Source organism: Agelaius phoeniceus, chromosome 1 (genome assembly GCF_051311805.1).
Source record: "Agelaius phoeniceus isolate bAgePho1 chromosome 1, bAgePho1.hap1, whole genome shotgun sequence".
NCBI classification, from domain to species: domain Eukaryota; kingdom Metazoa; phylum Chordata; class Aves; order Passeriformes; family Icteridae; genus Agelaius; species Agelaius phoeniceus.
This window is the reverse complement of record NC_135265.1, coordinates 79,013,282-79,085,370: the sequence shown is the minus strand read 5'-3', so window position 1 is coordinate 79,085,370 and position 72,089 is coordinate 79,013,282. Positions and strand designations below refer to the sequence as shown.

The 72,089-nt window shown below is 41.6% G+C and overlaps 1 protein-coding gene across 2 annotated transcripts; it reads left to right on the top strand.

Annotated features, from left to right (window-relative positions):
* Positions 1 to 19,928: 19,928 nt before the first annotated feature.
* On the top strand, positions 19,929 to 70,305 carry BASP1 (brain abundant membrane attached signal protein 1). Of its 2 annotated transcripts, none has more exons than XM_054644388.2 (2): positions 19,929 to 20,141; positions 69,267 to 70,305. In XM_054644388.2, exon 2 carries the CDS (start codon positions 69,276 to 69,278, stop codon positions 70,005 to 70,007), a length of 732 nt encoding a protein of 243 aa, XP_054500363.1. In that variant the 5' UTR covers positions 19,929 to 20,141; positions 69,267 to 69,275; the 3' UTR covers positions 70,008 to 70,305. The 2 variants fall into 2 exon arrangements, with proteins under 2 accessions (XP_054500363.1, XP_054500373.1); XM_054644398.2 differs by lacking the exon at positions 19,929 to 20,141 and adding an exon at positions 20,262 to 20,407.
* The last annotated feature ends 1,784 nt before the right edge of the window (positions 70,306 to 72,089 follow it).

Below are 72,089 nucleotides of genomic sequence, written 5' to 3'. Positions count from 1 at the left end.
CACTTAGAAAATCCATGCTTAATTATCCCTCAGAAACCATTAAAGTGGGACAGATTAGCCTGTAGTTCTTTGGGCTGACCTCTTGGCATTTCCTGTTTTTAAGATACATATGGTTTTTGCCTGTCTTTAGCCATCAAGCATCTCTTCCTGATCTCCAGAGGTACAGCTCTAGATAGTCCTTGAGAGAGAGGCTTTGCCAGGTAGTGTCCTTGCCCTGTCTTCCCTTCAGACACTTTGTTTGGATGAACAAAGTTCAGTTGGAACAGAAAGCAGTGTGTTGCTTTGGGTTTCCCTTTTTAGCACAATGGTAAGCTTCTATCAAGCAGAGAGGAAACCTAAATTATGCTGCCATTAGCACAGACAGCACAGATGGAATGAAGCCCTTTACTTGTGTGCCTGTATGCACTTATGGGTAAAATGTCAGTGGGTCGCTGTAGAACTGGGGAAAAGTAGGAGATATGAGGCTGAGTTACAAAGCTGCTGTGTACACAAGGTGACAAAATTTCCCATTCTAAACTTACCCTTCTGAAAAGACTTGAGAAATTTTCTTTAGTGACCTCAACAAATTATTAAAAAAAACAAAAAGTAAATTTTCCCTCTATTTATATATAGTCAGAGCATTTGGCAGAGGTTTTTCACACTTGAATCATTCAAAAATAGCTCAACAGATTTTACTCCGATATCCAGTGGGCTGAGGTTGAGTGTGGAAAATTGAAGCCAAAAGGAATTTGAATTATGACCAATGGGAAAAGGGTTTGGGAGGCAGGAGAGCAGCTGGATTTCTAACTACATCACAAAGAGCCTCACAGTTACAACTGCTTTCCTATTCTACTTCCATGTGAATGGACACCATATATTTGTATGGGTAACATAGGAAGGAATTTTCAAAGTTGCAAGTGAAAGCAGTCTGCAAACATCAAATCATCAGACAGTGTTTGTTTGTGTGTAACCAATCACTTAGGAGTAGAGAAAGGGAAAAAGAAATCTTTTGATGTGGTTGACTTAACAAGTGCATGCAGAATGTTTATATGCAGAAAGTTTATTCATGAGCTTGAGCAAGTGGCATCCTCTAGATAACTGGATTTACCAAGGTCAGCTGAAAAATGGGAGTTGAGGATGTGGCACGGCATGGGTTAGCTGATGCCATACTGAAGTGAAAATTTACCCCACAAAATGCCAGATTGGTTTTTTGAGAAGGAATAACTAAATGGGAGGGACAGCTGACTTGTCTCTGAGTATTTCAGCATAGGCTGAAGCATGCCACTTCAAAATATTCTGGATTCCCTGTGTGAAGAAGGATGGCATGAACTCAGGTAGCCATGCCCAGTGACAGTAAAGCCAGGACCAATGTCTCTGTAAAAGCTGCTGCTCCCTGTTCCTGTGGGGGTTTGTCTCTCTACACCTAGCGGGCAAAACCTGGTCACATTCAAATGATCTCTGATGAGTAAAACCAGCTGCCTTCCCCTTCTGTCTCAGCAAATCTCAGACTTGCCATTGCTTTAAAAAGCTTCTTGGCAGCTGTTTGGGAGAATTTGAAGGACAGCTTGGAAAGCTGAATTTGAGCATTTTCTGGAACAGCAGCGACAGGCAGCCTCAGACAGTGCCTCAGCTAAGAGTGATATGCTCAGGTTTGGGTTTATGTCCCACAGGCCAGACTGGATTTTCCCATTGAACAAAGTGGGAGTTTTACCACTTCCATGGGAGCCTTTGGGAAGTTCATCTTTTCTGCTAGTACAGACAAAATCCCTCAACACTTTTTATGTAGTGACACAAATGAAAATCACAGAATCACAGAATCACAGAATCACAGAATGATGAGGTTGGAAGAGACCTCTAAGATCATCGAGTCCGACCTATGCCCTAACACCTCAATTAGACTATAGCACCAAGTGCCATGTCCAGTCTTTTTTTAAACACATCCAGAGATAGTGATTCCACCACTTCCCTGGGAAGAGCATTCCAGTACTTTATTATTCTTTTGGTGAAAAACATCTTCCTAATGTCTAACCTATACCTTCCCTGATGTAGCTTGAGACTGCATCCTCTGGTTCTGTCAGTTGCTGCCCAGTGGAAGAGACTGATCCCCACCTGTCTACAACCTCCCTTCAGGAAGTTGTAGAGAGCAATAAAATCACCTCTAAGCCTCCTCTTCTCCAGGCTAAACAGCCCCAATGATATTACATGATATTATAAACAAAAGCACAAGAACCTACATTCTTAATCCAGTGAGAATACTGTGAGAAGGTGCCATGTGCCAGCATCCAGCTAAACCCAGAGGGCTGCTTTCAGCAATGGGAAGGCAGGAACATCAGTTTACCCAAGTAGTGACTCTGAAGAAAGCAGTGAAAGCAACACAAAAGCCCAGGTCAGAAAAAAAGGCATGAAGTAAAAGGTGTAAATTCTGTCTAAGCTCAGTGAGGTATGATCTAATGTAGTGGTTCAATCTTTAAGTGTGCTTATTCAAAAATATAGATGGCTAATTTTAAATGTGATCCAGGTGAAATTCAAGCTTCCTGTAGACTAGACATTTAAATATATTTATAAAGCAATGCAGTGAATTTTAATTAGTGAAGTTTTATACAAGCTTTTCTATACAAATACACAATAATGAAATGCACATGCACATAAACACAACAAAATTCAACTAACATCCTCTCTTCCAATAAAATTCAAGCTTTCAAGCTCAAACAAAACTGAAACATCTATTTCTGTTTTGAAATGAACATTTTATATTTAAAAAAAGGAAAAAAAGCAACAGAGAAGAAAATAAAACTATTCAACTTTCTCCAGAGAAAATATATTTTCAAATGTGCAGACAGGAATCAATGTATATGAATGCCACAACTCATTTCTACTTCTGTGCACTTTGGGCATCATTAAGAAAACAATGTGCTACATACAGAGAACAAAAAAGGTATAATTTCCCATGTTGAAGCCAAGGTGTTCCTGAAAATTTTTTTATTCCCTTTTCACAGTGTCATTTCCAAAAGGAGTTACACCTGCACCTTCTGAGGCTGCATGACTGATGAGAGATCAGAGAAAATGGTTGGACCTATTGGATCCATTCTGGTCCAAGCCGGCTGAATACTTGAGTGCCTGTCAATTGGGAATGGCCATGGCCCAGAAGCAGCTTGAATGCAACATGGTCAGAGCAGCTGAGTGGGCCTCTGTTCCCTCATTCCATAGGCCTTGAGAAAATTCTCAGTTTATTAATGCTAGTATTAATGATAGCATTTTTGAAAGCAATTAATGCTGCATTATGTACATATTTTTTATTGTCTAGGCTGTCAGATCCCATTGTCAGATTTACCAAACTTTAGCAGAACATGAATTTTATAATTTCTCTTCTTATATGTTGACAAGAACTGAAGAGCAATTTGACTGAAGGCCTACCATGTATTTTGTCATTGGGTTTGTGAAAGGTTTGAAGCTATTATGTCAATCTCCCTGCAATGAGCATGGCTTATTACCTTTTGGATTAAGATTTCATGAATGCCAAGCTCCTTACAGCATGTTTTTTCCATTGGAAGGAATTCAGGGCTCTAAAATGTCACTAGCCATCTACAAATAGATCATGCAGGACCTGCATTAACTTGTTGCATTTCATCTTTATTTCACAATTTCATATGAAATGATACTGTCTAAAATTAAGTTTATCTCTTCTTTGCTGTCAAGGACAGTACTTGAACATGTTTTACATATAAAATCCAACATCACTTTTCCAAGAGCAAATATTTCCAAAGAAACAGAATTTTCCCAGAGTTAACAGTGACTCATGAGGTCTGAAGCTTTGACTGATGTAAATAAGCAGAGAAGTAATAAATGAGGTTATGTCATTAACATCAGCTGAAGCTGTCTTACTACACAGCCCTGGGAAATTTGCTGAAAGCATACCCATTTTAAGAACTCACTGATGGATCATGGAGTCTACTACTGATACGCTTTTTTATTCTTTCCTTTTTGGATTCACTTGAAAGCTGTAGCATCTGTGGGCCCCAAACAAAAGCCCAAAAGACTGGAGCAGTTATCTGTTAGCTCCTTGTGAATGATCATAAGCCAGACCAGAACACTTTTGAAGAAAACTGCTTTAAAATCATGAGGGTTTCCAAAGCGAAAACAATGACATGTTCTGGACTAAGACTCTTTCCAGAAACTAAACAGTAAGTTACAAAATAGGCCAGTTCTCAAGCATTTTGGAATGACAACAGTTCAAGATTTTTGTGGTGAAAGCATAACCTTTGAAACTGTTATTTCACAAACAAACGGCAAGCTCTGTCCTTCTTCACACAAACACAAGATTTGATTGCCTCTGTAAAAACTGTCCCCAAAGCATTTCCTTTGGCTGGTGTGGAATGCTGACTATTCATTAAATCAGGCACAGAAAGAAAATTTTTTAGCCCTTATGAACTTTTGAAGCTTTGGGGGCTAGCAGCTGCTTATCTTGTGAACAGAATTTCCTGTTAGTATCCTTCTAGCCTATTTGTTCGCTGGAAGCCCAACAAATGTCAACAAAAATAACATTCTATGTTCCAATTTTTAAACCCAATTGAGAAATCCCAGATATATATTACACTTCTCAAATAGACCTGTGTACTATTAATGAAAGTACTATTATGACCTTGCTCAGACATTGTTTAGTTCTGGTGGTTGTTAGCTGACTTGAAATTATAAAGATGTTGAGGGACTGACTATAAACCCCATGTTCATGTAGCATAAAATGTACTTCCAATAGCAATGCCAGCAATCATTTTAGGAAAGACTAAATAATTTTAATTGTTAAAAAATGGCCCTTTTCATGCTGTGAGAGTCTGATTCTTGTTAAATCTGCTATTTCTGTAGAGCTAAAAGATAAATGAAATATTCTATTCCTTCAAAAGTTCATTCAAATTGTAAATAGTTGAAATGAGTCTTTCCTCTCTGATCAAAACCAGCCCTAAAGGAATCCTGCTTGATTTTAGGATTGGTGAATGTGCAGAAACATGAAACTTTCTGATAATGCCATTTCTGGCAATGTCTGCTGCACAGAACGGCACTGATCTACTGTCTCCAAGGGTATTTGTCACCAGCATTAAATCAGCTGGGTAGATACCCAGTTTCTAATGGAGCAAGACACACAAGTGTAGCAAACAGTGCTGCTAGGCTTATTCCCAGGGTGGCAGTCTGAAAGCTATGCCTGATTTTTCAAAGCAGAGACCAGACCCATGAGAAATCATTTATTTTATTTAAGACACTACTGGAGACATTACTGCAGAAAGCCAAGAGTCTAGGAAGACCACCCACCATCCTGGACTTAAAACTACATTGCCTTGAACTCCTTTGACAGCAGTGGGTGACATTTGCAGCACACAAGTTTGTGGTGCTCTGGGATCCCTTCTAAAAGGCAGGAGCCAATTGGGAAGCCATGAGAATTATGCACTACCGAGTTTCACAGCGTTTGAAGGAAGTGATCCTCCTGCTGGCCTTGCAAGATTTAAAGTATCAAGAGAAACAGCTTTGTGCAAGGAGACAAGGAACTCTGTGAGCAATTGAAGTTACTGTAACAAGTGGAAGTTTGTTTTCCAGATCCCTGTGGCTGATGTCCAGTGTCTACCCCACACACACATGTTGTGCTGCATGTGCACCCAGCGACTGCAAAGCACGTGTGCAGTAAAATCAGAGCATCCAACATCTGCACAGCACATCTGGTCTCGTTTATGACGATGAGATGCTGACTTGCTATGTACATGTGCTTTAAGAGAAACGTTTTTAATGTGCCTTTAATAACTTTTTTGCCTTCTGACTCAATTGTCTGTCTAAAGATGTGCCCAAATATTTTCCTAAACCCAAGGCATTCAGGATGCTCATATCAATACTTTCTGATGTTCTTGGGGTGAAAGTTGACATTAAAAATTTTCCCTAAAGTGGAGCAAAACTGGAGTCCCTCCAGAAATGAACACATGCTAGCTTTTCATGTGAGATTTCTATTGTCACTGTTGGATAAAACTGCCCAATAGGTTCAAAGTCGTGAAGGGATGGGGGAAATAAGTTTAGATTTTGCATTTCTGATTGCAAACATTTTCTTTTCCACACCTTCCTTCATATAGAACATCAACAGCGGCACTGTCAACACTGTCCTGTAACCTGGAGTCCAGGAAACTCTTTGTATTGTCAGCAAATGGCAAATGCAGAAAACATGAATTCTCCTAAGATTGAGACAACAAATCCAAAGTAATCTAAAATGCCTTTTTATTGACATTAGTGATTCTTGATACTTCAGGGGGTATCTGCTTATTCACACATATATTTCCATTATATATTTTCTGTTCCTAAGTCCATTGGTAAGGAAATTTTTTTGGCATCAGAAATTCAAGAGGCATACACAAGCCACATACAGTCTTTCTTACAGCTTATTACATGGACTGCGAGTATAATTTTCCTTATTTGTAGCTGAAACACATTTTAAAATAGCTGCTTTATAAATAATCAGGCATATAATGAAATCCACATGAGTACTTCAAGGTGGCTCTGAATTCTCACATAGAAGGTCTACAGACTAAACCTGTACAGTGTTTCCCATGTGAAGGGGGACAGACAGCCTTTCCTAAGGATGCTTTCCTTTTATTGAGTGCATGGTAGTGTTTTGGGTTATGAAGAATTGCTTCATTGTGTTCATTAGCATTTCAAAAGCATTTAGCTTGGCTGGAGCACTATAAAAGATTGCTGTGAACTGTATCGCTATACGTATATAGGCACTACTGAATACAATAGGAAATAGGATATATTTACATTTTTATAGAGTTTCCTGTGTTAAAGGAATGTGCTGACTACTTTGAAGTTGAGAGCAAATTCTCTTTCTTCTCTTCCTCAGCCAGAATGTTCTTATGTGCAGCACAACTGTATTATCACAGTGTAGGCAAAGTCATTGTTATTTTAACCATTCTTGCATTTTCAAGGGTGCAAATGAAGGTATGGGTAGAAAACTGAATCTGAGTGCTGGGGTTTGTCTGGTGACTAATTTCACACCTTGTCTGTGCTTGTGAGACGTGTCACAGGGAAGAACTGTGTTGTCCCCTTTCAGATCACAAGTATATCTACCCCTGAGTGCAGAAGGGTAAGAGGGACATGTCCTAGAATTCTATTCACTCCCAAATATGAAGCATTTAACACAGCAGGTTTCACATAACTTGTGAAAGCGAACAGGTAGCTAGCTAGAAACAGGCTTCAAGGTAGCAGGTACTGTATTCCTTCCTTGTATAGCATAAATCCCTGCTGAACAGTAACTGAAAGGCCATGATCAGACAGGAGTAAAGGCATGTCTTGTAGGAAGGATGAGCAGGGGAAAAGAGACACAAGCGAGGGAGAAGAGAGGCTTATTAAGAGTCAGGCTGTCCAGTGTTTCAGCATAAAGCAGGAGGACACACTCACTGAGCACGTCCCTGCGTCAAGAGCCCAGGAGGAGGGTGCACTGAGTCTGTAAGAACCACCTGACCAAGAACACATAGAAGATGAGGCTTTCTAAGACAATTAGTAAAGGTTTCTTGGTTATACGCTCTCATCCTTGTGCTTTTCAAGCCTCTAGACATCAACAACATGGCAACATTCCAGGAAACCCCTAAACTGGGTTGGTGATAATTTCACAATAAAAACATTAGAGGCTCAACCACAGGTTGAGCTATACCAGACCTACTGCTCACAAACTGTGAAGAGCTGGTGGAAAATGCAGTCATGGTTAGCAGCTTGGGCTGCAGTAGCCACAGGATGATTGAGCTCAGGATCTGAAGGAGGGCTGGGAAGGAAAGCAGCAGGGTTAGGATTTTGTATTTCAGGAGAGCAGACTTTGGCTTATTTTTAGGGAATTGCTAGGCAGAGTGCCCTGGGAAGCAGCCATGAAGGGGAAAAATGCCCAGGAAAGCTGGCTAATTTTTAAAGAAAACTTCTTGAGAGCTCAGGAACAAACCATCCTGTTGGACAGGAAGACTGGGAATTCTGGCAGAAGGCATGTTTGGCTAAGTCAGGAGTTTCTCAATGAAGTAAAACACACACACAAAAAAAGGAGTGCACAAGAAGTGGGAACAAAGAAAGATAATGAAATAAGCGTGCAACAATATTGCTGAGCAATGCATTAGGACAAATGTTATAGAGAAAAAACCAGGATGGTCAAAACAGAAGGTGGGTCTGGAGCTAAAACTGGCCACAGTCAGAAAGGGCAATGTGAGATGTTGCAGGATCATCAGCTGGAAAAGGAAGCTCAGAGAAAAGGTAGGCCAGTAGATGAATGAGGATATGGTCTAGTGATAAATGTGGAAATTACTAAAATACTGCAGTAATAAATCTTTTTGTTTCATGGACAAAACCTGTTCCCAGAGCCCTCTGTGTACTAGCATATATTTGGAAAGAGGTGGTGAATAGGGGGCACAACACATTAGAGGGAATATTCAGTTCATGGGAAGAGGTGGATGCTGATGGAGATGTCTGATGTGATTGTGGTGCCACTGTCCATAGAAAATAATAACAATCAGGAGAGGTAGCTTAGGACTGTGTCCTCTGGACATTTCCAAACCCATGGACAAGCAGGCAATGAAGACTAGTCAACAGTTCCAAAGGGTTAATCCTACTTTACTAGCCAATTACCTTCTCCAACAAAATGACTGACTCTGAAGGCAAGGGCAGATTGATGGGGATAATATATCTGACTTTAGGAAGGAATTTAACATCAGCTCCTACTGTAACCCAAATCTCACCTAGCAGCTCAGGAAGTTTGGACTTGACTAGAAGAGAAATTTGGGCTCAAAGACTAGAAATCAATGGCTTGAGGTCTGACTGCTCACTAATCCAGTCCTTCAGAAGGTAACACTACAATCCATATTATCTAGGGTTTCATCCACAGTCTTGATGATGCACACACCTTCCACAAATTTGTGGATGATGCGAAATTAGGAGGTGGCTACTGACACCTCAAGTGGCACAACTTCACAGTTCTTCACAGGTTCACAGTGATCTGAGAAAATAGGACTCAGTAAGAGCAAGTACAGCTGGGGCAGAATAACCCAATGTATGAGTACTAGCAGGGAACTGCCTGGAAGAACAGCAGCCTCAGTGATAAAGATCTGGGATTACAGGCATGTGACAGTGGATGCCAGGCTGAACATGTGGCAACTGTGTGCTCCCATCATGAATAAAGGAAGGGGTTAAGGGTTTTCTTAGGGGTGCACGGCTAGCAGATGAAGGGAGATTACTCCTTCCTTTAATCTGCTGCTTGGGAGACCACAGCTGGACTAACATGTCTGGCTCTGGAACACACTTCATGAGGGAGGTGGTCTTGCAGAAGGTTACCAAGGTGGCAAGGGATGCAGAACATGTAAGCTGTGAAGTAAAATTTAGGGAGCTGGGCTTGTTTAGCTTTTTAAGGAAGAGACAACAGGGTCATTGAACAGCCTATAACTACACAAAGCAAAGGTATGAATATGACTAAGACAGATTTCTTTTTACAGTAGCAAGCACAAAGCAGACAAGAGTAAGGGACACATTGTGTCACTTGGGAGGTTTAAATAAGACACTAGGAAAACATTATTCACCAAGATGGTAATGCAACACTGGAAGATGCTATGAAACATGCTGTAGAGTCTCAAACTTAAGAGATTTTCAGGACTTCTCCAGATAAAGCCATGACAGGCCTAATATAGCATTAATGGTCGCCCTGATTTAAGCAGAAAACAGAACTATATAACTCCTCAAAACAGCTCTTGCAACATGCTGTGATGTGCCTCTAGTCTTGAAATCTGGCATTTCAAGGAGTTTATTTTACTACTGGGCTGTGTATCAAGGCAGGATATAAAATTCAGATTATCTGGGAATACTTCTTGGTAAGGAAGTAATTTCAGTTTATGGCCTTTTTCTTCCCCTTTATCTCAAAGCAGATATTTTTTAGAGTTGTTTGTTTGGTGAGAGAAGAGGAAATAGCATATTCAAGCACTTTATTTTGAAAGGTCTCTGTAATCAATAAAATTGGATTGCACATAAATCCAGAAAGTGATAATTAAGCAATCAAATGGAAAGCAACCTGTAGTCAAACTGCTGACATGTAATTTTTGTTTACAGTATCAACTTTAGTCTACCGCGATAAAATGGTCTGCTTCAGCCTTTGTACCATAACAGTGCAGGAGCTTGTAGTATATTCTTCCCATGATTCCTTACAGGCCCATGACCTTGTAGTGAACTCAACATTCCTGCTATTTACTGAGGTAAATCTTGTTTTATCTTCAGCAGAAGGCTGGAAGTAAAGGCAAACCTTCAGCATCTGTCACTCATCACATGGTATTGGGAATGAGCTGTACCAGCTTCAAGTGCTTTTGCATTTTGTGCTGAAAGCAGCTTTAGAAGTGTCAGTGGGTACAGGGAACAGGAGGAGAAGTCAGCCTTCCTTCAAGCTTCCAATTTCTTTGTCTGGTTGGGGTGTCTTGTGCTTTTTGTGACAAAATTGCTCATGGCTGTAAAATAAATTGCTGGCTACAGGCTTGTTCCTCCATGAGAAAGGCTTACTCTGTGACTGGTAATTTTTGCAAATAATTTCAAAATTTCCAAAATGCTTTAGAAAAGTCAAGCAAGTATTTGCTTCTATATACAGAAGAAAGCAGTTGAGAAAGCGACATGGGAAAGCTTATATTTTGTCCCTCTCTATTGAATTTCATCTGTGCTCAGAGGAATTATTAGTTAGGCCATGATATACTTTTTCATAAAAACAGGCTTTTAAAAAATAATATGCAAAGAAAGAAGGCAAGAGGATTTACTTGGTTATGTGACCAACTTTGGCACACAAGGTAAACAGACATTGAGTAGAAGTGGGAGAACAAGAAAACCAGATGTAGATTGTAGACTGAACAAGATGGGAGCTTCAGAATATGCATGTGTCTATGCATTCATTACCCATCACTGCAAATTCACCATGAAATCCTCAAAAGTAAGCCTGTTACATCTGTCCTGGAAAACCAATATTCTCTCAGAATATGACTGGTCCAAAATGCCATGGGTCAGCTTTTCTTTCTGTGTGCAACCGTAAGGATTTTTATTCTTAGTATTGGCAGCTTCCATGCCAAAAATTGTGTGTAGGTTAGCATCTTTAACCGATCTGATAACCCCTCCAATACCCTTCTTGTCTTCTGTAAGGCAAAAAAATCATCTGCCCTAGGTGCAGTTCTGGCAGCAGTACTTCCTCCCTGGTGCATAGTTTCAGAGGTGACTGAGCCAACATCCGAGCCGTTAGCTACCAATACACTTGAGGGATGCCGCCCCCACTAAATCCAGCCTTGCTGCCTCTGAGGCTCTTTCACTCCCACTACAGGGGTATCACCCATGCTTATGCTGTTGGTGATCCTCACACCAAGAGCAGCCTAGCAAGCAGCACAGCCTTGCTGCTCTGCTCGCCCTGGTTAGGACCTACAGCACATGGGTGTGCATGAGCGGGAAAAGTGGCCCCACACCACAGCAGGACAGACTGCACGGGTGGAAGACTGAACAGCAAGATGGCTGTGACTTGATTTTCAGTCAATTTGGACTAATTTTACTTACATTATGAATTCCTGTAGATCCCTTACATTTCCTTTGTATTGGTCAAAAATGGTATAAACCCATACCTCTGCCAAGGAGCCAAAGTGCTGGTTCGTAAGGGTGGGAAGGGGAGAAAGTGGAGAGGAAGAGTGCAAAGAAGAGCTAAAACATCTCTTAAACTGTAATAATTCATTGTTCACTGGCCACTGTTTTGTGCTCTCATTTCCCAGTTCACTTTCTCAGTTCAAACAAAGTGAGGGAAGCTGAGCCTGGAAGCCCTCCTGCTAATGCTGTGGCTACCATATGTGGAGCAAAAACTCTTTAATGATTTGAGTAGTAACCTCTGCTTGTTAACAGCTCAGCCTCAAGATTATGGAGCTCATGGAACCCAAAACACATTTACTAAACTGGCATTTACCTCTAGGTGTGGTATTAGCCCTGTTATTCTGACTGATGAATTAAAACACACAAGTTTGCTTAAGACCAAAGAGCAGATGGGCTCAACACAAGCAGAAATCTGTGGAATTGACTAACCAGAAGTAAAACCAAACTCCTCTTCACAAAAATCCCCATGTTGAGGAGTCTAGACTGTAAGGTCACACCATGCACCGCTCTGCTGGTCACAGCTCTTCTGGAAGGTGTTTGGGAGTTTTACCATCTCAGAAATGATGGTGCTCCAGGAAGAACACTTGGAAAATACTTGCAGAAAGTTAAACTTCCCATTCCAACAGGTGGCTTGTCTTCTGAGTTTTGTGTCAGACCTACCAGCAGTGAGGCCTCTTCTAGTGAATTTGATGAGAAAAGATGATGCCTTCCTTGTCCCATTGGAAAGTTATCAGCTTTCTAACTCACTAAATAGTAGCTGGAGGTGCTGTTTGCATGGCCTGAGTGGTTGTTACTGAAATGAACTGATCTTCAGTGAAGGACAGAGTGGCAGTGTGGGGGTAACAGCAGCCGTGCATGTCACCAAGGCTGCCACCAACCCCTAAACAAATAGGAGCTGCTGGGCAAGCAAAAGCAGCATTTGCTTCTGCTACGTGAAGTTTTCCAGTTATACTGGTCTACGAACTGCAGCTGATAAAGCAGGCAATGTCTGATACTTCTGTCCTGGGGTACAGTCAGTTATCAGCTTTTGCATCTCCACAGATCCCACTGGTCTTCATCTTTTTCCTTCAGAAGTTTTTCAGTAAAGCTTGAACTATTTTGTGTGTGTAAGTAAGTATTGGATTTATGTACTGTGACAACCTTGATCCTGCCGTATGTCAGGAATCCCCATATGCTCTTTCATTTGTAGCATCCACAAGGTTCACTCAATAAAGGCAAAAGGTACAGCCTGGCTACAGACCCTCTGTCATTCAGCTACAAACAGCTGGTAGTGCACATTACAAGGCTTATTTAAAGCTCAAGTACTTTCACCCATCCTCTCTTATAGCTAAACTTGGCACGTAAAAATGTGAAAATAAAAATATCAGTGTAGTGTAGCATTTCAAAGAAGCATTCAGGAAGCAGACAGCCTGTCTTGCTCCAACATGGAGAATCCTGTGGCTGAATGTACAGCCCATGCTCTGAGAATGTACTTGTCTCTGGTATAAAAAACCCAGTCCTCTAGGTGTGGGGTGCATAACTTACCACGTACCTGCTCACACTTGCTTTTGGTAGTCTGAAGCACTGAATCCTTTGTGTGACCATCTACTGCTAACATTTTGACTTCAGATAAATCCCCACAGCTGGCTCTTGACTGGAAGAAGAGGAGTGGTTTTGCACACAGGAGTGTTCTCAACAACTCTATGGACATGTTGTTAGTCGAGGAATAAGGGGTTAGAGGCACAAGTACAATCTGACTCTTTTTCTGGAGGAGCAACTTCAATCTCAGCATTTACAAATATTTTTAGCTTTAGCCTCCTCAACTGTAGTTGTTTGACTCTTCACAAGCCATTTGCAGCTTGCTCTTTGCACAAATAGCACAATAAAGAAACAGCTTTAAATCTAGTGCCTCCAGATTGAAGGAATGAAGGGGACTGAGAAAGGTGGCTGTATTGGTATATGACTAGAGTTGCTGTCATTTATGAAGGTTTAAACTCTTTTCCATGCCCACTTCAGGCAGCTTAGATTCCCAGAACACCTCATTTCCGTCAGTTCCTGATCTAGAGATACCCTTCATTGTGAGAGGGTGGGAAAGGACAGGCAAGGTACACAAAATAAATTTATAAGCAGTAGGAAGACAGTTGAAAGAAAACCAAAAGATCCTATAAATTCATCTCCTACAATGAGTACCCAGGGCTTCCATAGTCAGCTTGCAGGATGGGAGTGGTGTCAGCAGATGTCAACAGGGGCCACAACAGCTGGCTCCCATGAATATTTGCCCCATCAGAAAAACTTTTCCGTGTCTGAAAAATTTTTCCATCTTTTCCTTTCTTTCTCTGCTTTGACTCTGGGGTAACACTGGCACTGTTAGGAGAGTTTTAATTATAAGACTGTATTTGCAAAAGTACAGATGTAGGTGATCCTCATGTGACTCAGCTTGAATCCAAAAGCTGAGCTGTGGTACCATTGTCACAAGTGCCTTCACCAAGGAGCAGCATGCTAGGTAAACCAAATGGCTTAAGCTGGAGTCACCTCAAGGAACTGCATGCTGTGCTGTCTTTACACAGCTAATTGAGGTGCCAGCAGGCACCTGTGACAAACTGGATATTGCAGAGCAGCAAGCACAGGGCTAATCCACAAGGGAGGAAGAGCCAGGAGCTGAGAGAGGGGCAAGTTAAGGAGATAAACAAGACCCAGGGTCCATCCAGAAGTTTCAGTCAGAAGAAGTAGAAGGTTGGGTTAGAGACAGGGATGGGATTAAGGACAAGAGTGGTGTAGCTGGGACTGGGACTGATGGCTTGGGCTGAGCTGGAATGGGGTACTGAGTCATGGGCAGGGGTGGAGGAAGTCCCAGGGGAGGCTTGGCAGGGGCAGTCAGGGCTAACGGTGACTTTGGGGCCATGGTGCTGGGGTTCACGACCAGAAGTTCTCTCTCAAGGTAGGAATCCAAAAATTTTTGTTTCAGACAGAATAATGTTTTAGTTCAATAAGTAAGGTACGTAAGCACCCTTCATTGTAGAGATCAGAACACCAAGTACTGGAGCAAAGAATTGTTTTTCTTCTCTGAGGGAAGACACTCTGAGGGACACTTTTCTGTGCACTCACTTCTCCTGCCTTTTAGGAGGTACATTATAGGTAGCTGTCACATCAGTTTGATCATCCAGTCAGGTGTGCATTTGCTCCTGCATTACTGGCATTCTTGTAGCTGAAAGAAAACAGAATAAAATACTGCAAGAGAAGCCAATTCTGATCACTATCAAGATATTGATATGGTCACTCCAGCTGTTAACTGAAAGACATTTTTGTGGCCATAGAAGCCAAACAGTGAATACCTTATTCAGCTATTTCTTCGTTGAAACTTGCCAGTGAAAATGGAGAAAAGAGTCTGAGATCTAACCTATAGATGGTCATGGAGAAGCCTGGCATGAATAAATCATAAGGGAAGCTCATGGTAGTTGAACACATTTGCTTCTTTTGCACATAAGTAACTCTAACTCTTTAGGGTAAGTGGGGTAAGAGAAATAACCCAGATAATTGTACTGTCAGAACAGCAAATATATCCATCTTTGGAAAAACTTGCACACAGACTTCAGTGGAGCAGAGAAGCCTTTTAAAATCGATGGCTAGTGCAGGACCTCCTGGGAGGCACATATGCTTTGTGTTATAGACTGAGCTGAAGCCAGAAATGCTGGGGTAAAGCAGGGTTCACAACCCACATATCCCTACCTGGCTCTAGGCACAAAGTGCCACTTATGGTATAAACAGAACCAGTCTAGTAAAACTAGACTCAGATGCACCTACGACCATAGGATTTTGGGTTGTCCAGATTAAAATTGTTATCAGAAGTTTGCATCTGTCTTTATGTCAGGACTTAAATTTGAATTGAGGTGTTCCAGTAGTGATTTATCAAAGCTGTTATTTTGGGGTTTGATCAAAGCTCTTTATTTTATGTGCTTTGCCTGCAAATTTTTGAAATAATACCTTGTGTCTGACTATGCCATTGCAGTCAACTTTTGAAATTTATGTAGCTAATAGTTATATAGCAGAGGAGATTATATCCACTGCAAATAGAAAATGTTAGATATGTCTTACACCAGCATCTTGCATTTGCCCCAGAATAAATGACTCCATAACCAAGAGAATCAACAGGGAATTAAACTGTAATTACAGTTTAGATATTAATAATAAAATTTACTTTACATGAATAATAATCTTAAGAAACACTTAAAATTTGCATAGCATGGTGAAAGAAAAAAACCCCATTATTACGAAAATGCTTATGGGGTAAACGGGCTTGGGAGAATCACTACATACGGGAAACTGCGGTTTTTCTCTTTGCCTGGATACCGGGAAAAACCAGGATCTGCCAATAAACTGAACAAAATGCTCCCTCTTGTGGTGTAAACTCGGGAATAGGAGAGCGCAAGGCAGCAGCTGGAGGCTGGGGCGGTGGGGCGGCTGTTCCTGCAGCTGCAGCCGGAGCTGGCAGGTTTGGGAAGCCCTCTGAGCTGCGAGAAGCCTGGATTTGCTCCTGTTTTGTTGTGATTGTAAGTGCGAGGAAGGCAGTGTTTCATTTGCAAGGCTGAAAGAGGGGCACAGGTGAGGGTTTTTACTTGTTTTTGGTTTGTTTGGTTTTTTTTCCTTGTTTGCTGGTCATCTCTCTCTTCCTATGGAATAAAATGGAAAGCTCCCCTGCTACGCTAGCATAGGTACTCCTTACTGATCCTAGTGTCTTCTGAGGAAAAAGCCCAGAGTGCTCAGACAAAAATGGAATTGTGGGTGACAAGGATACAGGCAGAGAGGTGGAATGAGATGGGAGGTGGGCTTGTGAGCATTTTGGACCTGTGTTGTGGACATGCTGGGCTAAGAGGCGTGGCTTGTGGCTCTTGTCAGACCTAATATAATCACAGAACAAAGACTTGATTATTAATCAGAAGAACAAACAATAAAAATTAAGGATGAGGAAAGAGTATTTAGGATTGAATTTGTTTCCTTCTGGAAAAGATGGAAATATGACAGCAGGTGACACCCATAAGAGAGACAAGGCTGGGCCTGAAATGTTGAAGCTGGAGGGAAGAGCACTGAGGTACAGTAGTGGCAAGAAGTGACAGGAAGAGCTGGCTAAGAAAAGAGAGGTAGCTTGGGTATTTGTCAAAGCAGAGTAACAGTGTGGATTTCAAAAAAGCAGCTGTTAATTACACAAAAGGGCCTAGACTTGCCTTTCCACAACAGATCTGGTTATTCATCTTTTTTGCAGGTGTCTCTGTTCTGCGCTTTTTCTTCCTCCAGATACGGTTTTCATTTCAGAAGAAAAAAGAGAGGATATCTTACACACCCTTAGTTAAGACAAAAGCTGTTTAGAATACCCATTTGCCTAAAAGTATCACTTTTATTAAACAAGACCTTCAGATATGTATCTTACCTTGATGCAGCTGAGTAACTGAAATGAGCTTTTGACAAATTTTGAATTTGGCTGCCCTGAGATACACAATTTAGCATGTAGGTGTATTTAAAAGAATACTAGCTGGTAAACTATGGTTACCAATTTCAGCCCTCCAGTTGTTGAAAACAACAAAATGATCATAACCTCTCACAAACTGATAGTAGCAATGACTATTTCTGTGCCATTTTCAGTTGTACAGGCTTTTCCAAGCAAATGACTCAGAACACACTTTTATTTCTGAGATATATTGCGAACCCTGTGTAACTTGTAGTTCAGCTACAGCCTGATAGTGCTCGATTTCATGCAGGTGAGCATTCCTTGCCTAAGCCCATGTTTAAACACAAGCTAAAATAACAGCCTCTTTCTTTCCCTCTAATATTGCTTCACACTAATTGTGTGGTGCTTGGGCAATTTTACAAGACAATCTAGACAGTCGGAATGTCATGGCCTAAAGGGCACGGTTAGCCTTGATCGTCCTGCCGAGCATAACCTGGGGCTCCCTCTGTGCCCTACCCACGGTCTAGGACTCATTTCAGCCCAGCCCAGGCCCCCAGCGCCTCACTGAGCCGCTCTACAGTCGTGCTGCTGCGTTCTGCACGCCTCTGCTTTACTCCATGGCTCGATTTTGGACCCATCTTGCCTCTCACTTCTCGCCAACGCTGCCTCACAAATACTCCTGGCTCAGAAATAAAACTGAGGAGAGGGATTTTCTCCCTTGACCTTGCAGCACGCCACCGCCGGGCAGGCGCCTGCCTCTACAGGGATGCTCCCGGGAAGGAAAGCGGGCGGGCGGACCCCGTCCCCCGCGGGATACGCAGCGGCAGCGCGGGGGCGGGACGCGCCTCTCCTCCCCGGGGAGCAGCTACCTCCTTCTCCGACGTGTCAGGGCGTATCCCTCACCCTTTCTTCTCTTTCCTCGATTACCCAATTTAACGCTGGCTGCTGCATGCCTCACCCGTGCGGCGCAGCCGCCCCCCCGAGCCCCTTATCGTGAGTGCAGGGATATCGCGACCGGGGGGAAGGGTCCCGCCTGCCCTCTCTCTCTCCCTCCCTCCCTCCCCCAGCTGCGGCAGGGCGCAGCCAGTCCGCACCACGCCTCGGGAAGGTGGGATGCTGCATCGGGGCAGGTGTGGCGTGGAGAGCTCTGCGCGCCGGCGGCTGCAGAGCGAGGGTTAAACCACCAGGAAAACGGGAGAAACGTAGCAAAACTAGGAAAATAAAAACCCTAATAAAATAAAAGTATAAGGAAAAGACTGGCTTGCGAACGCTTTCACTTAAATATAAGGATTTGTCCCTGCCGGTGAACCCGCCGTGTCCATGCTTCTCCTTTACTCCCGTCCTCCCTTCACGCCCAGGGCTTTTGTGTGGCCGAGGGGGGACAACGGGGGCTCCCGCCGCGCTGCCAGGTCGTCCCTGAGCCTCTCCTCTGGCGTTTCGGACCGGCTCCCCGCCTCGGCAGCAACTGGGTGGATGCTCGGCACAGCTACAGGTTGCAGGGTGCGGTGTGTGAAACAAACTCAGATGCATTTTTATTGTCCGATAGTTTTCCCTCGTGGGAATGTCCGGGAAGCGTGACACCGCACATCACACCGCACACCACACGCCCTCAGAAGAGCACCCTGGCGGCCGCGCCCTCCCTCTCCACATGCCTGCTCCCCTTTCGATCCATATCCATCGAAAATGCAAACCGGACTTAACCTTATCACGAGCCTACTACGCGTCTCTCACTCGGTCCTTGTCCCCAGATAAATGGGAAACAGCTTCCATTGTTCTCGCTGAAAGATGGTGCTGCCGGCTTTGAAGCCCCGGCGCAGCCGGACCGCGCCCCTTGAGCCAGAGGTTTCCCAAGACGTGCCGCCTCCGCGGTCCGTTCCCAGCGGCTCCGCTCCTTCCCGGGCTGCGGGTCCCGGGGCCGGTCACCCGGCGGAGCCAGCGCCCGGCCCGGCCCAGCCCAGCCCAGCCCAGCCCAGCCCAGCCCAGCCCAGCCCAGCGCAGCCCGGCCCGGCCGCCCCTCGGGGAGCAGAGGGCGCCCCAGCCCCGCGCATCGCTGCCGCCGCCGGGCTCCCGCAGCGCGGAGCGGGCGCGGAGCAACGAGCGGGGCGCACCCGGCCCCCGCCACAGCCAGGCTGTAAAAAGAGGGCGGTGGGAAAGTGCGGGCAGCACCCTCGGTTGTGCTGTGGCGGCCTCAGGGATGCTTTGGAACAGGGGGAGATCTGGAGGGATACCAGTCCTGAAGCCCCAGCGACGTTCAGGCCAGCTCTTCAGCTGCAGGCGCGCCCGGGAGAGATCCATTCTCCTGAGAAATGTGTTGCTTTCCTCTATTTTGCTGCCTTTTGTGTTTAACCGGCAGACCCTCTCCTTAAGCGTGCCAAGACCATCCAGGCCCGGGAATTTTTAGTCTCCTCCGCCCGTGCCGCCCCTCTCCGCCGTGCAAGCGGCTTTCCCGCTCCCCGAGAGGGCTGCAGGTGTAGGCAGGCGGCCCGGCTCGCCTGCTCCCTCCGCCGCGCAGCATCCCCAGCTCCGCCGGGCACGGCCCGTCCGCCCCACGGTGCGGTTCGGGTGCGGAGGGTGGCGGAGCGCCCCGCACCTCGCCGCGCCGCGCCCGCTCTCATCGGGGAAGGGAGGTTGGCCGCTCCCTTCCCCTTTTTTTTTTTGAGGGGTGTGGGGGTGTAATGCTGCAAGGTGCGTTCGCGGAGCCGCGGTCCAGCCCCCCCCGCAGCCCGCACGGGTGATATTTAAACCTGGGGTCCGTGCGCCCCCTAAGCGCCAGCGCCGCGCAGCGCATCCCCCGCCCGCCAGCGCGGGAAATAAATAAATAAAGCGTGTGGCTTTTGAACTGCCCACAGACTGTCACAGGGAAGGGGGGAGGGAGGGAAAGAGGGAGGGGGAGAGAGTGAGAAATGCAGAGGCAGCAGCCGCGGTAGCGGCGGCAGTGCTCCAGCAGGCACTAGGCACTCCAGTCCCAGCGAGCGAGCGGGCGAGAGCCACAGCGCTCCGAGCGAGGCGAGGGGGCTCTGGGCTGCCCGGGACTCTCTTTGTGACACCCCAGCACACAAACACACCGACAGGGACAGAGGAAAAACACAAAAAGGTAAGACGCGGTGTGTCTCACTTATGCCATTTACACAGCAGCCCGCGAGAGCTTTGCCATTTTTATCATTTTCCCCCCTTCCGTTGTGTCTCGATTTGTGGGGAGGGGAGATGTGCGTGTGAATCGGTGAGAGCAGAGAGAGCGGAGCAGCCCGGGAGGCGCCTACCCGGGCACATTTTAGGAATACCGCTGCGAGGAGCTCGATTCCTCGAGAGGGGACCACCTGGGAGCGGGATCGAGGCACACAACGGACCGAAGGCGATTCCGTGAGATTTAAATGCCCGGGAAGGCTCTCCTGGGGAAGGGTGGGGGTAGCGGTGGGTGTGGTGGGAATAATAGTGGTTTATGCCCAATTTCTTTTGGGTGCTTTTAGCCTGTTTCCAAAGGGAGTCTCTTTAATTAATAACAATAATTTAAAATAAAAAGAAAAAAAAAAGAAAAAAAAAGGAAAAAAGGAAGATGCCCCAAGCTCTCCATGAAAGGAAGCGCTGGGAGAAGAGCACGCACGGCGCCAGGAAGATGGCAGGGCGGCTGGGCGGGGGGCGGCGGTGCTGCAGGGGGATTGCGGGCTCCGGGCGGCTGGTGGGGCGCTCCGCGGGGTGCGGGGGGCATCAGGGCGGGCGAGGCGCGGGGAGCGGCGCTTGCCCATTGTGGCCGGCGACAAGGCGATTGTCGCTTGCCCATTGTGGCGCGGAAGCGGCGCTGCCTCCGCGGTCACGCGTGCGCGTGGGCGCGCCGGCGGGTTTGAAGCGCTGCTCCCGGCTGGGCGGCACACGCCGGGGCTCGGCTGCCCGAGCAGGGGCCAAGGACCCGCCGTCAAACGCGACAGGGACCGCCGCTGCTGCTGCCCCCCGCGCTACGCCCCGATGCGCCTGGTCTATGAATATTCACCGACCGCCGCCCCCCGTTCCCCACAGGTCCCCATCAACCCTCTGGCGTTCCCCCCACCAAAGAAAGCTGCAACTCCCCTCGACCTTTTTTTTTTTTTCCCTTCCCCTCCCGACCCGCCGTGTCGCCTCTTCCCCACGCACACGCGTGTCTTTGGAACGCGGCTCCCGCAGGGCGCTCTCCCCGCGCCTCAGCTGGGCGTGGCGGCACACGCGGGGAAAGGGAGGCGGACACACGCACACCCCCGGGACACCCCCAGGACACCCCCGCCCTCCTTCCACGCCGGGTGGGCGCCGCGCGGGGGGATGCGGGGGGGATGCGGGGCGACGGGGAGGTGCGGAGTGGAGGGGGGATGCGGGGCGGCGGGGGGATGCGGGGCGGAGGGGGATGCGGGGCGGAGGGGGATGCGGATGGAGGAGGGATGCGGATGGAGGAGGGATGCGGGAAGCCCCCGCCGCCCTGCCCGCGCCTTTGTCTGCGCCCGGCGCATGCGCGGAGGCGGCGGCGCGGCCGGGGCCGGCGGCGGAACAAAGGCGGCTCCGCGCCGCTCCCCGACCCCCGGGCGCTGCCCCGGCCGCCCTTGCCAGCCCCGGGGCTCATCGGGGTGACCCAGCGGTACCCCGCACCCTTCCTTCCCCGCGCTGCGCCGGGCTGAGCCCGGCTGAGCTTGGCGTCTGTTGCTGTGCGCGATGGCGGAGCGGAGCCGTGCCCCCCCTCACCTCACCCACACAAAATTCGGCATTTAGGAAGGGGAAAAGGCCGGCCCGCTGCCCGCCCCCTCGGGTTCGGTGGGCGGCAGGCGAGCGCCCGCGGGTGCGAGCACCCCCAGAGCTCCCCCGGGGCGGGCTCCAACACCGCCCCCGCTGCTCTCAGCGGCCTTGGGGGGCAGGAGACGGGGCAGGGGTCCCTCTGCAGCGGCCTGGGGTCGCTCGGGGGTCGCTTTGAGCAGAGCGGGCGAGGCGGGCGGCGCGTACGTGCCGCAGAGGCGGCAGCCGCGCGGAGCAGCCCCGCCGCAGGGACGCGCTCCCTGCCCGGCTCCGTCCGTCTGGGAGACACACGCGTGCTCTGCGTGCCCGGGCGGGCGCTCTCCTGGAGCATCTCATCTCCCTCTGCCGAGGGGAAGCAATCTATCAAGAGGAAGATTGTGTGCGTGCGTGTTAGTGCGACATCTTGAGATCTCTTTTGTTCGAATTGTTGCGTCTCGTCATCGGTGCCTGTTCCTTCTTCACCACTCTTCTTTCCCAGCTCTTGTCTAAAATTCCGATATATATATCTTTCTAGAGTGAGCATGCTTAAGCCTGTTTGAAATGTATGATTTTGTAAGCTAATGGCAGTTTCTGAGCAGAAGACAACTGGTGTGTTAGTCAGGCTGGAGTTAAAGCTGACAAAAGAATATTGCCAGTGGGCTGCTAAACAGGCGATGGCAGTGGATTTTATTGCTTCCCCTCGAGGGTGATGAACATTCACTAGAAAACATACACCCCAAGGCCCCTTGCATAGCAATTACTTGATATTTCCAGTGTTTCCAATTAAGATCTTTTCTGAAGAAGCCATCAGAGCCCTAAAAAATGTCTAAATGTCCCCTCTCTGCTTGCCAGATGCTTGCCAGGCACCACCTAAACTGGTGGCCAGGCTTCAGACACTGAGGGTTTTTTTCCTGTGTAGATGTTCCCCATTAAGCCAGGGAGAGTCTGGAGTGGCAGTGCCATACTGAAGGAAGATGCAGCATCTGCTGCTACTGCTCTCTCCAGGGGAGATACCTTGTCTCACACAGTCCTTTTGTATTCAGGGTGTTTCTGAGAATTCTGGGCAACGTTTAGGGGTGAAGAAAAAGAAGAAGCAAGAACATGGCCGAAGGTTTTTGCACTTGCTGTCTACTCATTTTCTCCCACACCTTCATTTGGGGGAGAAGCTTTGTTTTGTGATCTCTCTTGCTAGTGGATTGTATGAAGTGGAGATTTTCTTTTTGTCTCCAGCTGTTTCAGTTTAGCCAGGGAGCACCAACTCTGATCTGTGGACAGAATAAACACAAAATGTTGGGAAATTCGTGGTGGCTCTGTCTATTCTTGTATGCTTCATGTATGGAATAGCTGATTGTGTAATACAGGGAAATTGTACATAGCTGCCAAAATGCAATCATGCAGCAGTTTTTTTCTGTTCATTTCAACCTCTGAGTGTATCATATCCAGTTAAAATCAACATTAAAAGGGTGAAAATGGTAAAATCACTGTTGAAGTTATTGCCTGAAGCAATGATACGGTGAATTTTTTTTCTTTCCCCCCTGCCCTCTTCCATACATCATTGCATTTGAGATGCAACACCCTCTAAAGCAACATGGTGATATAAGGTTGATTTATTTCAGCAGGAATATTTCAGAGGAGTACCTTTGGTGCATATTCTTACCCTAAGACAATAGAGTCCGCAACTTCCATAATTTCTGAGCCATGTCTAGAGCTGTCTCCAGTCCTCAAGTACTTGTGTTTTGATCTTTCAAAATCAAGTCTGTGGAATAAATTGTATTTTCCAAGTGAAGCTGCTTCTGTTTGCGCTGTGTTCCACTGGTAGCTTGGCCCATGCATTGAACCATGAAGTCCTTCAGCAGAACCTCCTGCGTACCCGACAGCTTCCGTCTGAACAATGGTGAATTCTTCCCTTGTGCCAGCACCCACCCACGGCCCAATGGCACACACTGAGCAGTGTAGGGAAAATAAAGTTGCAGGGTAGAAACAGGCCTTCCCATGAAATCTTGGGTAAGTTCTGTGTGGTTACATTTTTAGACACTCAGCTACCATTGAGTTAGTAATTATTTGGAAATCTGCCATAGAAAGCTGATCTTGCACTAATTTACTAATTTTGAAATTTTGAAAACAAAAATTTTGGAGGGCTTTTGTTTGGTTTTTTTCTCTTTTTTTGGTCCCATCTCTATGAAGAGTATTCTTCAGTTTTTTGTACACGTTTGTGCACAAATCCCAGGTCTTGATTTAGGTGCGTAGGTGCAAGCGTAGTGTCATGGGTGCAATGTAAATTTAATGGGTAAAATCTAGCTCTTCAAATAAGAAAACTGGATGATCTTCAAATACATAATGAAGAGTACAATAACCAATATTCAAGGCCTTTCCTTTATTCATACAAGGATTGTAAAGGCAAGCCATTTTGAGGTATGCTACAGAAGTCTGGAGACTGATTTATAACTAAAGAAAGATACTTAGGAATGACTTGGGTTGCTGCTTCTGTGTCAATCAGGAATGAAAAGAATGAGGTAACAACCAGAAAAATCAAAGAAATTCCTGAAAGCATTATAGACTTGATAATAGAAACCATATGCAGCATAATGGGGGTTTCATGCATTAGTAGGAAATGCTTTCAAGATTAAAAAAATATGCAGGGGGAAGAAGGGGGGAAACCTTATGCAGAATGGAAAGGACTTTAAAGTCTTCCTTGCAATATCTTGTATCTCACAGTTCTCTTCCCTAAAAGTGATGCCACCTAAGCTTTTTACTTCAAGATGGAGAAATGTGATTAATATAAAAATGTATCTACTGGTTTTTTGGTATGAAACTTCATAAGTTTAAAATACAAATAAATCGATAGCAATGTGATTCCTCAAACATGAAAGATTCCTGACTTGCCAGAATCTGAAAAGAAATCTTTGGCTTTCGTCTGTACACCAATAAATGTAAAGAGACACTGATTTGTAACACATGTGGAATGGTCAGTTTTTGCCTGGGAGAAAGATGTGTAGTAATTCTGTCTTAAGTACAGTTAATGGAATTTAACTCTGAGGAAACAGTTTTATTAATAAAAACCTTGTGTCTTAGGATATAAATAATAGTCTGATCTCTTTTGATGTGTTTGGTATTGTCTTCTGCAGCATAGGAACGAAGCAGTCTGTATAGTTGCCTGACTTGTTGGGTGTATACTGCCAAGTACCCCACCAGTGCAATAGCGTTGGGAAAGCCACATGCTTTTTAGTCACATGTTGCATAGTTTAGATTTTAGCCTGGTAAGTGGTGCCACATATGATTATGATCTGCTGATCCAGGGATTTTTTTTTTTTACCTTTTAAGAATTTAAATGTCTTTTCAAAAGATTTTATTTTGTGTACACTGGCTTAGCAGTTGTTCAGAGCAGCATGACCTGGCACTTCATGTAAACTATAGGACTGATGGCAGGGTCTTCATTTTGAATAGAGACTTACTGTCCTTACAGAGGATACAACACTGAATGTATGATAACACTGGGCCTTAGCTACCAACCTTGATGGATGATGTCATGATGGTGATTGTAATACTACTGATGCCTTGGCATGAAGAGAATATGAATGCACTGTTGAAGCATAATCTTTTCCTTCAGGCAAAAGCCTAGTAGCTATAATGACAGTTTCCCAAGAATTAATTTTAATGATAGAAATCTATGCCATCATGATGTTGTGTGACAAATGGAAGCTAGTTCTGTAAGAGTAGTAAAATCAGGGGGCTGCTGGCTATCTCCTGTTTCAGTAGTCTTTAAATACTCAATGGGATACAGAACATAACCCCTGCAGAGGGACAGAGCCTGGTTATAGTTTTTGAACTTATTTTCTGCTATTACTGTTTCCCTTGTGTGATTGGTTGGTGATGGAGGGGCTCATATTCAAAATTACATCTTGATGTGATTAACTGTTTTAGGATGAAGTAGATGGTCACATAGTGGGATCCTGTAGATGTGCATCTTCTACACAAATTTAAGATGATTGCTGAACTATGGAGAAGAAATGAAACAAAGACAAAACAAAGAATGGATCAACAATGGTAGAATTGATGCAAGTTTCTCTCATCTTCCTACCTTAGAAAAACACATGCCAAACATGCACAAATCAAGATGTATAAAACAGTGAAAACCCAATTACAAACATAGTCAACATGGAAGAGTTACACCATGAGAAATGCTTTGGTATGTGCTTGTCTGAGATAGTCTGGAGCCAGAGAATTGCTACATCAGCTTCCTGTAATCATCCTTCCTCAAGGCAGTGAAGCGCGTCATTAGCGGAGAACGAAAACAAAAACAAAAACAGGGTAGAGGTGGTATAAAATTAAGAGTCTGGAAAGGACAGGGTGAAACCTGTCACCACTGGATGAAGTGTTCAGATTATTTCTACATTTTCCTTTCATATACAAAATTTCCAGTAACGCAAAGTTGCTGTATTTTGGCCAGTGCTGGTAAGTGCATGATGGACTTTTGCTGCTAACTGTGCAGATCTGGTGGGAGGAGGCAAATTCAGTGCGATCTGAGGTGGTGAAAACAGTCCTTATGGGTTTCTTGCTGTCACCAGAAAAACTTCAGCAAATGGGGAAGATGTGCGAGCTGCTCTAATCAACGTTTCCTAACTAGATGTGCTGGGAGAGTGGGGCTCATTTTCCTCAAGCAGCATCACTCAGCTCACCCTGCACCAGTGAATGTATATTCTGCACTGGAAATAGCTGGTGTCACTGAAGAGAGGGTGAGAGAAGATGTGTGTTGGACCTTGCTTTTCTTTTCAGATCTACAGGCCTTGCAAAGCAAGGGAGACAGATGTCCTCCAGAGGATAAAATTGAAAATCAGGCCAGATTTTCCAGGCTCTTCCATTCCACACTTTGCTTGAGATGTAGGAGAGTACTGTTGGTTTGCAACTTTATTTCACTTGGCGCTTTCACTAGGAGCTTGTGAGGCTTCTGTAGGGGACCTGAGTGCTCAGGATAGCCCCCGAGCCTGTAATTCAAATGCTTAAATTAGCAGAACAAAGCAAATGTGGAAAATGCGGAAACCCTTTCCTTGTTTGCAGTCCACACATACTCTATGTAACTCCAGCAATCATAGCTGAGAGCTTTCTGATAGCCCTAGAATGCTGCATGTAGGATGTGAGAGTTCAAGGCGAGTGACAAGTTGTCCTTGAAGATATCTTTTCTCTGAAGGATCTGGTATTACTCACAGGAGAGAATTTTAGTAAGAGGAATTTATCCATTCTCTGCTTCTGTATGCTGTTCCCTTTTCTCATTTCCTACCCTTGGAGATCTTCATCTGGAAAAAAAAGATCCTCTGGTGAAGAGGTACCAGCAGAAACCTTTTTAGCTGCTTGTAGCTATCTGATGTTCCACCAGTACTGTGCATTTTAATGATTTATTCAGTGCTAGTTTCCTTAGTGATATCTAGGGGAACATTCAGCTTTCTGCATAGTGGCCCATCCTTTCCATCCAGTTGCCTTGAACGGATGACATTGCCTTAATGAAAAATAGTTTTAGAGCCAAGCTAAGTAAGAGCTGCCATGTGCACTGAAATATGATAGCTCACTGGGGTGCACTCTTTTCCTCTTCGTGTAATAGTGAGTAGAAGCCTCAACAGAGCTGAAGAAAACTAATATTACAGTATATTTTTGTAAGCACTAGAATGATTATTCACTGGAAGTTCAGCTGTCATCCTCTTCTGTGGATGAGTCAGTGACTGACAGATTCATGAAGAAATTATTGGTGCTGCTAGCAATAGGAATGTGGCACTCCTTATGGTGTCTCATTCCTGACTGAACAGCACACTGTACTGACAATCCACTGGGGCCACAGTGCATGAAAGTGGCCTTCAGTGCTGAGGTACCTTCTGTTGCCAAGGGTTCAAACTGGACTGCAAATCACCTACAGGTGTCTTTGCAAACACCTCTTGGAACGTCACTGTTACCAAGACATTATGGAGAAGAGCAAACATATCAGCTAACAGATGACAAATGCTGGAAGCAGGATAAATATTGTGTCTTTAAATCCTCGCCATGTGTGTTCTGGGTTGGAGTTGATATATGGAGTATGGCGTTGAGGGAAATGAGCTGGCATTGCATGCTCTCCCACAGCCATTGACCCTGTGAGGAACATCTGAGTGCCTCACCATCTGAAACACAGAGGTGATAGAGAATGAAGGAAAAATTTTCACTGACAGATTTGTGGTTCAGAAAAAAAATATCTCTCCACGAGTTTTCTGTGGAAGAATGACAGTAAATTTACAGATTGAGGATAGAAATATTTATCTCAGCAGCTTTTATTTCATTTCTACTTAAAAAAACAAGTCATTTGGCACATTTTCTCCTGACTGAAGAAGCTATTTTAAATGCTTCCTGCTAGAAATTGCATTCTAACCTGTTGGGATATACCATATTTTCTCTGTCCATATTTGTAAATGTATCCCATTAAAAGAAATTTTGTTGTCTTCACACTAATTTTTCATGTAGCTTCAACTCTGTACCCTTCCTTGCCATGTTACTGTAGCTCATTTATCTGTATTTAAATGATATTATCATTGTGGCTATGTAGCCATTTCCCTTGTTTATCCTTTCTAGAAGTCCATATTTTCAGCCATGAACTAACTCAGCCTATTTCAGGGAACACCTTGATAATCACACGGTGAGAGGCAGTGTGTGCATAAGCAGACATGCAGAACACAGGAAGATCTGTGTCATCAGCTTAATTTTGTGCTGGCATTCATATGTAATCAGAGTCCAGAACCACTTCTTGTAAAACTTTAATTTTAATCTCTGTAACTCATGCTACTAGACCCCAATGGTTTGCATGCATATGGCTCCCAAATCTAGATGTTCACTAAAGTGAGATCATATCAACATGAGAACTTGGTCTTAAACAGTTTCATGCAAATCCTGTAACAATGTGGAAAACTTGGAGCTCTGCCAGCTGAAAGCATTCAAAGTTTTAAACTTCTTACCAGCTGAAGAAAGATTAATGTGATTTCCTCTGCTGAGTGAAAAGGGAGAGAATTTTTCCTTTTTACACATTGTTTTAGTTTTAAACAAAAGTGGCTCTTGACTAAATGAAAAAAAAATTCCACCAGCAAACCCAACCCTTCTGTGATAGCTTGAATTGTGTCTTATTTTCAAGAAGAACTAGATTTGTTTGATCCTGTAGACAATTAAATTGCTGCAAGCTCATAATTAGACTGCATTAGTGAGTTGAAAAACTGTCCAGAACACAGTTTTAGGGGAAAGATTTGCCATTATAAAAGACAAAGCTTGTCTGTCAAGCTGTGGCTGTGCTGGGTTGCATATTGCATAAAGGCCAGTAGCTGTCACAGTCATACTGGCCCAGGCTTGTTTTATAGAGAACCATTATTTGGATCCACTTCTAATTGCTCTAGATTTTAATTGTGTCTAAATAAAACACAACATCTATAAATGATGGAGATGACAACGTGATTTCTGTGGACATTGAGTATGATTCCATCAAGGTGAGGACCATGTTTGGGCCAAGTGAGTTCATGATGACAGATATATATGTCTTTTATTCTGAAGGACAAGTTTGTAGCTACAGGGTGAAGACACAAAATAGCCTTTGGTCTCTCTGGAGGGTCCCCAAGTAGGGGGCCAGGGTATTGATTTAGATCATCTGCTGTAGATTGTGCTCCCAAAAAACCCTCTCAAAGGACATTCTTTGCATTAGAATTACAGCTAGTCATCTCAGTTAATTGACTTCATACACAGGGAAAAAACTTACAGTGCTGAAATAATAGATAAATATAAGGCTTATCAACAGCCTGATCTCGGCCTACAAGCCCTTTCAAGTTTTGAATACTAGTACTTGCTTCAAGTATGCAGAAGTTTTGTGCATTGGAACAAAAATCTGGAGTCCTCCCTAGTCCCAAACTTCCTTTTTAACACCCTTGGAATTGACTGGGCTTCCACTACCTGGTCCTCAGCATTTTAAGGTTTTTTTTTCTGAGCCTCAAGTTCCTGGCTTGAATCTCTTGCCTGTCTCACCCTACTGTCTCTGGAAACCTCACCTTTGAGCAGCCTTAGGGATTCCTCCTGGGAAGGAGGTCCTCTGGTCTTCTTAAAGCAAACAAATAAAATCAGACTGTCCAAGGGAGCCCTCTGGGCTGTCTTGCAAAGATTGGCTTTGGTGGGACTGCATCCGTGGTTGGAAGTGCCAGTCATCGGCTGCTCACTAGTGATTTTCTTTGACTCCCTGCTCTGCAAAGAGGTGACTTAATTATTACAAATGCCTGTTTTATCCTTATCTTTTATCTAGCCATATGATTCTGGTCCCCTGATCTAGTTAGTTAGGGAGATAGTTAAATATAACTTCATGTATCTAGGCGCATTTAGCTATTTGTGGTTAAATCTGCTCACGGTTCCTAAGAGACTGTATTTCAAAGTTTCAGAGTCACAGCCAGGAATACCTTCATATGAAATAAAAAATACAGAGAGTCTGTCTTAACTAACACAGTAGAATATTTTTTTTATCTTAGCAATGCACCTCACAGCTTACAATCACATTAAAGCCTTTCATGGAAACAAGGAGTCATCTTTCTGTCTTCTGTCACTAAGGACTAGCAGGTAACTGAGTTGAACACAAGAAATGGGATTTCCACTGTTCATGTAGATAACTTTGGACTGCATGAAGAAAATAGTTGCTCTTTGCTCTTTAACAAATGACAGATGATCGGTAAGCTGAGTTAAAATTATTTAAATAAGTTTTAATGGATAAAACCTTGTCTGTGGAATAACTTCTAATAAAGACAGTATGTGGTAGTTGTTGAGAATATATGGTCAGAATTGCCATAAAGAAGATTTTGTTGATGAGAAAGGGAAAACAAGGATAACAGAGGTCCATTCCTTAGTTGTGTTAAGTGTTTAGAACCAGAATAGAATAAATTGCCTTTTAACTATCCTAACATGGACATCGAAGAATTTCCTTTTTTATATAGTGCTTTGAACATTTAAAGATATTACTTGCATGGGTCATGTGCCTCATAAAAGAGAGCTACTGTTCAAGTGGATGCACATGTAAACAGTGTGATCAAACAGGACCTATAAAGGGGAGAAATGAACACTTTGGTTTTGTGCAGTGTAAAGAAGCAAATGATTATTTTAAGACTAGGTAAGAAATAACCATTGAGAGATTACTTAAATATGACTCATTCTGCCTTGGGGCAAGGAGAGGAAATATCTTGACTTCTCTTGAGGTATCTTTGAGTCTTGTGGTTTGTGTGATCAGGGACATGGGGAGCCTTTGGAATGAGCTAGTTCTTGAGTGCAGAGAAATTAGTTCAGTTGAAACAAAATCCTTCTCAAGTGTACTGATTTATGGGCAGTGTGTCTGAGCTCTGTTAATATTGAGATCCAAAGATGAACCCTCTGCTGAGACGCTTTATGGACATGGTATATGCTGAAATAAATACACAAATAAGGCTTTTCTAGAGCTGGCAAGAGGCTATTTAGTTTATTGATGATGAACAGCATAGGTTGTTAAATGGAGATTTCTCATAGTGCTCTTGACAGAATTCTTTAAATGGACTGTAAGTTTGAGGCTATTCTTCAAAATGAGGCTGATGTGCAAGAAGGGGAGTAAAGCTTACAAGAATGATTGAGGCTTTTCAGGTCATAAGTTTTACTTAAAGACAGTGATAAGTAATCATATGTCTGTGTTTGAAAATTTTACTCTTCAAGCCCAGAATGAAATTTTGTGACTGCATCTGAGGACAGTTGTGTACTTCTGATTGATATGACACTAGGATATCTTTTGTTGCTTAGTCTATAGGCTGCAGAAACCTTTGCTGGGTTGTTCCACAGATGAGTGGAGAAGGCTATTCACATGTTTTCAACACATGGTGACTGAAACTTAATGGTATAATAACTGTAGCTTGGAAAGTGATATAATTTCTAAAGAAATTCTTGGTGTATTCATAAATGCTTTTGAATAAACATAATATTTAGCTGAACAAATATCTTTGTGCAGTTCATCTTTTGCATGCAGGTGGGCACCTGCTGTTGAAGTTCCTGGCTCAATACCGGGGCTATATCCATGCTACTTTGGACTATGTGTTTGAAATCAATCAATCAATCAATCAATCAATCAATCAATCAATCAATCAATCTTTTCCTACCTGAAGGCAGCCTAAGATGTGCTTACTGGAAATAGTGTGCTCTCAAGAAGCACTTGCAGATTTTACCTGTGTTTTTCTGTTTAATGTACCAGATTCTTGGCTAGCTGCCCATGTCTTGGTATTATTAGAGATAAGGGAATGCTCACCTTCGTTTAGCTGCCAATTGTTAGATTATTCAGCAATGTATGGATGTCAAGTTGTGCACAGCAGTGTGTTGGCACTTTTTTAAGTGAACCTCTCCAAGAGGGAGGCATGTTTATGAGCAGAACTAGAGTGGTGGGCTTGATTCTGGTTCTATTCATGTCGATCAGTGAGTATCTGATTTGAATCTAATTGAGTTGCACTAATAAAGTCAGAGCTGTGAGCCATTAGAATTTCACTGTAATTTGGATGGTTGAGTGGGCAGCACTGATTGGGATAGATGTTTATATATATATAAAATATAAAATACTTGTGTTTGCAATCATAATACAAAAGCATTTACCAGAATATTAAATCCCAATGTTCTGTCACCTGTCTGCTTTTCTGCCTGTCTTTCTCCTTCCTTGCTTCCTTTGAGAAACCAGTGGTAGGTTAATTTAAATAGTATCGATGTTGAAGGGGAGTTTTCTACTGCCTGAAGAGGAAGGAGCATTATCTTTTCAATCTGTGCAAGGTAAGTGTATGCAGCAGTGAAGTTTTCATGTTGAGAAGATAGGTCAGAAAACAATATGCCTTAGGTTAGAATTCTTTTTGTTGGAAACAAAATCCCTGGCATTAGGTCTTATTAATATTAATAAGCTCATATAAACTGACACAAAATACTGCAAAATGGAATGGGTTTTTTTCCAGTTCATGGGCCTGTACATGAGAAAGAGCATACCTAGTAATTATGGCAGTGAGGAAAAGGAGTGTGCCCTAGATAAACTGGGTTCTGCAAGTGTGTGCTACTATGCAGTAGCATGTACTACAGTAGGTAGGGAGTGTGTAGTAGTGTAGACACAGGCAGTGCCCTCTTCTCTGTGGGAGATGTCTGTGTGGGAGCTATTGAATGAGGGTTGTGGGTTAGGGTGGTTGTGGGGATTTCACTGCTTGTCCTGGGTTTAGTCAGCACCCTGAATCAGAGCTGCCTTCAGCTGTGTTTTGATGGTTAATCTGGTTTTGTTAAAACTGTTCACAAGTAATCCAACCAAGCCTGTTTCATCAGCTGCCTTATGGAGCTCTGCCAGGCAAGCAACAGGTAAGCAAGATGAAGGGCTAAAAATGACATGTTGGAGCTCCATTTACAGGCTGATAAATCCTAGAACGCAGTTTTAGTATTTTAGTATTATGTGCATGCTGATGCTTAAATTCAGAGTTGGTCTGATTTGTCATAGGGAAATATGTCACAGATATCAGTCAAATATGATTGACACAATTAGACACTTTTACAGAAACCTTTTCTACTGAACAGATAGCCAAGGAAAAAAAAACCATGAATTTTAAAATCAGCACTCAGATTTGTATTTCAGGACTAATGTATGTTTTTGAGACTACTATCTGCAACATCCTCTGCTATGAGGACAAGCTGAGAAAGTTGGGATTGTTCAGGCTGGAGAAGAGGAAGATACAGGGAGAGCTTAGAGCAGCCTTTCTGTACCTGAAGAGGCCTATAAGAAAGCAGGAGGGGGGATTTTTACAAGGAAATGTAGGGATAGGACAAGGGGGAATGGCTTTAAACTAAAAGGGTAGATTTAGATTAGATATTAGGAAGAAATTCTTTGCTGTGAGGGAGGTGAGGCACTGGAACAGGTTGCCCAGAGAAGCTGTGCATGTCCCAGCCCTTGGTCTAGTAGAAGGTGTCCTTGCCCACGGCAGGGGATTTGGAACCAGATCATCTTTAAGGTCTCTTCTGACTCAAACCATTCAGTGATTGTAATGACATTTCTGTTTTCCATTGTATGTAACTAGCCACTTAATAAAGAGTATAGTTCATAAGAGTTTCTAGGTTTAAGACTTAAACCACGCAATATGACACAAAGTCTATGGACTAATTATTGTTAATTAAGGTAAGACATATATAACATGGACAGTCAGGATGCAAATCCTTGCTCTTGCTGACTTCTGCTGGGGAATTAGTTTTGTCTCCTATAAAACATATTCAGCAGAATATTATCTTGTTTTGCTTGGGTCAGGCTCAGCCTCTACTGATAGAGCTGTCTGCTCTGTGCTATACAAAGTACCAACTGGCAAGAGAATGTCTCTGGTCTGAGCCCTCACCAAGGTGTTGAAACCTCAGGTTCAAGCCTAAAATTGGCAGGGGAGAATCAAAACATGCTCTTTTATAGAAAAAGTGACCCTCTTTAAGCAAGGGACAGCTAAATTTTGGCTGTTCAACTATGACAGCTTACATAAAAATGCCACAAATTCCAGTCTTTTGGGAGACTGTAACAGATTTTACCATGTAGTTCTAGTATAAAGAAAATGTCTTTGTTTGAATTCATGATTAAATATGTACTCCTTATGCTGTTTTGCAGTATTTTATTTGTAGGAGTTACTGGGAAGATGTTCAAGTCCCCAACTGCCAATTAAGTGCCTGGTATGAATCTTACCCACAGAGCTGGTGCCATTAGTTTACATTAAAGACACAAACATAATGTGAACATTTAAAATTTACATTACAATGTCTGTGATTTTTTTCTTATTTGAGAACTAATCCCATCTAATATTAAATAGGTACTAATGTGTGGTAGATACTTCCACCCCAAGGGTGCAGGTACGACAGCTGCCCTGAACCAGCAGCTCCACAGGGTGGGCTGGCTTCATGCTCTCCCGTGTTTGGTTTGTTTTTCTTCTGGCTGGGCTTCTTTTCTCACAGCTCAGTGAACTGAATCACCTCACACAAGGCTCAGCTAAGAGCCAGACCAGCTACAAGGGAACAGGAGCTGGCAGTGGCTGTCCCACTTGACAGCAAACTATTTCATTTGGCTTAGCTGTATCACCTAAATACACCTTCATTCCAATATTGTAAAGATTTTTAATGTTATTAATCTAAACATGCTTTTCATCTAAACCCACATTTGTAAGATGATTCACCTTATGACTAGAACATGGAAACATCACATTATGAAATTTAAAAAATAATTGTACTTTTAACCCAATTGAGAAGTCTTCCAATAAAATGCCTTTTTTTTTTTTAATATAGTTATTGAATTATTTCAGTCACAAAGGGCTAAATGTGCCCAAAGACCACTGTATGTCTTGCAAGGGAGTTCCAGTATGTGAAATCAGAACTGAATTAACTCAGGCTGTGACCTTTAATGTCTGTCTGCATCTCTTACATCTATTATTTTGTGTAAATGAAGACTGACTCAAATATTAAGCTTGCTTTTTTTTTCCTTTCCTTTTTTTTTTTTTTTCTCTTTTTGGTCTTTTAAAGTAATTTCCTGTTAAAGCAAGCAATAACCCTTATGGTTTATCATGCAATCCTTTTGTTTACATCTGAGTGAAGATTGACGTGTAAATCTCAGGTGTGACTAAACTGGTATGGTGAGTAAAGGGATGCCTCTGACCATTCCACACTTTGGTGTCTTGGCCAGCAGCCAGATTGTTCAAGGGATATTGTGATCTTGGCATTGCAATAGAGTTGCTCTAATAGAAGGCTCACTAAATTCTTATTTTATGTTGTCTTTTGATTTGAATAATTAAAATAGCGAGTGGGTTGTTATTATAAAACTGTTATGTTGAACTGGAAACTTGGGTTCAGACTTTCAAGTTTGTAGTGTTTGCTTAATGCTGGTTGGAGTTTGGGGGGATTTCCATCAGTTTTAATCAAGAAGCCTGTATTTTAATTACTAATACATATTTATGATCTCTTCAAAGAAGTTGTGGGGTTTTTGTTTCAGTTTTTTGTTTAATACAAGAGTCACTTATAGTTTGCTTCAAAAGATAGCGGTTATTTTAGCTTGACAGTTTCATCTGTAAGTCTTGATTCCCACTAGAAAACAGGTCGTTCAGACTACAGGCTGTACTCCTTGATAGAACTAGTTCAGTACAGCAGCAATCAAAACATGTTGCACATAACAAATTGCTACATCAGTGCTGGTTTAAGAAATCCTTTTTATCGTAAACAGGAACTTAGCACTTTTTCTGAAATGTCTTATCCTGTGGAAAGCTGCTCAGCATAATTTATGATTTCTCACTTAGTGTATTTATGAAACAGCTGTAAATCTGCACTTCATTTTGTACAGGGGTTTTGTATTTATGTCTACTGTGTCAGCCATTTGGCTGCAGGAAAACGGTACCACTTGCTCAAGGGAGGGGAAGTTATTCCTGTTAGCAAAAAATGAGACAGTTTGTCAGGACAGCAAGGTAACTGTGCTATTCTTGTGTAAAGCTGTGTTTTATGAGGTGAGCCCAGCAATCATATTGTCTTTTCATGCAGTAACTCATTGGACACTTCCTGCCTACCAAAACTCCAGGAGAAGTCTTTTCTACCATGTCCTGAGGCAAGGCAGTAAAAAGAAAGGCCTATTGATGGGATTTTTGAGAAACAAACTGCAAGTAAATGCATTTCCTGATTTTATCTGGAAGTGGAGAATAGTTGGACCAGCCTCATCCATCAGTTCTACAGCTTTCTGCTTGTTTATATTGCAGCCATAAAAGTGGGAGTCTGTCCATCATGCATTTGGTAGCTTTAGAAATGCAGGAGTTGGCTCTGTTCACAGCAGCACCATAAGCCCACATTCATGAGGAAGCTCTGTGGGAACTAATTTTATCCTTCTGAGAATTTTAACCACCTCCTATAGAATTTCACAGGCATTTTGCCCTACTGCTTCCAGTAACCTGGACACCAGTATGTTATACTTCTCTGTGCCCCATAGTTCTGCCTTCCAACTGCATGCTTCAGTACCAGTTTCAGTATTGCTTTGTCTGGAGTAAGTGTTCTTGTTCCATTCTTTGAAATTGAATGAACTAAATTGAATTGAATAAAAGCAACATATAAAAAAATCAGTGGTGGTCATACCAGCTTTATCTTTCATTATAAAACTTTTTTTTTGCACACACACAGCTTTTCAGAAATGCTTGTAAAATCTAACGGACCCTCTTCAGTCTTAAAAAACTGAGTAATCACCAAATGGCAACATGAGGGATGACAGTAATGGTGGAGATTCCACTGCCTTACATTCTGCACTTATACATTGCACACTTCTACATATTTATGGCCCTACCGAGAGTGGATCCATCCTACAAGTGTTAATGGGTCCAGTATCATTCCTTCAGCACAGATAGTCAGCATAAATGCAGGTTAAAGCACACCAGAGTTCCCTCTGTTAAAGGGAGCAGGGCACTGACCCCTGTTATCTAGTGGATTTGCTTCTGTAAAGCAAACTCACACTGAGTGAACGAATGAACCTTCTATAAACTGTGATGGACACTCAGATAGCAACTGTATGGCTAGCATATCATCCCTGATATAAATACTAAAAGCAGTCAAGGGGAAGAGACTGGAAAAAGCACTTTTTGACTTGAAGTTGTGTTTTCACAAAACTTCCTGACCTGACCACCCCTGGGCAATGCCACGTGGCCTCTTGGTGGGGAAGCTTCCCAGCACTGGGGTGTGAGGAGCAGTGCCTGAGAGCTTACCCAATGGTCCTGCTGGGGAAACTGCACAACTGTGCTGCTGCATCAAAACCTGCTTCCTTCTCCTGCCTGTGAAATTTTTTGCTCATCTACCCTGCTGGTGCTGTTGGGACGGCTCTGTGATGCACCAGTGGTTCTGAGTTCTTTCAAGGTACATGCTAGAGCTGCATGGCAGCATAGAGCTCAGCAATCTGCAGAAACCATGCAAGCAGCCCTGCAAACACACAAAAAGTTAGCCCAGGCTTTGCTTTGGGTAGCCACATGTCCAGCAGCACCTGGTGTAGCTGGTGTTGAGGCCAGGCAGCGTGCCTCGGCGCTGCAGGCGGTCTTGTGCGAACCTGTGCCTGATGAGGCCTTGGAGCACTCCAGCTCCTCGCCTGCATTAGCATGTCTGATTGAAAAGCTGTTTGCTAAAGAGACTCCAGTAGGTATAACAGCTGCTGCCTCTGAGAGGAGGAAAGGTGACTTTTTGAGTAGAACTTCTTGAGACAAGGAAGAAGCTATATGAATTTTGATCTGAAACTCAAGTGCTAGTGCTAATACATAATCACTGCAAAAAATCTAATCGGAATATTACCAGGTCCCTTTGCTCTTTTGCGAGGACAAACCTTTCTTTCTAAATCTCAACAAAGCAAGCTTTTAATGTGGGTCAAATGGAAATCCTGTTTATTAAAAAGTTGCTAAAGACAACTAGATTTTTAATTTCAATGGAAGAGGCTTCTCTGTGACCCTTGAAGGCATGCCAGTGGACTCTTCCAGCACATGCTTCAGTAAACAACAAATGAATCACTGAGGTGCTCTAACAAGGATTGATGTGTCCACCCAATTAGAGGGATATAAAGAGCTCTCCCTTGAAATTCTGGGTTCATTTGGGTTGCTCTGCTATTTCCGCAGTCTAGCGCTGAAGCATTGCTTCAGGGGTGTTGTTGGCCTCAACAACTGGCTTGTGTGCGTTGTCCTAGCTAACAAGTACAATTTTTGTACAGATATTTCTCCCATGAAGTACTCTAGCAGAGAAATAAAAAAAATAATGCTGAAGGTCAGAAACAAATCCCTCACTAGTATCTCTTTAAGCTAAGAGCAAGATCTTCTCCAAATTTAGCCCTGCTATGAGTGTGATTGATGAGACTCGTTAATCACCTGTTTTCAGGGGCTTGCAATGTCTTAACTTTATATGGGTTTAGTTTTCTTTCTGTCTAAAATATGTGCAGTTTGGAAAGTGAGAGGGTGCAAGTGCATGTTGTATGGTGTGGGTAATGCAACTGGTCAGATGAAGCAATGCATGGAAAATTCATTTAGTATTCCGAGGCCGTTTCCTCTTTCTCTTGGAACAATGTTTCTACTTTCCATTTCAACTGTACATGTAACTTGTACTGCTTCAGAAGTTTCTTACATCATCTTAAAAGAAAGTTAAAAATTAAAACCTTTTTTCACTCTATAAAGAATTCCTATTTCAGATAAATAGCCCAATTTTTTGCACAGAACAGCACATAAAGTAGCCTAAAGAAGGATATCATGGACATCAAGAATAAAGCAAAGATGAGAGTATGCTTTGTTTTTCAACTGGCTGCTACCTCAACAATTGTGGAGCACTTCAAGACTGCACAGGGTATCTTGCAGGTGCTATTTAAGGATTCACTCTGACAAAATGTGGTGGCAATTTACAATTCCCTTACCATGCTTCTAGGAAAAGCGTATCATGTTATTATATCTGAAGATTGCTACATATTGACACGTGAAATTTCATTTCCTAGATCACAAATGAAATCCCGACTTTTTTGTTGAACTGCCTTGGCTAAGCAACAAATCATTACAGACCATCTGGTTAAGATATTCAAGTAACTGTTAAAGAACATGCTTTAACTCCTACCTTTTTGTTGCTTCTTTTTATCCCTTCATTGTGAATTGGGGATTGTAACTTAGGATGGTTAGCAGGTATTTAAATTCAGTTACAGTGACATGCCTGGGTCTGATGGTATTTTGATGCGTCGATTTATCATCTTGCACCAAAGGCCTAGTGCTCTGAAACACATCATTGTTACATAAAAGATTTTGCTCTGTTCTGTAGGTTCTAGAAAAATTGCAAATATGGTGTTGCAGTTCTTGCCAAGTATCTTAAGAAGCAAACTCAAATGCCTAAATGAGAAACCTTGGTGGAGAAAGTCATGTTCATCATTACTCCTAATTACACACTGAAGATAATTAGCTGACCATTTTGAACATGTTTATTATCATAACTCAGATATGACAGCAATAAAAGTTATCTGAAGATTTCTTCGAAGCAAAGTAAAAATGAGAAGTGTGAGTTAGAACAAGTTCTCTAAGTTACTGCCTCTCCTCTTTGTATAGCCAGAATCCTAAATACCAGGTGTTCAGAAGCTGAGCATATTTCAAAAAGTTTTACATGAAAATTGATTTAAGCCAACTTTACTGGAGCCAGTAACTTTAAATTTGGCTTTGGGCTGTCTTTTAAGCCCAGAACCTTCCCAGATAATCTTTTGCCAATTCCTGATTTTTCATACACAACAAGACTTTATTTTATTAATAGATCAGCTGTGTTGGGAATTGTTTGATCTCTATTTCCACTATTTATGTAATCAAGTCACTGAACTACTGTGAAAATTCAGCAGCAGGCAGTTGTGGTACAGAGTGTATGTGCCTTATGTCACTGGCCTTTGTGTCCATAAACCTAAAAGCTGCTGCCTGGCCAATCCTCTGCTTGAAAAATCTTCCTGTTTGCCAGGTCCTTGAGGACATAAAATAATTGACATATTTTCTTAAAATTGAGGCATGCACGCGCGCATGTGTGTGTGTGTGCGCGTGCATGTGTGAGGATTTCCCATCAGAGTGAAAAAAAATAAAAAAAGCAGCACAGTGAAAATATCCTGGAATTACTTCAAAAAATATCCCCCTACAAGAGTGAGTGAGAGCTCTTTATTTAAAATAACCTTAATAGCATTAAATACTAGAGTGAATGCAAAAACATATGAACCCTGTGCTTGTATTTAATCCATTGCTGTCTGCCAATATGTGTGGTTTTTTGCAGTACTGGAGATTGTTTCACTTCTGTTTCTCCTGGGCAACTGCTTTGGGACTGGACCAGCATAATGGACAATTCTCACTAGCTCAGATAATGGAAAAGAAAAAAACACAGATGAGAAAGGCTTGGTAGAGAGAAGATGGTACAAAACTCCATGGTTTTAACTCCTGTTCAGTACCAGATCCAATCTAGCTGTTTCCAGGACCTCATGAATCCTTGCAAGGCAGCAAGCAGGCAAAGCACTTATTCTTGTTCTCTATGGAGTTTGGAACATGGATCAAAATTTGTTTGTATGAATCAAGGATTGTTGCCTTGATACCTTGAACAGTTTGCTTCCTCTTTTATCTTCTTTCCCCTTGAGACCCTCCACCTCCCATTTTCCAAACCAAAACAAAGTAGGTAAAACTACTCACTCAGGGGCTCTCAGCTAGAACTTCATCTCTTCTTGTCCCTTAACAGGGTGATTTTCCCCTGTCTGGGGCTTCTGTGTTTCTGCTTTGTGGACATTGCCCTTACAATTTATCACAGTTGTCCTATTCCTTATCACAGCAACAGCTTCTTTCAAATGCATTCTTTTATTGTGCTGATCCCTCTGTAGTGAACTATTGGCACAGGCATCTCTGCCATTAAGAATCCCTCTTGTGCCATTTCCTCAGCCTTCTCCCAAATCCTGCATGTCTTTGGATCTTAGGGCTTTTCTTGCAGTCAGTTCCCATCTAAGTTTTGCTTCTTTTCCTCCCACATGTTGCAAGGTAGTCCCAGGCCCCTGACTGACCATGGGCTTCCCTTTGTGCTCATCTGTTCTTCATCCCCTCTCCCTGTGTTCACTCCTGCCTGGATGCAGATTAGGTGAGAGACTGCCTGGTGCTGCCAAGGCTCACGGGAAATATACTTCCAATAGACATTGCAAAGCTTGCCAAAACCTTGGGCCAGGGCACAGGATAGTTTATTCTGGCAGGCTGTATGGGCACCAGGCTGCCAGCTGGCAGTGATTCTTTTGTGTATTTGCAGCATCTCAAAAAATACCGGTCCTTCCTTTTGGTTTATTTTAAATCCTCTCTTATGAGTCTTAAATGTTATGGGATCAGCTTTTCCATTGTGGGCTATAGGAATGGGTGGAGCCCAGGAGGCACACACTGAGTGCACACATGCAGCACATTCATGAGCAAGGAGCTCCTTCTGCTCCTTGACCATCAGCCACGTCTTCAGCTGCACTGAGCTGAAATCCTCTCATGGGTTAAGAAATTCTCTGTGATACTTTACACCCCCACAACCTCCCCCAACAAGTGGGAGGTGCAAATGAGTACCTCAAAGCAGAAGTCTCTATATCTGGATTACTTCCTTTGCTGGAGAAAATAATTACTTTTAGCTGGCAACTACAGTCATTTGGATACAGAGAAAATATCTTGTGTGCTTGGTATGTTGGAAGTAGTGGATAATTAAGGTATGTAGAATGGAAAGAACTTACATAATACAGTTTCACAGACCTGTGGGGAGACCTGAATTTGCTCAGCCCTGCTCTGCTGCATGAAGCTCTCTAGTTTTTACCTTGCAAATGCTGATTAAACATAGAAAGTGAATCAGACCAGCCATCTCCTGATAGCATCTAGATCAGTTATGATTTTTCCCAATGTCATTTCTTAGGATGTTTAATGAACAATTTCAGCTATCACTTTTGCATCTTGCCTTTTGGAATATATTCTTATACATGAATGACTTCATCCATATCAGCAACTCTTTTCCTTTCCATTCCTGGAACACCTCATGGTTACCACTGTCAATATGGAGTAATAATGAGTTTTCCTGCATCCACCTCAGACAACTCACTGTAAACACCTTCCATTTGCATCCATTTGACTCTTTAAAGATTTTCTGTTCTAATCTGTTGGAGCACACAAAAAGAAGAATATATAAAATGGAGATGTCTGAATAAGGTTCTTTTTTTGTACTGACAACATGGCTGATTCCTTTAAAATAATAATGATTAAATATTGCCTGCATCACTGTTGTACTTTTAAAATTTCACTTTTCTTTATTGAAGACACAAGAAGGATGAATCAATTAAAATTGCAAACTTTTTTAGAACTATGTCACAACTACTGGGATGGCCTCTGGGATGATCCTCCATACTGCTTCTCTCACAGAAGAGAGATTCCTTACCAGAATACTGATTTATTCTCTTGCTAGTTTTACTGGATGGGTGCAGAGCACCTACTGTTCATACTTGAATTTTCATTTCCATTTATGTAAGCTTCATTTTTGACACACTGATCAGAGGATGACAGTTGCTTGCTTGAGAAGCTGTGAAAATATTTATCAAATAATGCTTTGGCTCTGATGTTTTTGTGTGTAAAGCACCTTTCTCCTACCACAGGTGGATTAGAGCAAGTTACTGCATTTCTTAAAATAAATTCAGGATGGAAGTCGTAGGGTTGACTGTGTTTGTGAGGTGTTACTTTCTTTTTCATTCAGATCATTGTGCTGAGTCTCTGTTTCTGCAATAGAAGTTCACTGCACTCCTGTGAGAAAGTCCTGCTTAATGCAGGACACACCAGGATGTGTAATTCAGATAGGGCAGGACACCTTCAAACCATGCCAGGAATCAGTGTGTAAAATTTAAGGAATAAATTTCATTAATAACAGAAGAAATGTTGTCCTGGATCTGGCATTTTTATTGTGTACAGTGGAATAAATACCACAACTGCTTTTAATAATAGGACTGGTGGCTCTCTGAGAGAGTGCCACTTTGAGTTCGCTTGAATTTGGAGGATTTCTTTTCCTAAATTTATTTTATATTGCACAAGACTAGTATCTTGGTAGTGTTGAGTTTTGAAGATACTGACAGTTTTAAATTTATTCCTTATTGTTAGTCTCCATACTGATATTCTGCCATTGAAATCCAATTTATTGCAGTTATTTCCATCTTTCCTTCAGAAAGAAGTGATACTCCTGTCTTTTATCATGTCCAGGGCAATCCCACAGTACAGTATTTTGCAGCTTTGCTCTTCACTTTTACAAGGTTTGTCACCATATTGAAAAAGTTATGTTCATTTGGAGTTCCTGTCTATCCTCTTGCAGTGGCTGGTGTGCAGCAAGGAACCTTAGCTTTCTCTGGAACTGTGGCTTGCTTTCTGTCATATGGGGATTCTTTGCATCAAATTCTTTTTAAGGCAATGAAGCAAGCCAAATCCAGATGTGGTAGACCCAGTTCCTTAAACTTAAATTGTGTTGGTTTCATAGAATAGACACAGCTGTAAGAAGTCCTGCTCATCCAGATAATTGATTCTTTGAGAATCCGATGTTAAAATTGAGGTGAAAACCTGTTTGTATTTAGGTCTGGAAGCAACAGAATGCCCTCTGAATCCTCTTTTCTCTTTGCTTAGGCTTGTACCAGACATGTTTCATACTACTGTGGTATGCAGGTAGAATCTTAAGTGTTGAAAGAAAATGTTGATGATCTCCTACTCCTTCCTTTTGGCCTCAGAACTGTTACTTTCAGGGTGGTGGCAAATACTGCTGTGCTTTAGGAAGCCTTTCCTGGTTCTGATTGAAATTCCAGTCATGCCTGAGTGCCTGCTTGCATGCAGGTCTTGTGTGGAGCAGCCTATCCCCAGTTCTGCTCTTAATTAGTTCAGAGCCTACAATCATCCTAAATTTGTAGATATTGAGAACTCTGCTAGGGCAACCTGATAGCTGGCCTTAGATGTTTAAATGAGTTTTGCTGCAGTACTTCAAAGGTATTACAAGACCAGGGTTAGCCATGACCTGGTGAATACAAGGTTTTCATTTTGTTAGATTGCCCAAAGCTCATACAGTTTGTCAACAAAACAAAAAAGGGAGACATTATTTGTAAATTCTCCTTACAAAATATAATACACATGGAATATCAACCAGTTTGGCTACCTGTGAAGTGATTGAAAACCCCATAAACTCTTTGCTATGAGTTTTTCTGTCTCTCACTGCATTGCATGCACCCAATCAACTCTACTTTTTTTTTTTCTTTCCTTCCAGCTAGATGGTATCTATATTCAGCTGTATATTAGAAAACTTGTGAACTTAGGGTAGTTTCACTTCCTGCAGCATTTCTGCCATCCCAGGCTGGTGTGTGGTATGCCGGCGCCTGTTGTGAAACTTTCCTCTTTCAGAAGCTGTGCCCCGGGCTGTGGGAAACATATGTTGTAATGCTGGGGAGGAGGGAGAAAGCACACCAGCCTCATCTACAAAATGGCCATTTCTCAGAACCTGTGTGGTCATCTTCTCCCCTGAAAATGCTGAAATTTGGGCTGTGCTTGTATTATTTTTTTCACTTATTTTTTTATAGTAAACTGTTGACTAAAAACACTTGGTGAAGGAATAACTTTGCATACATGCTACCTGTGCTGTGCCTTTTCAGACAGAAAAACTTTTCCTGACATTAACTGTATGTCTCTGAAAGGCTTGGCAATTCTGACCTGACAGAAAGACAGGGTAGGGAAAAAATGCTCTGCAGTATTTACTTGAGCTTTCCTTCTGTCCACACGAACCAAAATTAGCAACGTCAGTGTCGATGTTGGGTAGTTATGCCACACATGGATTTATGAGCTTGCGTAAACATCTTGTTATTAAAAGTTTAAATATTTACACTGAGAATCTGCTGCCTTATGGACTCTTGTGAGATTATTTCTAAACAGTGAGGATTTTTTTTCTAATTGAGAATATTCTAAGGTTGACTAACATAAAACTGCTTTAGTGCTCTTCTAATCAACAGTTACAGATTAATTTATGCTAAATCAGGGCTTAAGTGTTGCTTAATCCTTTTAGAGTTCTAGCAAAGACTGACCACTTGACTAAGATTATGTAGCTTAGAAAACACCCCAGTTTTAAATAGAACATTGAAGCAAAATTAGGTAGAGCTGGCTTTTGCTGGTATTTTCACATTGGCATTTTGCAGTGCTAAGGCATATTTTTGTATGGGATCCTTAGGAAATCAAGGCTTGTGCTGCCTATTCCTCTTAAGGACCCAATGTAAATCCCCCTAGAAGAGACTCCTTGTTTTTGGTGAGGCTTGAATTGGAGTATTAAAGCAGAAATCATTATACTGGGTTAAAATTTAAACTATTTTCTTTTTAGTTGTACATACATATAACAAAATATGCCCTTGGTTTGCCAAACGTTATCCAGTTGGCAATCACATGGCAAACAACATGCTGAAAATTAAGTCTGTGCTTTAAACAACACCTTCTGTACTTGATGTAATATTTCCCTTTTTGTGTCGGGAACTAGCACTGTTAAGTGGAAGCAAATAATTTCTGTGAAAAAGTGCAGAATTTCTGAGTGGAAGTTTATCTTCAAAGTCCTAGTGGGTGGTGGGAGATAAGAAACTACCAAATATACCCAATGGAAGGATTAGCTTAAGTGACTGTGTGCTGCACTTGAATATTGTGGTACCTGGAGGAGCTGCAGACTGCCAAACATCACCCACTGAGGAAGGCAGAGACAGCTCTCTTTTGGCAAAAAAGCAATGGACTTCAGTCAGTGTGGAGAGGGAAATCATGGGATGAGGCAATTTTGTCAGGGAGGCATGTTCTAGCACTAGCTGTCTGCAGTGGATCTTTTAATTCTATTATTTTTGGTGAAGTTTTAATTCATTCAAAGAACAAGATAATCCCATTTTTTTCCTCTTTTAGAAGTTTGCAGGGAGGTAAAAGAAGGATTAAGTAATGACTTTGGAATTTTACACTGGACATGGATGTTGGCTCTGTTGCTTTAGCTACATCATCCATCTCAACATACAGTAGCTATGGGGACAGAGCTATTGCACCTTGTAAAAGGAATGCAAACATTTCATTGCTCGTTGCCATTTGTCAGAGTCCTTTTCTCAGAAGTCTTAAAATAATTTCTATTCCAGTCTTAGCTCATTCAAGCCTAAAATTCTAACCATGGCATCTCCCCCCTACAGAGTCAGTCTCAATGCAAACGGGTCTCTTTTCTCTGTATTCTTACAAGTCTTTCTATCAAATTTTACTTTTTTGACTGAGCAAGGACACTGAGTAAAATATATCTGTAGACAACAGGGGAAACCAAAAAAGGCATAGAATGGCATCACAAATAGCTTCACTGCTCAGGACACACCTGCAGTTGGACAGTTCTGTCACAGAATCCCATGGGTATTGCAAGTCCAAATGTTCTGGTACTGCTGGATCTTGGGGAATATGGTGGTCGTGAGCATTTTAAAGATGCTTGATAGACAAGCTTGTCAAAATAACCAGTAACAATGAACTTGTTTCAGAAAATGTTGCAATCAGCTGCAAGGAGTTACAATACTGTAATTTAAATATAAATACAAATGAAAGTTGTAACTGTTTAGTGCTTTATTTTCCCTACACAGCATCCTGACATATCCAGCAAAACTCTTGCTCTTTCCTGGCTGAAGAATTAACAATATTAGGTATATCTATATTAGCCTACTTTACCTGAGTGCTCTTAAATGTTGGTGGCCTTGGGAAGGAACAGAAGGAACCATAAATATTGCTCTGTCAGAAAGCTACCAGAAAAGAAACAGGACAGTTAAAGTAAGATACTTATGTTGATGAAATTAATGTTCACAGCATGACTCTGTCAAAACTTGGCTTAGTATGTTATAAGCAATTTATCAAAGAGAACTGGTATATTCAAGATAAAGACAGCCACAGTGTCCTGGTTTTTGAGAGCGGAATATAGTTGAGTTTGAACCTCAGGAACTTGATCCAGGCTTAAAATTTTTGGCTTCAAATTAAACCAGTAACATTCTACTTCCTAGGAGATGAACTAAAATAAATCATCCGTGAAGCCTGATTCTGTTTCTTGCTTCTATCTATTCTACTGCAAGTAAGATTTCTTATTAAAATCACCATGGATACATGATCCTTATAATCCTGTGAGTCTTTTTCTGATTGTCTGCTTAGCTGCAGAAATTTAACTAATGCTGTGCCTAAAAGAAATGAGCTGCTGCCCCTCTCCCAAAATCCCAAATCCAAGCAGCTCACTTTTAAATTAGCCACGAACATATTGACTTGGTTTCACCATGGCAGATGCATTTGACAATGCTTCACATCCATCCAAGTGGGATCTGGGCTATGTGCCCTGTGCTGCATGGCCTTTTGCAGTAACAGAGAAATAAAACATGTGTGGGAAGTTGCTTAGGCATCTTTGGGAAGAGTGGAGTAGCAGTTCAGAAGCAATTGCCCTGACACAGAGCTCTTTCACAGAGGTATGTGCACACTGCAGACAACAAAGTGCCTTTATTCAACAACCAGTATGATTGCTGTGGACCAGCTGGTTATTGCTGGTAATTGGTGAATCAGTATTCTGATTTGTATGTCCCTATGTGAAAATATGAATGTGCAATCTCTGATCTTCTATCCTACTGCTTATATGCATCAATTTGAGTCCCTTAAACTTGGTGACATACAGTGCATTGAGCAACTTGGTGGTCATTGAGAGCATCACCTGGCTGCTGGACAAGCAGTGGTCAGGAAGGGAGGGCAAGGATCAAAGGTCCTAATTTTAGTAACTGCAGCAATATTTTGTACATAGCCATTTTGCCATCATCACCTTCTACTGGTATGGCTTTAAATAAAAGGTAGCATGGATGACTTACACTGTACATGTGGTTTCTGGGCTCTTCCTTAGCAGCAGTGATGTGGTGTCATTATGTGCTTCTCAGAGAAAGAGGCTGAATTAAAAACAACTTCTGTTGCTGTTTAATGTACTACAGCAAATGCTCTGTAGATCTGTAAATCAAGACATTTGTTCTTCATTTTTAGCAATGCCCTTTCCCTGAACTCATTTAATGAGACAGTTGTAAGATGTTTGTATGTTCTCCAGCTGGACTGGGTGCACAATTCTTGAACTCTGTCTCTTACTACATTCTCATTTTAAAGTGTCCTGTGTCAATAGATAGTGGCAGCTATATTCTTAAGGCAGCCTTGTTCCACAGAATACCACTCTGTAAGCAGTGTAGTAGACAGGAAGATGCTTGAGAGTGAGAGAGTTTGGGAATTTCTTTGTTACTGAAGATCTTGACAGCTGTGTTTTATAAAAGTGAAGGGGCACTGTAGGTAAAAGGGGAGGGTAAATTATGGAAGGTACTGTACAGACCAAAATGTGATATACAGCACAAGGTGATAGTGAAGAAGAGAAGACTGTTGCTTATTATCCCTTCTTGTCACAGAAAACATGCACAGAAATAATTTCTAGCATATAAATGAAGTTTATGCAACTAAAGCAATATGAATAATTATAAAAGTAGTTTTAGAGATGTAGATTATTGCCTCTAATTTCATCTATCTCTTAAAAAAATTAAAAATACGTTGCTAAGTAACTACTATTTTCTATCTGCTCTAGATTAAACTGGAAGTGAGGATTTTATCAAACCATTTAACAATGTCATGCCCCTTTTCTGCTGAACATTATGGCAAATGTAGAGTGCTCAGGTTCCTGGGTCAGCCCCACATCCCAACCCCCGTGCACTGAACAGCCATTTACCAAGAATGGGTCAGGTAGAGCACTTTTCTCTGTACACCTTGCTTAGGTTTCACTTGATGCCTTGCTGGGCTTGGCCTTGTGCATTCGAGCTGTGCCACTTCCCCGGTGACACCAGGCACTTGGGCAAGCCAGCCCTGTCCCCAGACAGATGCCAAGCTCCATTGCCAGAGTTGCTACTACTGCTCTGAGGGAGCTTTTGTTCTTTGCTGGTTTGCTGTTTTGTTTTGGTGTGTAGCTAATGCTGTACCTTTCTCATCTAGTCCAGGGCATCATCTTACACCTGTGTACAGCAGCTAGTGTATCTAACTTCCACTTATGGGTGGGGAGAACTTTTTGTTTGCAAAGATCCCATGGAAAAACGGATGAAAGCTCATCTTGTGTCAGCATATTCTTGCTCTTTTTGAACATGTGAAGGATAGATTTCTTATATATCCTTTTGTCCAGCATTTTAGTCTCTCTTTAGTCCCTCTCCTCCCCTCTCTCCCAGAGTAGAAGTGTGCATTTACTTCTGGCAATTCAGGTTTTCATGGGATCTTTTGCTACATGCCAATGCAGAGGAAGCAGCAAGATGATAAATGGCATCAGGAAAAGGAAAATGGGGCACATTCTGTGCTGAACATGCACAAGAGAGCCTGAAGCTGAGATGCTCTGTCATGGCAATAGAGAATAATATGAACCATACTGACCCTGTGTACAAGCTGGTTTGGGTTTTTGAAAAGAAGACATCTTGCCTTCTCTGTGTGGTGCTCCACACTACCTTGCATGCTAGAATAATTTTCTGGATATTTCTGCAGTGAGGAACATGGTAGAAAAACAGAGGAAAGACAGTGAGAGGGAGGTGACTTGCTATTTTCCAATATCCACTTAAAAGCTAAAACACATCCCTTGGAAATGTTCTGAGGGGAAAAGGCCACCCTTTTGTCCTTTCTCCTTCTTTTGCAAACTGTTGGATGTAAAAGCAGTTTCACTCTTTAACATTTACAGATTGACCTCAAAAATAATCAGTGGCATCCTAAAATGACTGTTAATCCTGGGGGCTGCAGAGATGTCTGCCATTTGTCAAATACTTACACAACATTTGAATTATCAGAAAAGCATAGGGACCAGTTTAGTAACCTTCTTCTGGCATTGTTTGCTTAACATTTCCTATTAGACCATGTTCTGTATGGACAATATCATTGGCTAACTTAGTTTTCTGAATTACAATCATAACTCATGCTTCAGTACCTTATGTTCTGGCTAGTAGTCTTAGTTTAATTCGGTGGTTTAACTTTCCTCTGTACCTTTAACTTGCAGATTCTACATAAGAGCTTTCCTTGGTAACCATACTTGTAATGTCCAGATTAATGCCCTAATGCCTTAATAATTTTGAGATCTAAAACACTGCTGTAGAAAAGAGTTAAAACATAGCCTGGAATGAAAGAACTACTTAACAAATACTATATCCCCTCTCCATGGAATGCATTAGCTAAGTATATGTTGTTCAGGCTTCTAGGTCTCCTATGCAGTGTGACCTCATGATACCAAATCTAGATGAGATGCAAAGTCCTGTGTGGTAGGATAGTGTATATTTTATTTTCTTTTTGCATTTTAAGTAGAGTTGAAAATTTATGAGGATTTAGGTGAACAGGAAAATTAACCTCCATGAACCTGTACTACCAAATTTATGCTAATATCTGAAAGAGATGTGTCTCCTTAGTGCTACAGAAACCTCCAACAATATCATACCCCAAGAACAAAAAGTATAGCTTGGAGGTGTTCATACAATAATTCTATGGAAGTGTCTTCATGTAGACATCATTGTTTCAGGCTGTGATTGTTTATTCATCCCATAGTGCTTATAAATCTGCACAGAGCCCTGGAGTGCTGGTGGTCTCTCAAACCTTAGGAAGATCAGCAGTGGAGCATATACCCTTTCAGAGCTGCAAGATTTCCATATGAGGTGTTAGAGGGAAAATAAACATTTCAGTGATGCATTCCTCTTTTCTGTGAGCAACCATTTACTCAAAATAAGTGCAGACTGACAGGCTCAATGAAGTCCCCACATCTGAATGGGAATGGAGGGTGGTAACATTTAACATTTACTCTTTTGTTCTTTTTTTTTTCCTCTACTTCCTTTCTAGTACCAAGGGAAGGGGAAAAAACCACTCTTTTCTCAGATATTATTACCTCTTTAAAAACTCCAGACTTTGTTTCCTGGCAACTTTAATTGCAATCGTGCTCTAATGTCTCTCTTTTTCAATACAAAAAATGGGTACGTGCACAAAGTTGTTCTCCTGTTGCTGTCTTCTCCTGTCTACTTATTAACAGAGCTGTAAAGTGGTTGATCAAATCACATGAGGGATGTCAGACCTTTATATTTTCTTAGACATAAGTCCAAGGTAGAGTTACAGAGGGCTAATGGAAACTCAGGCTTTTAATTTCATCCTTCTGTAGTTAAATATTTAATTAATTGTTGAATGTTTTTGCAGCTGAGCATTGAGTCTTTTGTTCCACGTGCTTAATTCCATGTGCTGAGCTTTCATGGGCTCTGTGGTGCATTCTGATACTTGACATTGTGCTGAGGTGCTAGTCAAGGGGAGGCTGAAAATCTCAGATATTTACAGTGGAGAAATGGTGGTGTATCTTGCAAATGTAAAAAATTTGCTTCCACTAACTTCCTAAACACTGCTGGAAAGTCATTACAGTGGTCTGAGGAGAGGGACTGCTCAGTTGAGAAGAGACTTAATTGCTTTCAATCTGTATAGGCAGGTGGTCATGTGTAGCTGCAATATTCCTTTTCTCTGGCTATTAGCTTGCAGATTCTGATATTCACCCAGGTTTGCCACTGAGACTAATGTTTTCCAGCTGCTGCTTGCTCGTATGAGCATATTTCTGGCAACTGAGCCCTGCATTTGAGTAACTGTAGTTGTCATACAGTTGGGCTGCATATGGAACACTTGATTTTAAAAAAAATTGCTGAATTTTAGGTTCAACAAAGCCAACTGGCTTCAGAGCCTCTGGTTAAGTATTCTTTGCTCCAGTTTCTAACTTCATTCATAGAACAAGCAAAGAGTCTTTCTTATTGGTTTTTTTTACTGAAAGGGAGTTGTACTGGTAAATGCTGGAGATATGATTAAAGATCCCAGTTAAATTCCACCTTCCTTAATATAAAACTTAGTTTTTTAATACTCATTTGAGTAGTGAATTACAGACATACACTGCAGATCATTTTTGTTTAGCATTTCTAAGCATTATTTTTGTAGTTGAGTCAAACTGTAAAATTATTGTTAATGATGATGTCATTTTGTAAAGACTGAGTTCTTGCTTTGCAGTATGAGTAGTTATCCTTGAGAAAAAGATCGTAAGAAAACTCTCAAGACCCCTCAACTGAATTTTGAAAATGTAACTCATGCAAATAAAATCTGGAACTTAAAAAGTGTGAAGAAGCCCCCATCTCTTCTGTGATACTGAAATTGCACAGTGATTTATATCTGAATTACCACATTACTCTGAACGAGTTTTAGAACTGTTCTTTTAATCTTTTCTAATAGAAAATAGTTATTTGCCAGTTGCTAAAAATAAGGATGAGATACAAAAAGAGATGTTCAAAAATATCCAGGAAAAACAATTGAAATGGCCTAATAGGAAGCCAGGCAAAATTCCCATGTTTTCATTTGTGGATTAATTGAATTCTATAAATAAAATAAATAAAATCCAGTGATTGTTATAGTGTTCCAGCTAGAAAATCACTCAAGAGCACCAAAAATAAAAATATCAGTAATGTGCAAATGAGCAAAGAAATTTATATCAGAATGCTCAGTAGCTGGAGAGTTAATGGCATAGATTGTCTTACAGCAATTCACTACATCTAGCTTGTAGATGACAAAATTGTTCTCTATTTTATAAGATTAATTTAATATTTTTAGGGCAATTTTGTATTTTATGTGTAGGTTTGAAATGGAAAAATGCCTGAGATATCTTCTTTCTCTACCTGTGCTGACTTTGACAGACTCCCATCTCTGTAGTCCTGGCATACTAGTTACTATGGACTCAGTTCTCTACTTTCCATTTACAATTCTTCTGTCTTCTCTATAGCCCTGTAATTCTGGTTATTAGATTTATTTCAAATGGTGCTGCATATCTTGGCTTCTGAGTATGTACAGTAAACTTGCCAGAACAAAGCATGCTAAGAACACTCATACAAATTTAAAACTAAATTTAAAGGACTCTTATGTTTCTTGAACTTATCTGAATACCAGTGTAACAAGTATGAATGATTGAAAGAAATTAACATCCATTTTTAAAATTAATGTTTCACATTCCTTTCTTGCAAGCATGCAGTATTCCCAGGCATAAACATTTAAAATGAATGATGTTGTAAGAAATCATGAGACAAAAATTGCCTTATGGTTTAGGAGTTTTTCAAGACTTTTCTTGCTTACTCCAAGATTAGAAGTGAAATCTAGATTATTTTTGTAATCAGTACTAGAGCTGATGCCTTAAAAAAAATCCAGATGCTTTGAGTTTATGATAAAATTATGAGCTGTCAACTTACATATACAAGAGTTCATAGAAACGGAGCAAATTTGAAGCTGAGTGTCATTTGCTTAGGATCCCATATTATTTATTTACTTTAAGCTCTCTTCTTTCTCAGGCTAGAATCTCTAATGTTTGTTGGCACACATGAATATTTTCCTGACTGGTCTCTGAAAAATATTATAATGAAAGTAGTTTTCTTTTAGTTTTAAAGGAAAAAAAAAGCCTTCTAAATTTTTCTTTCTTCCTTTGTAACTTTTAAACTTTTTACATGGAAAGTGTGTTTTCAAAAGACTTGTGGTTGTGTAATGTAAATGTTCTGACATAGCCTGTAGAAACATAGAAACATTTAGGCTGGAAAAGACCTCTAAGATCATTGAGTCCAACCCTTAACCCAGCACTGCAAAGTTCAGTACTAAACCCTGTCCCTCGGTGCCACATAATCTACTCATAATGGAAAAAACCAAATCAAAATGTACAAAGATAGCGGTTCACAAATTCAGACTGTGGCTCTGAGCCCAGCCTGCAGTCCTTTGTATCTCTTTGTCCCTTGGTGCAGGTGCTAAGAACTGAAAGCTCTGGGGCTGTTCTTCATTCCCTTGATACTGACCAGGTCAAATTTGTACCGCTGATCTTGATTTATTTACCAAGATTTCTGAAATTCCAGAATATAAACTAGTTTGAGTACTGTGAGGGGAATGTACCTAAATTTGCCACCCTTCAAATCCCTAATTTCTGCCATTTCTTTCAGATAATCATCTCCAGCAGTGTTGTGTTGCTGTGTCTATTTGATGCTTATTCACACATTAAAGGAAGACACTTCCGATTTTCATTACTTTCTATGACTATAATAACGTAATTGCTACAGCTCAGATCTGTGGGTAGGAGAGGAAGCTTCTGCAGAATGTGACAAATATAACTCAGAATTTTCAAACTTGTGTAATCTTAAAAAAGGTCTTGGAAAGTTAGTGAACCAATTTTGAACTTCCTCTTGTATCTGTTCAAATTTGAATAATCACTCAGAAAAGGGATGTCATTTTAACAGAGATATGGACCTACTTGATAAAATATAAAATAAATATAGCAGTGACCAGAATGTGTCCAATCCCCAGAAACATAATAAAAGCAGATTAAAAAGGGCTTATGGTTGTTTTTCAAAGATTCAAAATTTTCTGTTTAAGAAAAAATGGCTTTGTTTTCTTACATCTGTCTTCAATAAAGCACTAAGATGGCAGCCAAGCAGTAGCTACATCTTCATCCAGCTGGATACACCTGAGCTTTCTTAGCTTGAGAAAAAATCCTTCTCAGCAAGTCAGCCGTAACTGAGCGAAATGTGCATATTTGGAACTATAAATCAAAATGCCCACGTACAGATGTTCTCAGCCTAGAGGCATGAATGTGAAGGAGCTTGGTTCCAGAAGGATTTTTCAACAATACCTGAAATTGGTCAGAGATGCTTTACAACTGCAGAATTGACATGGTACTGTAAAATCACCGTGAGTGACTTGCTTGTTATGCTGTTCTCATATGTGGTATACAGTGGGAAGCTTCAAAGAGAGCAATTCAGTACAGTGCCAATTTTCAGAAAAACAGCCTTCTCTAACAGAGAATTGGGGTGAAGGAGTCATATGGGATGGGCTTGCTTTTTAAAACAAGGAGAAATATCTCTGAGCCCTTACAGCACCTATTGGCAGCAGGCTTTTCTGAGGATGGAAATGGATATTATCCCACTTTGCAAATGGGGAAGTTGGGCTGCAAATTCGATGGCCTTCCATGCAAAAGCAACTGGGAAAAATTGAATAGGTTTTGGGTTCTTGCCTCCTCCGACCCCAGGTTGCTGTGGATCCCTGAAAATAGAAAGAGGGAGAGGTAATCTTATGACTTTGTGATATGTTACAGTTTTAGTGCAGTGGTACATGTCTGCTTTGAAAGGGAAGATCTCATCTGTCATTTTTACCATGGTACACTTTTGTACTATGACAGGTCCCATAGGCTTAAACCAAAGAATATTGTCTCATGTTCTATGATGGCTATTTCACCTTCTGAGAATCAGATGCCTCCTGCTGTAAATGAGCATGTTGTGATTTTAGGGAAAATGTGATGGGGTGGTTGTAGTTTTGCATTATTTATCTAAGTTGTCCTGAGTAAGGAGAATAAATCCTTCTGTATCTGATTTTTGTTTTGGAATGAAGTGGCTCTTGTCAGATTCTGTGAGGAGAAGTTGGTGACAAGCAGAGTTTGAAGTCATTGGGAAGCAACATAAAAGAATCTAAACGTTTAAACTCATATATTCACACGGAGTTGAATTTGAAAAGGAAACTTCTTTTTAATCACCACGTTGCAAAAGCTAGTAAATACTTAAATAGAAAATTTGTCCACTTACAGTGAAGAATTGCTGAGCTGAAAGTGGATAGGGAAATTGAGCATTTCTGTAAAAAAGGGATTTTTTTTTGTTTATCTGTAAATCATAGAATAACTTTACCTGTGGTACTGCTTACCAGATATCTGTGATTAAAAATAAAAGAAAAACCGAAGGCAAGAGATAGAGGTAGGTAAGAGACTGAAATGAATATATTTGGGGTTGTAAATATTCTTAAAATAGTTAGGTGTTTCTTGTGACGTATTTCTTAAAACTGGCTCACTTGGCATTTTTTGGGATAGCGTGAGAGCTTTGAAAGTAATATTTCCAAATATGGATAAGAGATTTTAATGCACTTGAATCATATTTCGAGCCAGCCCCCTTGTTTGGGATGTGTGAATTTAGTGCTCAGCTTGTGCATATGGGGGGGGATTACCCAGAAAACTGCGGCGAGCAGAGCTGTGAACATGATTTCTGCAGAGCTATATGCCTCCTGGCTTCTGACAGCCAACATCTTGAAGTTTATGAAGTGCAGCTCCCTCTCCCCAGTACCCAAGAAAATGAATTGCCAAACTCTGGGAGCCAGAGCTGAGACAGCAGAGCAGAGGCATTAACTCAGTTCACATTTCTTGATGACATCTCACAGGGGAATGCAGGGGCCCTGTCCCACCAGCTGAGCTGCTAGAGCATAAAGGCAAAAATCCCCAAATTTAAGTGTTGGCCAGTCTGACCACTGCTACCTCACCAGCCAGAACTGATTATAAAAAGCCTCTGGAAAAGCCAGTTACTGCTGGGAGCTGTAGCAGCTGTGTTCTGTTAATGGAATTAAAATGAATTTATATCCTCTTACTCCTACACCACGAGCTTCCTGGGCACACATGGGTTCCATGTATCTGCTAGTATGGGGGACAGAGAAATGGAGCTGTAGTGCTGGTTTGAAACATGGACTACTATTAAAATATATTAGTGCTGAAACAGCTAGCAGAACCTTTTTAGTGGTATTTTGCTTTTTATTTATGGCTCTGTCTTGAAACATGAAAACCAATTTTCCATATTTCTGAAGTCTCCATTGCTTTGATAGATTTCTCTAATTTAAATCCTGAAATAGCTGGGTTATACTTTATATTGATGTCTGCTTAACTTCTTTGGTTAGAATAAATAATTTTTCACATAGCCATGGGCTGAAATCTTCTTAAACTGAAGGAATGACTGTAAGAATTCTCTATAAATAGCATATGGGCATTGGAAAACAAGTTTTTTTCTGGTATATGGTATGAGGTGACCAAAACTACGAAGTGGCCTACATACAGCCTTGATGGAGGTGCATCTAAGAGCTATATCATCAAAGACAATTGGTATGGATTCTGAACTGCTAAAATGTAATTGTGCCCATATTAGGTATAACTAAATTAATTGACATAAAATGAAGTTAATGCTCAGGTGAGGAGGTGGAAAAGGGCATCCAACTCCACAGCTCTACCTGCAAAGTTATTTTTTGCTTTCATTTAGTGAGTTTAAATTTGATAGCTCTTATGGACAGTTTTTCTACTGATACTTAAATGGAAATGTAAACTAGGCTGTTTTATTGACAGGAGATATGCATCTGATCAGCTTTTCTGATTTCTAGTTTTCATTGCTGCTGCAATGATGTTCTTCTTTTTGGGTAGTTGCTAGCTTGGAATGGTTCTGGCTGAGTAATTATTAAATTGGAAACTGCCTTTCCTGGTTTGAACATAAATGTCTCAGTGCAATTCATGGATTGTACTAGCTGCTCACTTCATATCTTGCCAAATGGACTTGTTTGCCTCTGGTCTTACATAACCTTCCCTCTAGCAGAGCTGATCAGACATCCCAACATAACCCAAACCAAAACAAGCAAAAAGAAAAGAGAAAGTACTGTCAGTGAAGATTTCAGAAAGAAATTTAGGCAATCAGTCCAAGCCTGGGAGTCTTGAATCCAAGCTGACGTCTAATAGCTTAAAACACGACATGGTACAGCTTACTGCCTGCCATGGCTCTAATTTGGGATGATTAGAAACACTTTATGTTTTTAAAGTGAATTTTTTTAAAGCTGACCTTTATCTTGTTGGATAAGGAGATAAAACTCTCTAATAGATGTTGGTTTTGTTCTGCAGTTCCCACTGTTGTCTTGCACCACTGAAATCTAAAAGCAAGCAGTGGTTGTTTCCTCTCAACCCTCTGGCACACAGAATATGCTGTACCTTATTAGCATCATGTGGCACTGAAGGAGGGTAAAAGGCTGACAGTGCCCATGGATGCATACCTATGGTTCTCCATCTGTGTCAGGAAATAGGGCTCTCATTTCTCAGGTTTTGGAGAGTACTGCAAGTCTTAATTAAAGATTGCCTAAGATGTCTTGGTATTTTTAACAGTCATTAAAGGAGTGCAAATGAGTAGTGGTGGAAAAGATGGAGAGAGATGAGATACAAGTAAAAATTAGCTGGTTAATACTCTTTTCTTTCAGTAGTTTTTGAGTACCTGTTCCATGCCATTTTGATAAACTTCCCCCAGTGACTAAAGTGAAACTGGCAAATCAGCTTGAATGTAATATTTTGTTTAAAAAAGGAGGGGGGTGGGGGAAGAAAAAAGTCAAAATGCAGTATTAAACATGCATTCTAAATAAGATCAAAAAGAAAGTCTGGAATATGAGATTTTCTTTTGTCTTAATGTATGCTGGTTTAAAAAAAAAAACCTGCATATTGTGCTAGTGTGAGAACCAGGAAGTGAAAGAGACTGAAGTGAAAAACTTAATATAATAGACAAAGCTGCAGTCTGGTAGAAAATGTATATGGCACAAATGACTGCTTAGGAGCAAAAATATAGAAAGTTTTCCACAGTGTTGAGCATTCCATCTTCCTGATTTCTTTTGAGCACGTCTTTACTAGAAGATGTTATTACAACAGAGCTGTGAGGAGCTGAGAGCTGATAAGCTGCTGACACTGATAATGTGATCACGAGGAAGAATTTTTCTTAGCAACATGAGAAATACTTGTAATTCAGCCCAAAGTCTCACAGTTTTAATTATAGGTAGTTTTGATGTTACACAAGAAATGACTTGACTTGAATATATTGACTTCAGTACAACATTTTTTGTTTAAAATGAAACTTCGTACACAGGACTGAAAGTCAGAAGTTTTTATTCCAAGAAGAAATGCAGCAGCTCTTCAGGGAGTTGGTGTAAAATACCCTGTAAGTGCTGCTGAGGTGGTGAGAAGCCTTTGTGCTGGTTGCTTGCAGGAGGTTAAATTCCAGCAGAAGCAAGATGTGTAACACTATCCTAGAGACGTAAGCATGCTCAGCTTTCTAATGCCATGTTAGACGTACCGGTATTTTTGGAATAATGTTTCAATTACTAATTTAACTGTCATTAGCAATTGTGTATTAATTGAAGGGTGAAATTGGTTTTATCCTGTGATTCTTGCATATGTTTTAATTTTTGGGGAATGCTGTTGCTGTGTTCAGGACTGAGGTTATCTGGAAGGTGGGCACATCATCAGTGACTGAAGTAGATGCATGCTCTTTGGGAGAAAAGAGCTCTCAGTGTTCATTTAAAATCAGCCAACCTCTTCTGATGTCTAAACCCAAAAATGTGATACATCCAGGAGCATCAAGTGGATGTGCAATCATTTCCTTTTGAGGAAAAAGAGAGAAAAGCTATTCCTGCAGCTTACTATAGAGCTAAAACAGATAGAAACAGACAGAGAATATGTTAACTAGATGCTAAATCTTAAAATACTTAAAGAGTTATGTCATGGAATAAAGGAGTCAACAATAAATATTTCATTTAAATAGCTATTTTTTTGTTTTGTTTTACTGGGTGAACTAAATACTGTGTATTTTGGAAGGAAGAGCTTGCAATGCTCTCATGAGCACCACGATATGCACAGCGGCAACAGATGCTGCATTATTTCAGTGGCGGCTGGTCTTGGCTCCCTGTTTTCCTCCTTTCAGTGGTGCAATTGTGGAGTTGTATGGTGCAGTCAGAAATGGTGTGTTGCACTCCATGTGCCTCAGATTTAAAGATGAAAAACAAAACTGAGAACTGTATTTGGCTTACAATTGTAAATGGGGTTCCATTCCTTGTGGTGAGGGTGTCATGCAAACAGAAGAAGGAAATGACATAGTCTAAGGATTGCCATGACCTATCCTACATCTGTTAAAAGTTCTGTTCCCAGGTATAGGATGCTTTCTTACAGCCAGGTTTAAGAATGGTTTTTTACAGCCATTGCTTTTTTCATCAAGCAGCACCATGAGATGGAAAAGAAAAATGAGGAAGAATTTAGCAATAACTTGGAGAATCCATTTTCAAAGCAAAACTCGTAGATACTAGATTTCAAAGCTATTTCTTATAGCATACTGTAATTAATATTCTAAGGACTCTTTCAAGTTTGATTAAAACTGGTTTGACCATTTAAATGGGCATTAAAGTAATAGAGGTTTTTTTGAGTGTGGAATGTTAGACAAATAAAATGTAATTATAGATCCCCATAAATAACTTTCTCTAGGGAGAGTTCCCTAGTTAAATATCCAAATGTCTTATTCAGAATGTCAATGTGGCTCTCCATGACTATTTTAAGAAATGACAGGTAAATTTACTATTTATACAAACAGTAACCAAGAACTTTTGCTATTGAAGAAAACATGTAAATTAGGATCATATGATAATTTCTTTTTTTAGTATAGAAAGCATGAGTTTCAACTCTCTTCATGTTCCCCAGACTGTTTGTTCTTTGTTCAGGAAGAGGCTAGAAAAATATAAGCTGTAGGTGTTAAGCTTGCTTCCCTTTTCCAGTGTGAAATCCCTCCAGGAATGAGGTCTTCCCACCACTGCTCCTCAGTAGGACTATAGTGTGGAGGAGGATCATGTTTTCATTGCTTGCTAGCATTTGACTGTTACATTTTTAATGTAGTCTTTGGAGGTACCCAAAGGAGGAACTGTTCCTGGGTCTACAAGCCAAGCATATTTGTGGTGTTGAGATCCGTGGTAGGGATTGCACTGGAGGGACAGAATTCAAGCAAAACACGATTTAAAAGGAAATCATCCCATTATCTAGGCTTTTATCACCCTGTGTGTTTTTGTGATTATACATGGTGGTGGTGTCTTAGGTATTTGAGGGAGGTAAAAAGTGGCTGGCCATAATTGGAATAATATGTGTGGAATCTCACCTCTCCCTCAGTCTTGCATGTCATGGGACCTAAACAGCTTCAAAGTTGTGGGTAATAACCACCTCTGAAATTTGCATTATTACCCTCTTAGAAACTTGATTCTAGGATACAGGTTAGAAAACTGGCTAGTACAAAATATTTATTAAACTGGCTGTTGAGGAGACATGCACAAACCCCAAAATGATGTGGCAATTTAGAAAGAAGGAGATAGTGTATGTTTATATGTCTTGGCTTAGTCTTTCAGATTATTTGAATCCTGCAAGCTGTTTCTACAAGAGGTGTTCTTGTAAGGTTAATTTCAATCTTTGCAAAGCAGGTGTTTACAGCAGAGTTTCCTCTTCCAACCATGTGCTAACAATGGTGTGATTAAGATCTCACTCTGGGGCAGGCTGACTTTTGGCTGCATGTGTGTGCCTGCACGAGCATGTCTGCAAGCTGCTTTTATTATTCAACAAAGAGAACATATGCAGTTGATCTGAATATAGGAGAAATGCTTTGAATGGGTCTTGAATCTGTGAGAAGACTGGTGGGCAGAATGGAGAAGATGAGGCAAATAAATAGACATTGATGGCAGCATTTTTAACTTAAGCAATCAGAGCATCAGATGAACTGAATGTGAAGCTGAGCAATACATCCACTGCGCTGCAAAAATAATATATTTTATGCTGCTTCTTTTTTGCTCAGTTTTTAATATGATTTGTTTTTGTTATACACAATGCAAAACAACCTTGGATTTGCTGCCAGGGAAGAAACTGAACATGCTGGAAGTTGTATCTGCACTGCTGGGCAAAGTAGTACTGTGTTGGATCAGTGAAAAAAGCCCACACGTGGCAAAACACCGCAATTCTGCTTTGAAAGCAGCAATGAGAAAATAATGAAGAAAACTAACACAAAAATGTGTCAGTTGTGGACAATTCTCTAAGGAGAACAGGGGTGCTGTTATCTCTCTCCCTGTTAGGTGGTCTAACAAAAGACTTTATCTCTGCCTGCAAAGCCCAGCTTTGCCTGGGGTGGGGAAGGAATTTGTGCACAGCAGAGCATTTCTTCCATGCTGCTCATTGACTCAGGAAGGCAAAAATGTCCTGTGTTTTCAGCTTATGTGTTCTGCAAGATGGCTCTGTAGCTGGAGAGGCTACTTGTGCATTGTGGAAATGAGGTGTATTATATTTGGGAACCTGCTCCCACAGAGTGACTGCAGCACACAGGTCAGTACTTCACTCAAGTGCCTCTCATGGAGTGACACAGACTGCATAAGGCAGTGCTGCCACACACTTGTTCCCACAGACCCTCCTACAGCAAAGGGAGTGCTGCTGTCTGACCACAGTCAGGCTGAGCTGTGGGTCTTCAGTCACTGCTGTGTACCCAGGCTCTCCATCTGTAGGGCCCTCCAAGTCAGGAGGATACAAGTCCAGAGTCTCCAACAGTGCCTTTCAAAGTAATCCATAAAATCTTCATCACTCTTTGATCAAATAATGGACAAATTTTACTTTTATTCAGGAATTCTGCCTAGCTAGCTACCTGTTTTACACACAGAGTGCAATCATGGATTACACGTGTGAAATGCTTGTGGTTTCAGGCTGATGCTCTATGAATTGATAATTCTGGCAATACCTTTACCTCTTATGAAACTGCTTATCATCACCCTTCATCTGTTCTTGGAAAATTTTTTTCCTAATTGATTAATTAATACACACCTCTGACCACAATCACATAAATCTTAGCAGTATCTCAGGTACAATTTTTTCATTTGCTCTCAAAAAAATTGTCATGTGACTGCTAACTTTTCTGATAACTTGCTGTATTAGTAGCAGTTATGCTTCTCAAATGAAGCAGTTTTTCATGTACAAGTTCTTAAATAGACAGAGATAATTTTATATCAGCCTGCTGTGTGCTTAAATTATTATAACTCTCATGATTGAACTCTAATATCAACAATAGTAATTTAGATATATTAATAACAAATGGCTCATATTAAAAATCATGCTTCCCATTTTGGTGTGGTGTACATGTCCCTGAGAAATTTAAAGCAATATAAAAAATTGTAGTTCCTTTTTTTTTAAAAAAAAATTGCATTAAATCTATTCTGCTGCTCACCAGAGAAAACTAAAACTGAAATGTGGCTGAGAATTGAGCATTTAAACCTGGTAGTATTACTTCCTAGGATTCCTTCATTGTCTGAATTTTAAAAGAAAACAGATAGGTCCCAAAATTGGAATTTGCTTCTTTTAAGATTACAGTTAGGATATCAGGTGAGCATAATTTCTGTGTTTTAAGCATTCACTGTTCTTTTACTCTATACCTTTTTTCTAAGTCTTGAGATTCACAAGGCTTTGGAAGAAGAAAAGGAGATGCAGTAGTTACAGGACTGTGCACGTGTTGAGGGAGGGATTAAAAATTATCTGTGGTCCATGAAGAAAACAGCACAAGTGATAAGCTGAGATGTTCCCAGTTTGTTGTTGTGTCTCACAGCACAAACCACACAAAATTGTGTGGTGCTAAAGAACAACCAGGTCATATTTTTTTGTGTGCACCTCTTTTGTGTGCTCTGGGGTTCGTGCAGGTGTGCAGGTGATGCTCACAGCCCCACAGGTGCAGATTTCCACCATGTGCTCTGCCTCTCCTGGCACAGCTTTGTGCCAGCCCAGCATCTCCTCAGAAGGGAGAGATGGGCAAGGGTGTGTTTCCTTCTGCCTCCCTCACACCAGCCTGCCTGGCTGTGGAAGAGCTGGTTCCCATCACTGCTCTGAAGCATAAATAACACAGAACAAGACGATAGGGTAGGGTAGGGAAAAGGAAAGGAAAGGAAAAGAAAAGAAAAGAAAAGAAAAGAAAAGAAAAGAAAAGAAAAGAAAAGAAAAGAAAAGAAAAGAAAAGAAAAGAAAAGAAAAGAAAAGAAAAGAAAAGAAAAGAAAAGAAAAGTCACTGATTCTGAGGTTTGAAGAGGCTTGAACCTGAACGACACCTAGAATTTCTGTTCTCTTAATTCCAAGTAAAAACAGATGAAACAAAAGATGATTGAAGATAATGGAGAAAGAACAGAAAAACATGGCTTTGTTGCTAAAAGGCAAAGATAGCAAGTCTAATTCTGTCTTAGGTTTTGCTAACAGACATTTTCTAACATTAACCTGGCAAACTGATTGACCTGGCAAGGATACACACATACCTTGAGTGTGTGTAAGTGTAATGGGGAGCATGAAATTCTATTGTGTATTTTGAGAAGCAGTAAGTTTTGGTTGTTTTTTCTTTCATAAAAATTTCAGAAAATCTTTTAAAAACAGCATTTGCATGCCCCTTGTTTCTTTCAGTTCCCATATGTATTCCTTAATTGAAACTTTTTGCCCTTTTTTTTTTTTAATGAAGGTGTAGGGTGAATCAATGGGCTACAGAGATGTAATGGTTTCTTCAAGATCTTTCCATTTCTTTTCAGCACCTGGGGACTGGGGCAGTTTCTGGGATCGGTATTTCATTTGATTTGGAGTGTTGAAACTCTGCCTTGCGAGGGATGTGCATTTTTGTCTGCAGGCAGTGTGGGATAACTCATGCCTGGGAACAGGCTTGTGCAGGGGCTACTTTGGCCTGAGCCACCGCACGTGCCTGCCCTGCGCTGGAGGCAGTGGAATTTCAGAAGGCACCTATTGTCTTCCTGAACTGGTTTTTCTGGCAATGGGCTGAACTCCCGACGCTTTGCACGTAGTCAGACAGGAGCTTTGGAAGTTTAGCTTTGGCAATCAGACTGAGGTAACATCAGGTGCACTCTGTGAGTTTGGCCTTTCCTGTTGCCCTGCTCGCAGTGCTGTGAGGGATGGCGACAGCAAACCTGGTCTTGTAATAGTCAGACTCTTTAATGGTGTGTGAGAGCCTCTGCTGAAAGAAATGTTTAGGAGTTTATAAGCACATAAAATTAATTGGGCAGACAAACCTTTACTGACTAAAGAGATAGTAAGAGTCTGACTCTAGAGACCTTTTCAATATAGAAGAAAAATTTGAACTATAAAACTTCCAAATAATAGTTCTTTTTACAAACTGTACAAATGTGTGCTGCCCATGTTCCAGGAACTCATGTCTATGAGTCTTCAGATGGAGAATTTGAAATGTTCCATGAGTTCTTCCTCCTCTTGCATTGTAGTCTTATGGACATTGAATCTTTGAGTCCTAATTATTACAAATATGGAAATTTCAAAGTGCTTAACATTCTCCAGGCGACCTGTACACCCGAAATGTTTTAATCTAAATAATCCACCCCAGAGATTATTTCTACTATACAATAAGAAATACAACTATGCAAGTTCTCTGGTTCTGTTCCTGCTTCCTGCAGGAGAATGGAAACTTCAGGATGTGCAAAATGTAAACCACCTTCTAGAAACTGAAGAAATCCTTGCTCCTGTTGCGAGAAGTAGCTCTTCTACAGTCAGACACAGTGATCTCTGGATTGGTTTCTCTTCCCATAAGAAGAGCAATACAAAGTATATTGACCAGCCTGGGAAGCAGACAAAGTCTGTTGTAGCTTCCAGGTGTTATATTTTCCCTCACTATTCTGAAGTGCTGCTCTGCAGAGTTGTTCACCAGAGTTCCCTGAAAATTACTGCTAAATTGCAACTTCTTATATAAAATCAGCTTCTGGGCTCTCTCTCTCTAGACCCTTTTCTTTCCATCAGTAAGAAGACACAGCCATCAAATGCTGTGCCATTTTATAGCAATGGTGCTCAGCACCAAAATTCTCAAGGATCTTCATTTGGGACATGCTTGCTGCAGAGAGCATTATGTTCATCTGGCAGCTGCTCAAGCTAGCTCAAAACCTGTACCTGTCAGTGGAAGTGCAAATAACTGAAGACCTACTGGGGTTCAGCCTCTAACTGAAAGTTTTCCTATAACTATTGACCACTCTGGATAGTGGTCAATAGCTGTAGGCAAACTTTGGTCCTGGGTCCCTCATTCACACGGTGAATGTAGTGATTAGGGGATTAGGGAGGGGCAGGGGTAAAGGAAGAGACTGAGCAGTGACGCCAGGGCCCCAGTCTCACTGGGACAGAGGGCGCGTGCATCCCCTTTATTTTTTTCCATAATTTAGTCCCTTGGTGGGGGGTGGGAAAGATGTCTGAACTCTTTTTAAGTGTTGGCATGTAGGTAATAACACAGAGTGGATTTAACACTGTATGAATTCGCATCTCAATGAATTTTGCACTTTGCTTCACTTGGGAAAATTTCACTGACATCCACTTTCATTTAGTACCAGGTGGGATTATCCCCGCAGCAATATCCAGCACAGTCACGGAGATGTTTAGGTGTTGTGGTTCACATGCTGGTCTTCCTGCAGGTACAGATGGTTGTAATTTTAAAATACTTTTTAAGGCTTAGGTTGTGTCTGCCAAACCTTTAGAGTCTGCACTGGATGGTTCAGAGCTGTGCTTCAGGCTGGGGCAGGGACAAGACCAGAATCTGTTTGAAGATGTGGAGCATGTGGGGCTGTTTCTAAAAAAAGGTTACAGGGAAGCCCAGATGTGTTATCAGAAGTCTGGGGACAGGAGGAATGTTTGTAAATCAGATCTGGGGAAAAAGGGACTTTGTAGCATTGCTACCTGGGTGATGACCCCAATGATTGCTCTGCTTTTGCATCATAGCCTGGCACAGCTGCTATCACAATGATCTAGGCAGCTTTTTAACAGGGAGATATGAGATTCAGCATCCCAAAGAGTGAATTTATTCTGTTAAAGTAGTTGAAACTCTGCTGGAAGATGACAGTCCATTTGTAAGTGTAAATATTTGCTAATACACCATAATGGTAGTCTCTGAGCCTCTTCCCCATCTCCTGCTCAAATACCTTGGGATAGCTGGCTCTGATGCCAATTGAGACACAGAGATTTCACAGTGTACCTCCAAGCAATGACAGTGCATGTTTCTTTTCTAAGTTTGGGAGCACATTTCTTGTATGCATGCTTCTCTACTTTTAAAGGTTCTTTGCCATAGACATTCTGTATCCAACTATATCCGATGTCAAAAGATTGTTGTGGAAAGAAATATAAACTGTGGTGTGTTACTACAATCCATGAAATAGCAAAATCTTGAAAAATACAGAAGACACAACAAATAAAATTAGGCTCACTGTACCTGGGCTTTGCTGAAAAATAAATAAAGGCTTAATTAGGGATTACAAATTGGGATACATGCTTGGTTTCAATATAAATCTCCAATCTGACTGACTTGCAGAAGCCCTACCAAAGTATTTGGCTGTAACTGCACATAAACAATAATCAGGGCAATATTTATGGAGTAATCCAGAAGGCTATATGTTTGTCAGATAATGAACTAATGTCCACAGCCTGCCCTAAATACCTAAAAAGCCGATAACTCTGTCACGAAGGTAGAGATTAGATTGCTCATCTGTGAAAGTTAATCCTTTTATTGCTGTTCCCATAAAATTTCAGGCAATAAAGCAGTGTTTCAGTAACATAACATTACCATTTTGCAGGGCTGTGTGATAACCTTTCAACAGTATTTGCAAATTGTTACCCTTTTTGAAAGCTGAAGTCAGAAAGATCTCTGCTGACCATAATATCTCAGTTTTGCCCAAGATGTGTGGATATTTGGGTCTTGGGCTCTGCCTGGGGCTTGCATCTGTGGTAGCAGATAATCTACTGAGAGGCAGCTACTTCTTAGTTGTACGTAATATTTCTTTATATTCAGCCTGCTATGAGCAATCATATGGATTTTTAATGATTCGTATTCACAGTTTTAGCAAGTGTGTGAAAAAAATACAGCTGATAATTATATCTACCTGTGCAAAATGGAAAATTAGAATGATTCATCTCCCTTGGAGAAGTTCTTACATTAAACGTTTGTTTGACAGTTCTTTGAAAATAGTCACCGTCTCCTATTTTCAAATAGTAGAAAACACAGAAATATTTTTCTTTAACTTCCATTAATCATGAATTATTTCCTTTAATACTAAAAGTGTAATTTTTTCTCTATTCATAGAGGTTTTTGTTTTCAATGATGACCTAATAATAATAATATCTGTGTCTCCTTCTGTTTTCATAGACAAAGTTTGCTTTGAAGTACAGTGAAAGATTTTGTGTATTCTTAGTTAAGACTCCCACATAACATCTATATAAATACTGTTATGGCTATACACATGGTCAACTTCTTTTAAATAACTGAGCAGTTATTGCTTGTCACGCTTGAAAACTGGGAGCAGAGGCTACAAATATGCCCCTCTCTTCTCCCATTTTTTATTGCATCATGTCATGTGCCATGTATAAACTTGTGGTCAGAAGTCCCTGTATTTGTTTCTTTTGTCTTATGGAGTGATCTTGCTGTGCTGCAGGCTCTGTGTCTCCCATCCTGCTGAGTTTGGGAATGCAGGGCTTTGGGCAGGCAATCCCTGTGGAAGCTGCAGGGCTGGGTGGGACTCTGTGCGTAGGAGCTGTTCCTGCTTCTGGGGCAGCTGGATGTGGGTGCCCACATCCCTTTGGGTGAGGCAAGCACATGCTCCCGGCCCCTGGTACCATCAGCTCTCTACAAAGGCCAATATCCAAGGGAAACTGGCCATGAGGGACAGGCTGTGAGGTGTAGGGAGTAGATGCAGTCTCCTGCATTAGCCTTCTCACTGACTCTAGGCTTCCTTTGATTTCTCCAACTTGAATGAAAAGGTGGTTCAGAGCCTTTGCTAAAGTGATGGTGGACTTTGTGTTAACCAGGGGTGGATGCCATGAATAACAGCTAAATTTAGTTCATTCCCAGCCTGAATATAAATATGTATTTTTTCTACTTCCACTCTTTCTCAGGCCACAGAGGATTGTGGTTGTATGTTAGTCCTCCATTGTCCTGCTACTTCTTGTTATTCTGACCCCTTCCTCCCCGCTGAACTGTAACCAGGGTTAGAGGTGTTTGCAGGACTGTTTGTAGGGGGTGTGGCAGAAGGGCATTTGCTGACTGAAATTCTGCCGGGCTGAGCAGGATGTAAGCTCAGTGGCAGTGGTGCTCTGCAGCATCAGTACATTCAGCTGGCAACATCTTACCCAACCTTATGTGGTCTTCTTTTCAGGAACCAGAATCAATTTTTCCTTTGCACTCTGTTGATTCTCTCAGTGGTGAATACTGGGCTTTGTGTAATCAATCCCTTTCTCTTTTCTGTTACAGAGCTCCAACATGGGAGGCAAACTGAGCAAGAAGAAGAAGGGATACAGTGTCAATGATGAAAAAGCTAAAGACAAAGACAAGAAGGCTGAAGGAGCAGCAACTGAGGAAGAGGAGACTCCAAAGGAGGCTGAGGATGCCCAGAAAACCACAGAGACCACAGAAGTGAAGGAGAACAACAAGGAGGAGAAGGGAGAAAAGGATACTCAGGTCACTGCCAATAAGACGGAAGAAAAAGAAGGGGAGAAGGAGAAAGCAGTGACCCAGGAAGAAACCCAGAAAACAGAACCTGAGAAGTCAGAGGCCGTTGTGGATGCGAAAGTAGAGCCACAGAAGAACACCGAGCAGGCACCCAAGCAAGAGGAGCCGACTGCTGCCTCTGCTCCTGCTGCCAGTAGCGAAGCGCCCAAACCCTCTGAGCCTAGCACCGATGCAAAAGCTTCCCAGCCTTCAGAAGCCACAGCTCCCAGTAAAGCAGATGACAAGAGCAAAGAGGAAGGGGAAGCCAAAAAGACTGAGGCTCCCGCAACGCCTGCAGCCCAAGAAACTAAAAGTGAAGTGGCCCCAGCTTCAGACTCAAAACCTAGCAGCAACGAGGCTGCGCCCTCTTCCAAGGAGCCCGCGGCAACAGCAGCACCTAGTTCCACTGCTAAGGCCTCGGACCCTGCAGCCCCTCCAGAGGAAGCGAAACCTTCTGAAGTTCCAGCCACTAATTCGGATCAAACCATAGCAGTGCAAGATTAAATTGGACAGCCTGTTGAAACAACCACTTAAAACAACCTGTGTCTTTTTTTTATTTTTTCAGCTATACTAACTCGTTTCAGATCTGAAATAGCAAATATGTATTGCCCAGAAAAGAAGGAGAAAAAAAAAAACAAAAGAGAAAAAGTGAAAAGGATGTCCCATCAAGTTGGGAGGGAGGGAGGGGGGAGAATCCAAATAGTATTTTTGTGGGGAAATATCTAATATACTTTCTGCCAACTTGACACAAGTCCTGGATTAAAATAAATAAATAAATAAATGGATGTCTGAAAGTACAGCACATCTTTTGTATCTGAACTGCTGTAAATGCACTCCACCAGTGTATCAAAATCTTCTTTTTGTTCTGTAATGGGGTTTGGGAGTGATGCGTTTGATTCTGCCCACTAGGTTTGTGCCAAGGCAATCAGATCTTTATGAAAGCAGTATTTTCTGTGTTTTTTTTTTTTATTTACAGCCTTTCTTATTTTGATATTTTTTTTATGCAGTGGATGAATGCCAACTTTCAGACAAAACCCACTTAGCTGTCCACATATTTCTCAATGCCAATCCTCCAATTCTTCCTCTCCAAATATTTTTTGGGAGTAAAAAGCATTCTCATCCTACTTAGCCTACCTAGATTTCTCATGACGAGTTAATGCATGTCCGTGGTTGGGTGCACCTGTAGTTCTGTTTATTGGTCAGTGGAAATGAAAAAGTCTGCGTTCATTGCAGTTCCAGTTTCTCTTCCATTCTGTGTCACAGACACCAACACACACTCATTGGAAAACAAATGAAAAAACAAAATGTACAATGGATGCATTGAAATTATATGTAATTGTATAAATGGTGCAACAGTAATAAAAGTTAAATAATTTAAAAAATATAAAAGTGTAAAGACTGATTAAATCTGCACTTTCACCCCTTGAGAACTAGGCAAAGAAGGTTCTTACACTTAGAGAAGAAGTATTATGTCTGGGGCTGTTTACTTTCCTATAAAGAGTCACTCTCCAACAGCCACAAGTGTTCTTAGGTGGGGTTGGAAGAAGTGGCCAATGGACAGCACATCTCATAAATGTTTTATCCCAGTCAAAATAGAAATTTTGCCTGCCTTAACATGTGAAAAATGCTCTCTTGCTATTTTGAAGAGCCACAGGCATGCTGACTGAGTTTTAATTGGGACTAAGACAGTGGATTTGATAAACTGATCTTTTATAATGAGGCAATTAAATTTAATCCTAGTCCTATTAAAGTATTTCTAGTGCTGATACACTTTGTTCTTTTCCTCATTACTATTGCGTAGGGGATAAACTGCTGCAACAAAAAGCTAGTCCTGTGTATTTCAAATATGGATGAGCTTGTGTAGCTGAGTAGAGTTTAGCCCAGCACAAACATTTTTCACTACTTTTGCCTACTTGCTTCATTATTATTCAACAGAACAGCTGAGTAATTGCACTTTCTGCTGAGTGGTGTCATTGGTGGATACGGACAATGATTTCAGGGCAGAGCCCGGGATTCACAAAACCAGTTAAAGCAGCATATTTGGCCTGCCTATTAGTAAAGTTTTAGGTAGAGCAGAAGTTCTGAAAGAAGTGGGCAGCAGTAAACAGAAACACAGCTGGTACACATACCAAAGGGATGAGCAGGCTTGTATTTAGTAAATAAGGAAAATGGTGTTTTAAAATGGTATAAATTATTTCAAATACTTTCTCTCCATGCAGCGAGGATGATTCACTCCACAGACTTGCATAATGCTAATCCTAATTTTTTTCAGAAATACAAACTTCCCATACCACGCTGGCAATATTGTTATGCAGCTGTGCCGCTGGGAGAAGCTAACTGGAACAGGCAGGAATAGTTCGGTTTGGTTTAGATCAGGTCATTCACCTCCATGAATTCTTGCACCACAATGAAGCTTTTGCATCCTTAATGTGATGCTGAATGCAGTCTCTGCTTTAATTCTTTGAGGTAATTAAAAATACCCCTGTGCTCTACAGCTGTATCCAAACCCAGCAGCCTCTGCAGCTGTGGACAGCAAAGTCTCACCACACGTGCTCTTGTTCTCACAACCTGCTTGCTGATGGCAAT

Bases quoted from the DNA above. Each gene is read 5' to 3' on its own strand.
- BASP1 (XM_054644388.2), top strand. From the start codon at position 69,276: ATGGGAGGCAAACTGAGCAAGAAGAAGAAGGGATACAGTGTCAATGAT.